The 72,089-nt window shown below is 39.9% G+C and overlaps 2 protein-coding genes across 2 annotated transcripts in view; one reads left to right on the forward strand and one right to left on the reverse strand.

Annotated features, from left to right (window-relative positions):
- The window catches only part of HTR5A (5-hydroxytryptamine receptor 5A), a 7,293-nt gene extending 1,879 nt beyond the window's left edge, over positions 1–5,414 (reverse strand). Inside the window, exon 1 of the mRNA XM_015832550.1 lies at positions 4,671–5,414. Within this exon, the coding sequence (XP_015688036.1) occupies positions 4,671–5,414 (744 nt within the window). The remainder of the gene's footprint in view (positions 1–4,670) is intronic.
- A 17,562-nt stretch (positions 5,415–22,976) lies between these two features.
- PAXIP1 (PAX interacting protein 1) lies at positions 22,977–56,454 on the forward strand. Its single transcript, XM_015832527.1, has 21 exons — positions 22,977–23,069; positions 25,680–25,814; positions 26,647–26,690; positions 28,742–28,805; positions 28,889–29,002; positions 30,236–30,871; positions 31,910–32,624; positions 33,889–33,983; positions 34,282–34,377; positions 38,228–38,365; positions 39,909–40,030; positions 40,507–40,691; positions 41,654–41,697; positions 43,434–43,501; positions 43,861–43,963; positions 44,215–44,383; positions 45,822–45,922; positions 48,397–48,531; positions 48,617–48,692; positions 54,518–54,578; positions 55,546–56,454. Exons 1-21 carry the CDS (start codon positions 22,977–22,979, stop codon positions 55,559–55,561), a joined length of 3,210 nt encoding a protein of 1,069 aa, XP_015688013.1. The 3' UTR covers positions 55,562–56,454.
- Positions 56,455–72,089: the final 15,635 nt, after the last annotated feature.

Here is a 72,089-nt window from a genome sequence, read left to right on the forward strand (position 1 = left end):
TAAAGATGGAATAAAAATCAACTAGCTAATTAAATAAATAAAATTATGTCCGTGCGATATTTACTATAATATTTATTGGCTTAAACCAGGAATCACAGCTCACTGCAAGGAACCAGCAAAATAAAATATTGGGAGTATTCAAAGAAAAATTTTTGGCTCCTGATTTTCTGGTCCAGCATGCTTCCTCTTAATTATATGGCCAGTATTATCAATTCTGATAATACTAAAAGAAAGATTTATTTAATATACACTGAAGCAAGCTCTCTTGCAAAGTTTTAGTTGATGCATTAACAGCAAATACATCAGAACTGCCTGCCGTGTTTGCCTGTGAATTTTCCCAACTGATGTTTTCGTTTGCGCAAAAACATCTCTGGAAGAAGACTGAAACTGTCTGAAGGATGTGCTGACTCACTCCCAGGGGATTTCTGGGGTCTCTTTGCTTCCATAGCAAGATTATCTCTCCAGAATTGAAGAGGTGGGGACGAAGTATTCACCCCTCCCCCCAGAGATGAGATGACAGCAACTTCCTATAAAAAAAACAAATGGAGATGTATTTGCCTGGATCAAATGACTGCAACATCAAGCAACAGAAAGCTGCAGCATGAGTAACATTACCACAGTTCCTACAATCTGGAAAAATCCTAGAACATCTCTGCTATTATTTACACCTGTTTCCCTTTTCACCATCTGAAGGAACGTTGTATTCCAGTGTTTCTCAACTTTGGCACCTTGGGGAGATGTGGACTTCCACTCCCAGAATTCCCCAGCCAGCAAGTCACTTGCAGTCCACACCTTTTCAAGTTGCAAAGATTCAAGCAAAAGGACATTTCTACTGGGATTTCTGTATGCAAACACAGCACTCACCAAAGATTGATGGGTTCATACACAGAGATACTGAAAAGAGTTAGCTTTTTAAATGGCTTAGATCAGGGGTAGGCCACCTTGTCTCTTTTACGGCTCGTGGACTTCAACTCCCAGAATTCCTGAGCCAGCACGGCTCAGCTTGGAAACTTCTTCCTTTCCCCTCAGCATGGCTGGCTCAGGAATTCTGGGAGTTGAAGTCCATGAGTCATAAAAGAGCCAAGGTTGCCTACCCCTGGCCTAGATGCTAATTAGGTACCAAAATAAGGAGAATTTTTCACAACAGAGGTAGTGCATTTGTTTAGTGACCATTCAAAGTTACAATGACATTGAAAAATGAAATAAACTCACAACCATGGCACCATCTCCATGGTCATATAATCAAAATTGAGATGTTTGGCAACTGGCATGTACTTATGAAAGTTGCAGTGTCTCAAGGGGTCATGTGATCATCTTTTGTGACCTTCTGACAAGCGAAGTCAATGGAGAAGCCATTTTCACTTAACAACTAACTTAACTGCAGTGATTCACTTAACAACCGTGGCAAGAAAGGTCATAAAATGGGGCAAAGCTCACTTAAGAACTATCTTGTTTAGCAATGGAAATTTGGGGCTCAGTTGCAGTCATAAGTCAAGAACTTGTTATAAATCAAGAACCTAGACAACACCAAGAGGCTCAGTCTGGCAAGAAGAAGAAGAAGAAGGAGGAGGAGGAGGAGGAGGGGGAGGAGGAGGAGGAGGAGGAGGAGAAGAAGAAGGAGAAGGAGAAGGAGAAGGAGAAGGAGAAGAAGAAGAAGAAGAAGAAGAAGAAGAAGAAGAAGAAGAAGAAGAAGAAGAAGAAGAAGAAGAAGAAGAAGAAGAAGAAGAAGAAGAAGAAGAAGAAGAAGAAGAAGAAGAAGAAGAAGAAGAAGAAGAAGAAGAAGAAGAAGAAGAAAGGTGCAGTTAAAGTCAAATAAAACCAAATTAAGATATGGGAGGATTTTTTTATTACACTGAAAAATGTATCAAACCCTACTATCTTTCTTCCTGCAAGCAAAAGAAAGGGTGATTTGGAAGGGATAAACGATTATATACAAAAAGATTAGGCAGCGCCAGTCCTGTCAATCTCAGCAACTGTCTCCAAAGTAGCTTTTCAATTACGGAAAAGTAATGAAGGGAAACGGATTAGTTTGCAACGCTTGAGTTTGTTCCAAGAAGCTTATGTTATCCTGGCCATGGCTGAGCATGAATATGAAGCCAGAAACCACAACCTAATCACACCCACAGCCACAAATGGTATAAATAGTCCTTGTTCTGGGCACAAATCATTTATGGGTTTAAAACACAGGATCTATTTTCAGGCAGAATTTCAAAGCCCCTTTAAGATGTGGGGACTTCAATTCCCAGAATTCCCCAGCCAGCCAGGGAACATATGCTCACCCTGCCACAGGGTGTAAACAGTGAGCATGTGCTTTTCACAATTCCAGGCAGCTTGGGGCAGGCAGAGCAGCTGTTTACACATTCACACCAGATAAAAAGAATCTACTGAAAGGCCCAAAGCAAACAAATGAATGGAAAAAAGGCAAAGTGGAGCGAAGTTTGTGTAGACTGGGTCCCCTCCTTGCCATGCCTAGAACTTTGTTCCTCGTCACGTTGTGTGTAGGAAATACATGGCAGAAAGGGTCTCATGAAGGGGCAATGAATGCCAGCTCTGTGGGGTGCGGGTTGATAATGTCCTACCTTAGAGCAGAGGTCACCAACCTTTTGGGCACCAGGGACTGGTTATGTGGAGAGAGGTTTTTCCGTAGATCGGAGGGGGTGTGGTTTTGTGTGCTGCCTGCATCCCGTGGATAGGGCTTTGCTTGTTTGTGTGGACCGGTTGCTGGCATGCCACGGCCCGGTACTAGTCCATGGACCAGGGGTTGGGGACCCCTGCCTTAGAGGATGAAACATCTAACTTTTCAATTAATGAGCACAAGAAAGTTGAAGTTCAGGGGCATCACAAACAGGCAGTCTTTGACTTACAAACAATCATTTAGCAACCATTGGAAGTTACAATGGATCTCCTTGGTTGAATCCTTATGATCAGGATTTGAGGTTCTAACGGTGCCACCCCCACAGTCAAATGACTGCACTGTAAGTGCTCAGCAACCAGTTTTTTAAGGGGCTGCCACAAAGAAGAGGGGTCAACCTATTTACCAAAGCACCGGAGGGCAGGACAAGAAACGATGGATGGAAACTAATCAAAGAGAGAAGCAACCTTGATTTAAGGACAAACTTCCTAGCAGGAAGGACAATTAACCAATGGAACAGCCTGCCTTCAGAAGTTGTGGGTGCTCCAACGTTGCAGGTTTTTAAGAAGAGACTGGACAACCATTTATCTGAAATGGTATAGGGTCTCCTGCTTGAGGAGGGGGCTGGACTAGAAGACCTCCAAGGTCCCTTCCATCTCTACTCTTTAAATAAGCATTATGGATGTTTGCAGCATCCTGTAGCCATGTGACCAGATTATTTTGATCCACAGTTTTGTAACACTTTTACTTCCATTTTTCAGAAAAAAACATAGTAATTTGCAAAATGACTATGACATTTGCCTGCAAAAAAGGCTGTAAAATCGGTTCCATCACTTGGGTGATCCAATTTATGACTGTCACAAGTTATGACCGTGATGGGCAGAATCCATTATGTTCTTAACTCAAGGACTATCTGTATATGCTGTACATAACAGTGCTAAAATATACCTGGGAAAGATGTAATCTCCCCAAATATCCAGGGAGAGCAGAAAAACAGGAAAATAGCTACTAGACGAAGCTCACAATATTGATCTGATTGAATTAACCTTCCTAGTTTGAGTGATCAGGAAAAAATTAATGTGTTGATTCCTGCTTACTAATCTGTCTTTCTCTTAAAAAGCTGGCACAGCAATGAGATAAATCTGGAGAATTTCTCTTTTAGTGGAAGCTGCTTTTTTTTTTTCCAAATTGGTAGTTAAGTTTCTAATTCAGCTGAAGGGCAAACATCAACCAACTTATAGTTGATCCCCAAAATTCAGGAAATGGGATTAAGGACCACATTGGTTCAAAGCCTACAAAATACAAATTATTTTGCAGTTTTTGATCTAAATCTTCAGAACAAAAGAGAATTGAGAGAGTATTAGGTATTGAGATCATCCCTTTGAGTTATATAACATATATGAAAAGTCCAATAAAAAAAATCTAGCTAATAATAATAATAATAATAATAATAATAATAATAATAATAATAATAATAATAATAATAATAATAATAATAATAATAATAATAATCTGCTTTTGTAGTGGTTAGGAATACGGTTAGAAACTGGGAGACCCTGAGTTCTAATCCTGTTTTAGGCATGAAAACTGGCTGGGTGATTTTGAGCCAGTCACCAATCACCAATTGTTGTGTGAGTTCTGGTCCTACCTTAAGCACAAACCCAGCAGGATGATGTTGGGCCAGTCACTCTCTCTCAGCCCTAGGAAGAAGGCAAGGGCAAATCACTTCTAAAAAACATTACCAAGAAAACTGACCACTCTATCTAAAAAGAAGCTAGGAGTCAACACTGACTCTAGCTGGTTGTGCGACTGGCCCTAATAATAATAATAATAATAATAATAATGAACCATGGTTCATGAGCACTGCTGAGCTGAGATCTGAACGGAGGAGCACAAGTCCACAATTGCTAGCAACGTGGTAAACCATTGCTTAAATAAAATAAAATAAGGGTCAGTCAAAGACTGAATGAAGGCTGCACTCTAAATCTTTGTGCTATGCTTAGATCTTGGGTGCTGAAAAGATGGGCAGAGCACTAACCTCTAGAGCTCCAGGTGTAATGGGACTGATGGAATTGCTCTTGCGGGATCCAATGCGAAACCTGGCTGCTTTGTAGATCTTCCAGTAGACAAACAGCACGACGCAGAGAGGCACATAAAAAGCTCCACAGGTTGAAAAGACGGTGTACGAAGGCTCTCGGCTGACTTGGCACTCAGCATTGCCCTCGGAATAAGTCTCTCCCCAGCCAAAGAGCAGCGGAGCCAAGGAGATGATAGCAGACAGCAGCCAAGTCAGAGCAATCATAACATTGGAAATACGCCGGCGGGTCTTCAGCGTGTACTCCAGATGCCGCGTTATGGACCAGTAACGATCCAGTGCAATGGCTGTAACGTTCCAGATGCTGGCCGTGCAGCACAGCACGTCACAAGAAACCCAGATCTGGCACAATAGCCTCCCCAGCCGCCAGCGATGGCCGGACAATTCATACATCAGGCTGAGGGGCATCACCAAAGCGGCCACCATCACATCAGAGATGGCCATGGAGGCTACCAGGTTATGGGGCACCCTGTGAAAAGTACGCACCCGCAAGATGGTGGCCAGCACCAGCAGGTTCCAAAGGAAGGTGGCAACTCCCAGCATTGCCAGCAAAGTCAAGATGAGGACTTTGAAGATTGACAAAGGTTTACCCATGCCAGAAGGGCTGGGCAGGAGGCCAGGATCGGTCCAGTTGGGCTCTGCCAAGGTGGTGGCAGAGAAACAGGTGAAGTTGGCAGAGTGGTCCATCCTGCAGGGATGACTGGAGAAGATCTGCAGATGAGGACAAGAGACTGAGAGGCTTCTTCTGGGTTTAATGTCCTACAATAATTTCTCCAGTAGCGTTCTTATGAAGGAGGTTATTGTGGGAGGTGCCTCTTATTTGAGAAGCCGGTGCTCTGCCACGTGGCTGGTTCCAGCAGCATCAACCTATCAGTTGTAAACATGAATTGTCTCAAGAATTTGGCCACAAATCATCCTAAAGTCATGTTAGAATATCTGCCCCTGTAAACCACAGGAAGGGGGGGGGGAGAAAAAAAGAGCAGCCAGATTATTAAGGAAAGAAGTCTGTCTGAAGTTGCCCTGCCTGCTTATCTACAGCTACTTTTGCAACAACAGATAGTCAGGTTAAACAAGGCTGATGTTTTATAAACAAAGCAGAAAAGCGGAACTGAGATATCTCCAATTGTATTGCTATGTAGAAGAGTGTCCATCCCCCGCAAGCAGGAATCTGTAGCTCCCTAATCACCTTGTCTTGCTGGAATCAACCCTATTTAGCCTGATTTAATACTGGGAGCTATTTGGCAATCCTGGCTGATCCCCAAAGCTAAGGACATTTGGATCGGGTTAGTACTTGAATGGTTGACCACTAGGAAACCCAAAAGTATCAGGCAGATTGGGAAGTTAAAAAAAAGTCTCAGAAGAATAGGGTAAGTCACTTCCCTAACTGCTGCCAAAAAAAGGTGAATGAAGAAGATAAATGCAATGTCACCAACAATCAATCTCAATACGAGGAAGAATTAAGCCACAGTAAATGGAGGCATCTAGCTGACCCCTGCAGAAGTTGGGGAGCCTGACTTGGATGTATTGGGACGAGTCAGACATCCTGAGGTATGTGTTAGTTCTTCACTTGTAATGAACACTGGGAAGAGAAAAGGTTTCTCCTTCCAATAAAACAACAGAGTAACAGATCTCCTTGCATAAAGCTAAGTCTAAGAAGATGCTATCAAAGCATAGATGCTTTTCCCCTGCGCCTTTCTAGACTGTGTTTCAAGAACACATTTAAAATAAAACCTTTCAGATCTGTGAAAATTTGTCTGCAACCTCAGAGGCAGCAAGGCTTTTAATATCCTTATGCTAAACCAATTAACACAAGGAAAGCCTAAATGTGAACCATGATAGTAATTCAGCAACATTAGCTTCAAGTTTATGATAAAAGAGAGAGAAAGAAAAAAGAAGCAGCACAAAGACATCAGTTTAAGGACAGCCGGGAGTGTGATGGGATGGAAAGGGGGAGGGACAGGATCATTCAAGGGAAAACTGTGTCCCTGAAAATCATGATCATCAAATTGAGTTTCCATTCTTGGATATAGCGAATTTCCTGGAAAGCAATAAATGGAAGAGGTATGGTCTTGCATTCGCTTTCCTCTTTGGACTTCCCATCTACACCTCAGATCTGGGATTTCTACGTGGTCTCTTGTCCAGATCAGTTTCGGGTATCTTAGGCTACCTCCTCGAGTCAGATGGGTCAAGGGGTGCCTCGTGAAAAGCAGACCCTTTGCTAAGCAAAGGAGTGGGGTTGACCTCCGCACACAACTAGCCACGCTTTTCCCCACCGCGACGCAACGAAGGCTGGAAGAGCCTCCAGCAGCAACCCACGCGCACGCAGACCCACTTCTGGTACTTTGAAGACTCAGGAGTGGCTGGGCCTTTCCGATTTTCGGAATCGACGGAGGAAGGAGAGTCCGGACAAAAGCTGGGTATGGACCTTCTGGGAGGGTAGATTAGATGGACTAGGTTCTCTTGTCTCCCGTCGACAAAGCGGAGCTACCAACCTCAGGTCGGCGTCTAGCAGAAAGCCCCCGGGGTTTAAATCGAAGCGCCAGGCTTCGGCTGGTGGTCTCGGGCGCGGCTACGGCCAAAAACACGTCCGGGGTGTCCAGAGAGTCTGCCGGCTCCTTTGGTCCAGCGCGGACGCTGAAGGTTCAGCGCTCTCAGCCCAGCTGGCAAAGCAGGGGAGGCGTATTTGTTCCAAGCGATCCCCAGCAGATCCCAGCCCCATCCTGTACACTTCATCTGACGCGATCGTGAAAGTCGCCGCAATCCCGGGCGCGCCTCGCCGGGACCTGGAGCCCAGGAGGAATCGTGCGGTGGCTCCGCCTCCGCTCCACAGCCCCGCCCCCACCTCGCCCCACCACCCTAGGCGCGGGAACTAAATACCTGAGCGGGTTCTTCCCATCTCCTCCTCTCCGGCTGCTCCCCAGCCGCTAAGCCGAGGGTGGCTTGTCCAGCTGACGGTCGGCGCTTGGTCCTAGTACAGGCCAGCCAGCTAGGAGAGCCCATCGCGTTGCGCCCCCCACCCGGATTGCATCGTCTCCCTCCGGAGAGCGGCAACAGCTCCGGCGTCTGCCTTCCCCCCCTCAGGGGGATTAGGGCTGGAGAAGACTCCCGCCGTTCTTCTTCCTCTCTCGCCTTTGATGGAGGAGGGAAGAGGGGGGGAGAAGTTTGCACGTCCCCCCCCCCATAGGCTTCCCCTCCGTCGCCCACACGCCGCGAGGAGACGCTCGGTACTCATCACATGGGAACGCGTGCATATATGTAGACACGCGCACAGACACGCGCAGGCACACGAAGAAAGGGTGGAAATTCCGGCCCCTTTGGCGGAGAAAGGCGCTGGGGAGGAAAAATCTTGAATTCGGTGGCAAAGTCAGTCAAAACTGAAAACTGCCCTTCTTTTGAAATGTTAACAGCAAGCGTGAAAAGGCCCTTAGTTTGTGATAGTTTTGTTTTTTGTGTATTACAATACTGGAAAAGAAAAAAGAAAAAGAGATTTTGCGAAGCAGGGGAAACCGGAGGAAATGTGATTTCAGGGAATGAATTCCCATGATTCGAACCTGACTTAAGGAAACAAACAAATGACACAGACCATGTTTTGGCCGAATAAAAAAATCAAATTATGGCAGAAAGGCTGGGCAGATTCACACAGTGCCTGCTGAGAAAAATAGTTCCTAACTAAACCACCACCAACCCTCACCAATCACCACCAATCATTTAAGTGAAGTTTGGGGTTGTATGAATTCAGCCAGTGAATATCAGGACTACTAGATTTTAGATGGGCCTCCTCATTCCTCTAATTCTCTATCCCAATTTTTTGGATACATTTAACTTTCCTCATTTCCAACTAGGGCAACTGATGACCAGGTTAGTCTTGATGAAGTAAGTTGCCGGTCTCCAGCTGGGGAAAAGTCCTTTAACCATGATTACATACCATTCTGTGCAGTGCATTTTAATGTTGGTGGAAAAGGCTCCAAGATCACCGCAGATGGGGATTGCAGCCAAGAAATTAAAAGATGCTTGCTCCTGGGGAGGAAAGCTATGGCAAGTCAAGGCCATGGTTTTTCCCAGTTGCAATGTATGGATGTGAAAGTTGGACTGAAAGACTGAGCGACAAAGAATTGAGGCCTTTGAACTCTGGTGCTGGAGAAGACTCCTGCGAGTCCCTTGAACTGCAAGGCGATCCAACCGGTCAGTCCTGGAGGAGATCAACCCCGATTGCTCTTTAGAAGGCCAGATCCTGAAGTTGAAACTCAAGTACTTTGGCTGCCTAATGAGAAGGAAGGACTCCCTGGAGAAGGGCCTAATGCTGGGAAAGATGGAGGGCAAGAGAAGAAGGGGACGACAGAGAATGAGGTGGCTGGATGGAGTCACTGAAGCAATAGGCGTGAGTTTAAATGGACTCCAGAAGATGATAGAGGACAGGAAGGCCTGGAGGAACGTTGTCCATGGGGTCGCGATGGGTCGGACACAACTTCGCAATTAACAACAACAATCAGTCTTCTCTTCAACTCTTCCATGTCAAATGAGCTGCCTGCTTTTGCGTTTTTTAAAAGCAGCAATTCAATCATAGTGCGGTAAACAATGTTATGAACAACAGAGTAAGCAGGGCAAAAATGGATTTGGATGACAAATGTCTCTGGAAGATAAAATCTCTGAAAAAAAAGAGGTATTTGCTTAAAAGCAGAAAGAGCATTGGCAGGAAACAGGTCTCCATAGAGAGAGAAGTCCATAAAAGGGATACCCAAATGCCCCCCCATCTTTAAAGCCCACTCCCCATCTTTAAAGCCCACTCCCCTGTTACATATCCTTGAAGCTCACTGGCAAGTAGCTATAAAAACTGGCACTTCTTCAGATGCCCAAGTGCCACATCAGGGTTCATCTTCTGAAAGTAAGCCCAAAATGTAGGTGAGGGGTGAAGGTAGGAGACAAAATGGAAAGGGGCAGAGGGGGCAGATTCCACCTCTTTTAACCCCCCCCCTTTTTTTTTTTTTTTACCTTTGGGAGTAAGGCAGCTCCTTCCTTGCCTGAATTTCTACTTCTCCAACTCAGGTTTCTTTCACAGTGTGCCAAATCATGGCTTAGTTACACATTGGTTTATTTATCTTTATTTATTAAATTTCTACAGTGCCCATCTCACCATTTTACCGGGCAGTTTACATGTGGTTTCTTCAAAAGACCACACTGGCTGGACTTACACATCATGCTAAATGATCAAGATGCTTAACAAGCACACTGGATGGATTCATAGGTTATTGGAGCCAAAACACAATAAATCAGAATATGCTGCTGGGTGATGCGTGAATTCAGTAAGTTCTGCGTGACTTTGGTAAACTCTCCAAAATGAACTATCCAGTGGGAAACCTCTGGGTAAAGGAAGAAGGTTTTCTGGAGAAATATATAATTCTGGGAAACATGAGAATGAGAGAAAAGGATGATTAGCAGCAAGAGAAATATATAATCAATGTTATCAGAGATGAGTGCATTATTATAAGATCTGAAGAATCAGGTTGGGAATAGACAATCTTGGAGAAAGTCTATCTGTGTGGTGAAAGGCACTGGGTAAAAAGTCAGGAGACTGTGAGTTCTAATCCTGCCTTCAGCATGAAAGCTGGCTGGGTGACTTTGGGCCAATCACCAGGAGACAGTGAGTTCTAGTCCCGCTTTCGGCATGAAAGCTGGCTGGGTGACTTTGCACCAATCACCAGGAGACAGTGAGTTCTAGTCCCGCCTTCGGCATGAAAGCTGTCTGGGTGACTTTGCGCCAAGCACCAGGAGACAGTGAGTTCTAGTCTTGCTTTAGGCATCAAAATCAGTAAGATGACTTTGGGCTGGTACTCTTTCTCAACCCAACCTACCTCACAGGGTTGTGTTTGTGGGAAAAATATAGGAGGAAGGAATATGTTTGCACTTTGAGTTATTTATAAAAATAATAAAAGCAAGATAAAACTAAATAAAAGTTAACACTAACTCAATGGCACATAATGAATCATCATATTGTGTACTTTTTCCATCTGAATTCTGTGAAATATCTTTATAGGGAGTTTCCCAAATTACTCCCTTCTTGGTTTTTGCATTCTCTCTTACTATCATTCCCTCTGCAGAGCGGAACAAGTGAGGCATTTTTCCAGACTCATGCACAGATGCTGTCTTCACATACTGTTAATCATCCTTCTGTATTTACAATGTTAGATTCTATAAGTCAGTGGTGGTGAACCTATGGCATGGGTGCCAGAGGCGGCACTCAGAGCCCTCTCTGTGGGCACACGTGCCGTTGCCCCAGCCTTGCCTCCCCCCGCAACCCCCTCCTCTCCAGCAGCCCCTTGAAGGAGAGTCGCCCCTGAGCGTGGCCCACATGGAGCAATGCAGCCAGGGACATGGCAGCCAGGCAGCGTAGACAAGACTCTGCCCTCACACCCCATCATGCAGTTGATGCTGCAGGGCACGGGCAGAGGGTGTGGCCGCCATAGTGCTGCTGGGCTGCCTGGGAGATCTGTGGCGGGCTCTGGAGGCGGTGAGTGGTCCTGTGGGCAGGTGGGGCGGGGGATGGGAGGCAGAGCGGGGGGTGGGGCAGGGGGGTGGAGGCGGGGCCAGTTTTTGGGCACTTGGTCTCTAAAAGGTTCGCCATCACTGCTTTAAGTAAACCCCTTCCATATTTTAATATTGTTCAGTTATACCATCCATTTCTACAACCTTGCTATTTTTCAACCTTCTCACCGCATTTATGATTTCCTTTTCACCTTTATTACCTAACAACCTTTATTTGAATTCACCATTCAGCGTGAACCATCATCCCCACCCACATTTCTGAAACACTCCTATTAGCATTCTTCATCCCAGGTTGCGAAAAGTGGGGCTGGTAATGCCTAGAGTTTGGACAAGTGAAGCTATTAAAAACCTGTCAAGGAAACAGATGGCACTCATCACAGAGAACTGATGGTGCTCTGAAATTCAGACACCATTGATTTAAGGCGCTTTCTTCTGTGTGCCAAGAAGAGGGGTTGATTTGTTCATTGTTGGCAAGTTGGAAAGCATCTAGTGGTGGAGTCCATCAGGAAAATGCTAACTTCGTATAAGGATGGTTGACTTGAAAAGATCAAAGGAAGATGCAGAGATTCAGATGCTTTGTTATCTCCATCATCGGCAGCCTTTACAGTACTTTGAACTTATTTTTGTGGGTTGAGTTCAGTATTCTCCCATCTGGCACTTTCCAGATGTGTTGGATCCACTACTCCCAGAAGACGCAACCAGCTTCGCTTGGGAGTTCTCTGAATGCACAGAGGGGGGTCAATAAAACTTTCTCTCCCCCCCCCATTATGACCTTTGGTTTTAGAATGAATTTTGCAAACCCATTTCTTTACTCACTTTCCATGCTTTTTAACTATGCCATTTATTTTTTAAAGATAAATGAAGAAGGAATTCAATAGCCATTCAAAGTTTTGTTATTATACCTTGCAATAACAGGGTGTCGGTCGATCTTGTGGCATATGTATCTTGACCTGATCTATTTCCAAACACTGGCGCCAATTTTGAAAAGCTCACAGCGATTCTCTCTCCCTCATCTTATACCAAAGAAAATCAAAGGTGGTCAGTCTTGAGTATCTTTCTTGCTCTCTCCTTTTCATGGCTAAGCTGGTATTCATATTTATTATGATCATCTGCCATCAAGTCTGTTATGACTCCCCAGTGACCATCTAGATCAGGGCTTTTCAACCAGTGGTACGGTTACCACCTGTGGTACATTGGCACCTGGCAGGTGGTACGCGGCCATCCTAGAAAAGTGGTAGCGGGGGAGGGGAATGAGCTGAACTGGTGGCAGCACCGCACAAGCCTGAGCGAGAGATGGCTGGAGCTGTAGGGCTCAGTGGAAGCGCCGGGATCAGTGCCACTTTCCAGCTGATCAGTGCTTCTTCAGGACTGTCAGGGCTCAGTGGAAGCGCCAGGATCAGCGCCAGGCTCCAGCTGGAGCTCGGTGCTGATCCTGGCGCTTCTGCTGAGCCCAGAAGAAGCACCGATCAGCTGGAATGTTGCAGCATCTCCAGGGTCTTGTGATTTACATTCAGATGCTTGGCAACTGATTCATATTTATGATGGTCACAGTGTCCCAGGGTCATGTGAAGTGACCAAAACCTGCTGCAACCACCCAGCAGATGGGGGAAATAAAAACCAAACACCCCCTCCACCCCACCCCTGCTGCCAATCCCCAACAGAAATGCCTCACAACAATGGAAACCCAGACAAGAGGAAGTTTTTGACACCTTGCTAGGCGACTGGTGGTACTCAGATATTGCCATAACCTAAAAGTGGTACAATGGGTGAAAAGGTTGAAAAGCCCTGATCTAGATAGATTTTCTAACCTGTTCTTTCAAGTCTCCCAATGGTGCACTCATTGTCATTGTAACTGAGTCCACCCACCTTGCTGCTGGTTGTCCTCGTCTTCTTTCCTTCCATCTTTCCCAACATTAGAGCCTTTTTCAGAAAGCTGAGTCTTCACAAAGAATCATAAGGCTGGGAGGGACCGCAGAAATATTCCGGTCCAACCTTCTGCTCAAATGGTTGTCAAGTTTATTTTTGAAAATCTCCAATGATGGAATACGCATAACCTCAGGAGGCAAGCTATTTCACTGATTAATAGTTCTCACTGTGATAATGATGAGCAAGCGACACATAATGAGTCAAAAGTAGGACAATTTGAGCCTTGTTATTTATACTTTGACTTTGGATTGGGTTTTTTTGACGATCCATTGGTTTGGTTTCTTGGCTGTCTATGGTATTCTCAAGTGTCTTCTCCCACCCCAAAGTTCAAAAGTGTCAATTCCCATCCTACCCTGCTTCTTAAAGTCTAATTTCCACTTCTGTAGTATACCAGAATTGCAGAATTCTGATCTTTTCAGGTATTTGCTGATCTTATGGTATCTGAAGATCTTTTCCAAGGCCTTCAAGTCCGCAGGGTATTTCATGACTTATGTGTTTTCCTCGCCATGTATACAGCATGTATACATCCGAACTAGACTACGTTGTTTCTCTGGGTCATATATGTGTATGAATCATCATCATTGTTAGATTATTATGATTATGATTATTATGATTGTGATGTTTATGCAGTGTATATTGGAAATGGTTGTCCTTTGAGAACTGTATGCAACAAAATCTCATTTTAATGTATGCTGATTAATGTACATTTAAAGTGACAATAAAGTTATTAAGTAATTATTTTATTCTATATTATTCTATTTTTGTTCCTTTACAGTTGATGGTTGATCAAAGAGAGCACGTTCCTTCTCATTGTTAAATGTTTTGAGAGTTTGCACGAACAGAGACGGAGAAGGAAGGATAAAAGCATTTTTAAAAAGATGGATTTTCATAATTTTCCTACATTGGTATTAATGTATTTGCAGAATTATGCCTGAATTGAGTTCTGACTGCCTCACATCCCCAGGACTTTTGATTAATTCCACTGGAAAACAAATACAGATTGTCCTTGACTTACAACCATCCATTTAGTAACTGTTTGAAATTACAACAGCACAGAAACAACCTGTCCTCACACTTATGACTATTACAACCTCCCTCAAAGTCACGTGATCAAAATACGGGCATTTGGCAAATGGCATCTGCTTGCAACAATTGCAGCATCACAGGGTCATGTGACCTCTCTGTGTGACCTTCTTAGCTGGCTTCCAACCAGCAAACTTAATGGGGTAAGTTGGATTTGCTTAACAGCTGCCTGGTTCATTGAACAAATGCAGTGATTCGCTTAGCAACCATGGCAAAAAAGGTCATAAAATGGGTGCAAATCATTTTGCAACCACTTTGCTTAGCAACAGAAATTCTGGCCCAATTGTGGTCATAAGATGAGAATTACCTGTACTCCAGGCCTTTTTTTTTTCATTCAGCTGATTTTCACATTCAAATTCACAATGGGGAACTTTTTATTTGCAAAGCAGCTTTTCCCACAATTTTAAAAAAGCAATTTATAATCAGGAGCAAGCGTATGAAAAATCAATATATTTATTGCAGATTAATCTACATATTTGGCCAGGATTGGCCACACGAGACATGAAGTGAAAAAATAAATTCAAAGTAATAAATTCACCTTTACATTTTTCTTCCTTCCTTGTACAAGGAATATCCTGGAGTTACCTTTTTGAAAAGTCAGCTTGGTGGTTTCCCATAGGAGCTGGAAACAGACTGAAATTTCTAAATATACTTGCACGATGTGTAATAAGTGGCCCTCAGCAATGAAATGATGTTGATGGTACCATCTGTGGCTCAGATTATTTATTATGAACACAGATCAAGTCAAAGGTTATGCTCACCAGACCAAAACAAACAACTGAAATCTAAAATCTAGTTAAGCCACAAAGGGAAATGATGAATAACAAATAATGTGTCAAATATGGCAGACTGTATGGTGATTTACTGTAGTGGACAGGTAGTCCTTGACCATTGAAAGTTACAGGCAGCACTGAAAAAAAGTGATTTATGGCTATTTTTCCACAAAACTGTTGCAGCATCCCCATGTCATTTGATCAGAATTTAGACACTTAGCAACTGGTTCATAATTATGACAGTGGCAGTGTCCCAAGGGGTCATGTGATCACATTTTGTGACCTTCTGACAAGCAAACTCAATGCGGAAGCCAGATTCACTTAACAACTGGGTTATTAAGCAACTGCAGTGATTCACTTAACAACTGTAGCAAGAAAGGCCGTAAAATGGGGCAAAATTCACTTAACACAGTGGTTCCCAACCCTTTCTATACCCCTGCACCCCTAGAACACTTCTGATATATTCTCGCACCCTCTACAAAAGTTTGAAATAACGGCAACGAATTATGCATATACACTATAATTTTGAAAACCCAAGTTTTCGCACCCGCCGGAATATCGTCTCGCACCTCTGGTTGGGAACCCCTGACTTAACAATTGTCTCACTTAGCAACAGAAATTTTGGAATCAATTGCGGTCATAAGTGGAGGTAAATCTTTCCATAGGGTATCAGTTGTCTCCACTAGAAAGGCATTGGAGATTCCGGGGAAGAGATCTGGAAGTTAGAAGGAAAAACGATCCTTGGAAGGTTTTAAAAGCAATAAGCAATTCTTACACACCACTTTATTTTGAAATGTGAATCTAAAAAGATTAAAATGGATGCATGACTTGCACTTGCCTGCTTATTATGTTTTCTGATTTTAACTTTTGGTTTCAGTTGCTTTAGTTGGGCTTTAATTGGTTTTTAAAAGGGTTATAGGTGTTTATTGACCTTTGTATTTTATATAGCAACTATGCTGCTTGGATGATTAATTGTGATTATGTGAGCTGCCCAGAGTCAGGAATATGAAATGGGCAGCTTTACAAATTGAATGATTGAATGAATGACTGACATTAGCAGCAGATGCTATAATGGAAAAGATCTTAGAACACATACGGATTTTTATAATGGCCAATGTTCCTCTGTTATTTTACTTGGGACACAAGCAAAAACCTTAATTAATCATTTGGTAGTAGTCTTCTTGATTCATTTTTTAATCCTACAAAATAATATTCTGAACATGTTTTAAAAGAGTATTTGCTCCCATTTTTTTCTGTGTTACGAGGGAAAATAATGCATTTATCCTCTAATCACCTCATGAATTTATTTAATTTAATTAAATTAATTTAAATTTAAATTTAAACTTAAATTAAATTTATTTAAATTTAATTGGAAATTTGAACACATTTAAAAAGAAATCTCTCCACAGAAGAGTAAATAAAGATTACACATTTAAAAAACAACCTAAAATTCATGTTCTTTTTATTTAAAATAAATTCCTCTTTGAAATGAATACAGTAATGTAAATCTGAGTTTTATTTGTGGGTTTTTCTTCTCTCTTTTTTGGCTCATTAAATATCCATGCTGAGGATATTTCCTTCTGAGTTCTTTATTATAATTGGCCAAGCAGTGAAGTGATTGACGTCTTATTAATAGAATTTTACCTTGCTGCATACTGACACGGAGATGTTTCTCCATGATTTGAATAAGTGCTGTGCCTTGACCTGGCATAGTTAGCATTTGATATTTTAAAGATGGATGTCAGCTTGTTGGGATTTTAAATATCAGATGGATGTTTTCTCCTGTTTTTCCCCTCTGATGTGTAAACATTGCAAGACTAAAGGGTTTATTATGGCTTTAGCATTATCATAATCAAGCAGAAACATATGCAAACTTTTTGGTTACAAGGAAAATTGAAATAACCCTATTATGTCTAAGGGAGATAAGAGCTAAATTAGAGTTGGTGAATGAGTGCTTTGGGTTTCAGATCTGTGTACTTTACCTGACAATACCTGTACTGAGCATAGTGGGATCTGAGTCTTCTGGTAAGCACAAGTTCCTATTTACAGGTAGTCCTCGGCTTACAACAGTTCATTTAGTGACCATTCAAAGTTACAATGGCACTGACTTATGATTGTTTTTCACAGTTATGACTGTTCCTGAAGTCATGTGATCACCATTGGTAGCCTTCCCAGAAGTCAATGGGGGAAGCCAGATTCACTTAATGAATAAATGACCCACTTAATAATTGCAGTGATTTGCTTAACAACTGTGGCAAAAAGGTCATAAAATGGGGCAAAACTCACTTAACAACTGTCTTACTTACTTAGTTAGAAATTTGGACTTGTAAGTCGAGGCCTATGTGTATCTGAATCGTGTGAGATTATAATTCTGTTTTAGCCATACAGGTAATTCTCGAGTCACAACACTAAAAAACATTAAAATACATTCAAGCCACCTGGGAGAATAAAAGATCAACCACAATGGTATACAAAAAACTGAAACTGGACACCCTTATGTGAGGGGACAGTTTGGATACCAATGCAATCTGAAACTTTCCTTCGTGCTATAAAATGGCTCTTTAGGGCAGTGGTGGCGAACCTATGGCACGGGTGCCAGAGGTGGCACTCAGAGCCCTCTCTGTGGGCACGCGCGCCGTCGCCCCAGTCCTAGGCCTTCAGCTGGGTTTTATAAAACCTTTTCGCTTTAGGCCTCCGCCGTCGTGTGCAAAAAAAAAAAAAAAGGTTCAATCAATCAGTCAATTTCAACTTCTTGTGGGAAAAAAAAGATCTTGCAAAGTTGGAATTGATTGATTGAACTTTTTAGTCCCACCCAGTCTGCTGTTACCACTGTAGCCATGCCCGCCCAATGGGCCACACCCACACAAACGGGCCACACCCACCCGGCACCCGATGATGCATAAGTGGGTTTTGGGTTGCAGTTTGGGCACTCGGTCTCTAAAAGGTTCGCCATCACTGCTTTAGGGTTTTTGCAGTAATCTGACTAGATTTTTATCGTTTATGAGTGGATAACAAAATGACTAATAAAGATTCCATATTCCTCAGACAAGTAATATATTTGCATCTGGGTACAGTTCAAAGTGCTGGTTGTCTCCTTTAAAGCTCTCCATGGCCTGGGACCAGGCTATTTGAAGGACCATCTCTTCATGGTTACATCTACCGGACCCACCAGAACAGGGAATCGGGGAATATTGTGGGTCTCCTCTCCTAAGGAGGTACATCTGGGTAGGACACAAAAGAAGGACCTTCTCCATTGGGCTCCCTCCCTTTGGAATATCAGCCCTGCAGAGATTAGGCTGGCCTCCACTTTGACATTCTTCAGCAAGGCCTTGAAGACCAACTTGCTAGATGCACAACCTGTGCCTTGCAAATACTTCCAGTGCAAGGCCACAAGTTGTGCATAGAAACTCAGTAGGGATGCATAAATGGGTGGTTCGCTATGGTGAAGTTACGCAAATAATCCTTTGCACATCCATAAATGGATTTTTTTTTTTAACCTGCACGTGGGGTTTAGTGTACTCGTTCTTTTTTTTAATCATTTTTTAAATATTTATTTCAATATTGAATTTCCTGCCAATCTATCTTGAAAAACAATCTGCTATCAGAACTCAGGAAATGCAAACTGGGAACTTAAAGTGGTTAATACCACTTTACAATGCCTTGGTAAGGCCACACTTGGAATACTGCATCCAGTTTTGGTCACCGCGATGTAAAAAAGATGTTGAGACTCTAGAAAGAGTACAGAGAAGAGCAACAAAGATGATTAGGGGACTGGAGGCTAAAGCATATAAGGAACGGCTGCTGGAATTGGGTATGTTTAGTTTAATGAAGAGAAGGACGAGGGGGGGACACGATAGCAGTGTTCCAATATCTCAGGGGCTGCCCCAAAGAAGAGGGAGTCAAGCTATTTTCCAAAGTGCCTGAAGGCAGGACAAGAAGCAATGGATGGAAACTAAGCAAGGAGAGAAGCAGCCTAGAACTAAGGAGAAACTTCCTGAACAATTAACCAGTGGAACAACCTGCCTCCAGAAGCAGTGAATGCTCCAACACTGGAGGTTTTTTATTTATTTATTTATTTATTATTTTTCCAAACTCTCCCCCATACATATACCGTGATATTTATCAGATATTAACATACATTCTTTTTACATTCTTATATATAAGATAGTTTTAATGAAATAAATACATGCACATGACTTTTGGTGTTGCTCGCCCATTTCCCCTTTCACTGCATCACCACTCCTTCTTCTACCTTCTTTCTCCCTTCCTTCTCTTTCTTCCCTACTTCCCTCTTCTTCCTCTCCTCTCCTCTTCTCTTTCACCACTCTCTCCTCCAACCTTCCTACTTCCTTCTCCCCTCCTTTACTCTTTTCTCTCTCCTCTCCTTTCTTCCCTCTCATCCCTCTTCAGATACAATTCAGGGGTAATGTCCGAACAACTCCTCTCTCCATGTTTCCCAATCTGTATTATATACAATAAGATTAATTTTCTCTTACATTAATACTTCTATTTATCTAACCTTCTCAGTATATACGTCTATAAGTATGTATACAACCTCCAGTTATTCAATACTATGTCGCCTGGGTCTCCCTCCTGGAGGTTTTTAAGAAGAGACTGGACAGCCATTTGTCCGAAATGGTATAGGGTTTCCTGCCTGAGCAGGGGGTTGGACTAGATGACCTCCAAGGTCCCTTCCAACTTTACTATTATTATTATTATTATTATTATTATTATTATTATTATTATTATTATTATTATTATTATTATTATTATTATTATTAACTTTCCATTATTTCACTGTTTTAAGCTATAAGCTATAAGCTATGTGCAATTAATTACAGGCAGTCCTCAACTTGCGATCATAATGAAGCCTGCCCATTATAGTCGTAAGTCATGACAATTGTAAAGCAGATTATCCATAAGACAGATTTGTAATCTCTTTTGCCACAGTTATTAAGCAAACACGTCAGTCATAAAGTCATAAAGCAGACACCACGGTTGTTAAACCAACCCGTTGTTCCGCACTTTTGTCGAAAACTGAAGGTAAATACCCATTTTCAGCAAAAAAACAAAACAAAACACCATTGTAAATTGCAGTCAAGTCATTGTGGATGCTGTAAAAGGCTGCAAATGGAGCTGATTGCCAAGCACCTGAAATATGGTAATGTAACAACGGGGCAGCCATTAAAACTTTAGAACTGAGCATATTGGAGGGGCGGTCTGTCATAACTTTGAACAGTCACTAAGTGACCAGTTGTAAATTGAGGACTACCTACCTATAGTAAACTAATCTGCTGCAGGCCTAATGAGTTCAATTTCTGATAGGGGTCCTATGCACAGAACAGAATAGCATCTGGCTATCTACTTCTGACAAATCCCAAATAGGATGAAACTAGGCCCGTAGTGCCTCCTGCTGGTCAATGACATTGAACTTACCTGTGTGAATGAGACACACAACAAACACATGAATAATCTGGAGATGAATGTAAAGAAGTTGGCAAACTCAGGGAACAAGAATGGCTTGGATTTCTGGAAAGATCTCTATTGCTAAGTAGAGTGACGTCACCTGAAAGCCCTCTAAACTAATTCTGCACTACTTATCTTAATTAAAAATCTAAACTTTGAGTTCTTCTCAGTGTCCTTCGCATATTTTTCCCATTCCCAGGTTCAAGGATGTCTTTTGGGAAGGCCTTGGTTCTGCCCTTAAATGTCTTGTAGCCTTCTCTGTGTTCCCAAGTTCTGTTTGACATTTTGTCCCACATTTTGACATTTTCTGTTTGACATTCTGTTATCAATGTTTGCAGCTATTTACTAAATAAATACATAATAAATGGTTGCCTCTGAAGGCTATATATCTCAGCAAAAAGCCTTGCCTGCAGGCAGTCCTCTAGTTATGATCATAATGAACTGACTGTCCATTACAGGGAGAAGTCAGAAGGGCTGCTAAGTGAACAGTCTCACTTAATGAACCCACCCCCATCCCTGCTTTCCCAATGCACTAATTAAACAAACATTGTTTGTTAATGAACTATTGTTAAGTGGACCATGGGATATCTCAGGTGTGGGGAGACCCTGGGAAGCCTAGTGCAGGCACAAGCCCACCTTCCTTGGGCCTCCTAAGGTCTCCTCCATTCTCTGACATAGCCCATGCTCCACTTCCCATCCCTTGGGGTCCCCACAGTAATTTCTCTATTGCTAGCCATAGCTCTGCCAGTGTTAGCCAGAAAAAAATAATTTCTCATGGTTTCCTTTTTTCTTGCTAAAGCTAGCCATAGCTCTGCCAGGCTAAGATTGTTTTTCACTCAGCAATGGAGCGGCTTGTCCCTCATTCTCTATCCCCATCTCCTGAGTTCCAGGGACTTTTGAAAAGTAAGTGAGTGGTCAGTGATGGGGCGGGGGGGGGGGGCAGGGAAGAGTGTGTGGAACACACTGGGGAGGGGGAAGCAATCCCAATGCCTTGGGGGGACTTGATGGAACAGGATGGGAGGAGAGGAATAGGGGGTGGGGTGGGGGGCCGCTGTCCTGTCTCTGCAGTTGATAATAAGGTCGTAAATGACCACAGGGGTCCTGCAGCAGAGCTAACTGTGGAACTGGATCATAAATACCTTTTGTAATTTAGAATGGTTGTCAGTTGAGGACTTCCTGCAATTTGAAAATAGAAAGGATGCAAATGGGGTTCCTAATAATCAATATATGCAGACTACAGTACGAGTAATCTCAATTTAGGACCAGAATCAGGAGCAGATTCCTGGCCATAAGGTGTTATAATTATAAACTGAGGCACCCAGGGGACCAGACTCAATTATATAATTTTTGCGGTGGCCGCTAAACAATTGTTAAGTGCAAATCCATTATTGCGAATGGGCGTTATTGTCAGAAACTAGCAAAAAGCCACAAATCATGGTTATGTGGCTGCAGGATGCTACAACTGATCATAAAAATGAACCAATTGCCAATTGCTGAAAAAGAGATCTGGAGTCTGTCTCTCTCTCTCTCTCTCTGGTGTGCGTGTGTGTGTGTACACGGCGCGCACGTGGGCGTGTGGCATATTTTATAATGGCCAGAAGTGCTTTACAGCCATTAAGGATCCATTCTGGGGCCCTTCAGAATTTCAAAGAGCCATTAAATGACCATTAAATCGAGTATTTGGATTCAGCATCTTGCTGGCAAAAATTACTTTCTTGGAACCGGAAAGTCAAGTAGGAGCAGATTTTGGGATGCTTAAAATGCAGAGCCCACTCACAATGACCATCTTCAATCCTAATTATACAACTTAGGAAGAATGCATAAAGGTTTTCTTCCCACTCCATCCTTTTTAATAGGCTTCCAGTTAGATAACAATTCTCCAGGAAGGATCGCATTAAGTCTTCACTGCACTCATGTTTTATTTCGGTTTCTTTTAAAACTTTTGATCCATGCCCATGATTTAAGATTGCAAAAAAGTATCAATAACTCCCCGCCGGCGGGAGAAAGATGGTAGGCGGAGCTAAAAACAGACGGCGAGGTAACAGTAGGCGGAGCCTGCAACTTGGCATTCCTACCGCTTGTTTGTTAGTAGGCGGAGATTGGGGTGAGCCCATTATGTCGATCCCTAAGGGGAGGACGGGTGCCTCTCGATTGGCAAACCAAACCTGCCTTTAGCGGATCCGCAAGTTTATCAATACAGACTCTGTCACATTCAGAGTAGAGATAGGAAGCGGCTTCCGAGACGCCCCAAGCGGACGGAGGCTCCCGCTCCCCACCCTCCTGCTTCCCCGTCCCCCCCCTTGCCAGAGATGGTCTATTCGAAAGCGCGCGCTCCTCTACCACGGTTCGGCGGCTGCCTGGGCGCCGAGGGGGGGCAGCGGACAGGGAGATCCCGGGCTTGACGGGGCTTCTTGAATCATCGCGCTCGGAAGCCGAAGCGGCTGCATCGCCGGACGCGATCATGTCGAAGGAGGAAGACCAGGAGGTGCTGAAAGTCCCCGAGGAGATGTTCAAGGATGTCAAGTTCTTCGTGGTGGGAGACATCGACCCCAAGGTACCTGCGGGGACGTTTCCGCGGAGGGGGGCGCGCTCTTCCGCCTTTGGGTTCCTGGGGTCGTTCTGTCGATCGTCCTCCCCCCCCCCCCACTCAAGTCGGTTAGGATGACAGCGGCTCGTGCGGCTGGAGATGGCGCATGCGCCCTTGCGAGACCTCTCAGAGCGGGACAGGGGATCATTGTAGCCCCTCGCGGGAGGGGGAGGGGCAGGGAGATCTCCGTCGACGGCCGTTAACTGCGTTCGCCGCGTCCGGTGGGGGTGACGCGACCTCCTCCTCCTGTCAGTCAGTCCCGTCTGGAAACCGGAGAGGCCTCTGCCGCGGCCTGGACTGAGGGGGGGAAAGCAGGGCTAGGGGCAGCTTTTGCCGTCAGCTGAGGGTCGGGTGGTCTTCCCTTCCCGGCGGCGCTGCTTTCAGTCCCCGCGCGGGGGCGGCCCCGACTAGGCCTCTGGCACTCCCCTTCTCTCTTGCCGTTTCCTCCCCTCTCTCACCCGCTCGTGAATGAGCCTTTAAACAACTGGCTTCCCTCTCTCTCCTCCCCGGATTGCGGGGGTGGGTGAGGAGGGGGGAGCCCAGACCTCTCTCAAGGGGCTGTTTTAAGATTAAATCTGAGGGAGGAAAGGGCTCCTTCCACCCAGAGTGGACAAAAAGAGACATCCCCCCCCCCCCATTTTTCCTCTTCTACGGAAACAGCTCCGACCTGTTAAGCATAAGGAAAACATAGCGCCGAATCTTCTTTTCCTGAGTTGATCGTTTTCTGCGTGCAGGGAAGTCTCCTTCTGTCAATGGGGAGAGCCATTAGTTAGGCACATCAGGCCATCCAACCCGAACAGGACTAACGGCCTCCTCTTGATGTGGAAGATGGCCCTGTGGCAGTTGGTTGATGTTGATTGGGAAGCAAAATGCAGCCGGACTTGGTTAGCTTTTAGATGAGAGACCACTAGGCGATCACAGGCTGTGGGCTAGATTGGGAAGCTGAAAAAACATCCCGGACACGGACTCATCAAATCACCTGTATGTGGCACCAATAGCAGAGAATATTTGTAGCATAGGGTTGAAGTGGGGGAGAGTCCTTGGTCTCTCTGTGCCTGGTTCTTTTCTTGCAGACATTTCGTTACCCATTTTCAGGAAAACAATTAAACACAATGGAGCACCAAGGACCCCACACATACTAAATCAGTTTTGCTTTTGTGTTCTGAAACTTTAATCATTCCAATGTGGATCTGAGGAACAAAATGATTGCAATTTAACGCTTCATTCAGGATACTTACCCTTTTCCTCCTCCCCTGATGAAATATCGTTTTTTGAAGTAAACATAATTTTCTGTGATGTCCCGACTTGGAAAAACAAGGTCTTGCTGAAACCAAGGTCAAAAATAATAGTTTCCTAAGCTTTGAAATAACAATGAATTATGAGTAGTTTTGCACTAAACCTCTTTATATAAATGAAATAAAATAAAATGAGCTAGGGAACATGTGTAATTTAAGATTGTTTTTATAATAAAATTCTTTGCAAGAACTGAGCTAGATTAGGAGTTTTTCTGGCTTTTCATTTTATTTGAAGATTTCTGCCTTTCAACATGTAAAATGATGTGTTCAGAGGCAATTTACTTGATTAAAAATAAAATGAGTTTAGTGCAACAAAGAATTATGTTCTTTTCTTAGCATTTTTTCAACAGATGACCAAATTATACAATTCTATGTGGCATAAGCAGAAGGAAGGAAGTTCTTAGAGAACTAGGAACATTTATAGAATATTGGATGCATTGAATACATAATTGTTTTTAATGGAATAAATGTGGAATACAAGCATCTTTCATGCAATACTTTACATCCAGGGGAAAGATGGTAAAAGTAAAACTTTCTTATTGTGCTACATTTCATTTTTTATTATGTTACATTTTATTTATTGCTGCCTTGGCCAACTATGTGTTTATTATGCTGAGAGAGCAAGAACTGAATTTTTCAAGGAAAGCTTCAGTTAGCCCAGTTTTAATGAAATGAGTGGTATTTATACAACATGCTTAAATGTATTGGGGGGAAACCAGCAGGTCAGCAGTGTGATTGGAGACTTAAATGTTATCCCAAAGAGCCCTAGAGGTCTTCAAGGATTAAACTTCTCTGATCAATCATGTCATGAACTATCGGTAATGAGACAGGTTTTTTTTATTCAGTTTCTGGCAATAAGACACCCCCCCCCCCCCAATTGGTTTCAAGAGCTCTCATTTACTTCTGTTTTAATTCCCTTCCACATGATCACATGAGAGGGAATAGAGTTGATAGGAAGGATAGATTGGTGGCTTTCTTCCCCTTCCTGTTCCCCACCAAAAAACTTAAAAAACAAACAAAGACCTAGGAAGTGATAGCCTTTCTCTGCGGCAACTAGGGAACAGCTCATTGGATCAGCCATGAACACAAACTAGATGTCTTCTGTCGTTCACTGATGTCCAGAAACAACTTTATAGTTTGTCTTTATTGAAATTCGTGCCTTCTCTGGGAAAGGATAATGTTAGTATGAATGTATGTACTGTATGTCTAGGAAAATGTAATTTGTTGTACAGCAGCATTTTTCTGAAATTGAAAAGAATAACATTTCACTTTCATGTTATAGGTTATTCAGCTTCTGAAAGATGGGAAGGCAAAGGAAGTTTCCTATAATGCTCTAGCTTCGCACATCATTTCAGAAGATGGGGATAATCCAGAAGTTGGTGAATCTCGTGAAGTGTTTGATCTTCCAGTAGTAAAAGTAAATATTTAGAGCATAATAACTATTGCTTTTAGTACAATTAACATTTTGATACAGAACTTAATGTTTCTAGGTTTGCATGCAAAGAAATGCTTTTTGTGTGTGTTGGGAAGGAAGAAAAAAACCTAAGTCCATCACTTTGGGCGCTGTGTTGTGTGCATTATGAGCATAATGGTAAACAGCAAATTAATGCCTCAGCTCAAATTACTGGCACCAACAAAACCTAGGTTATTGGAATCAGAATTAGTCTCTGTTATCTGGCTGGCTAAGGAGGGTATAAATGTTTGATGAAAGTATTTGTAAAAGTAATGTCCTTACTGTTGCCTTGTACAAGTTATCATATGTTTCAATTCAATTCTATCAATATTTGGAACCTTAACAATACATCAATTTTATTACAATCATAGATCAGCATAGTTTGGAATACTAATATGAAGGTAAAAGCCACAGATTATTAATTTTATACATATATAGGATTCCTATTCGGTATTTTATATCTACAGATAGGCCTGGAAGAAATTGTCTGAAAACACATAGAGCTGTTGCCAAATGACAAGTCATAGACAATACAGAAATAGATGATCCTTTTGCTTGATAAGATAGCTTAATAGCAATAGCACTTATAGTGTATACTCCTTCACATTGCTTTATAGCCCTCTCTAAGCGATTTACAGAGTCAGCATATTACCCCCAACAATTACATCTGATGAATGAAGGATAACCAGATGAGTGTGTATGCTTGCCCTATGTTTATAATTTGAAGGCTATTCTCAGATATATAAATATTTATTCATTGACACTTACTAGATTTTTTTAAAAAACCCTATTCTAGCCTTCCTGGGTGACTTTGTCAGTTCAGTGTGGAGCTCTTCTGCCGTATCCTTTCCAGTGAAACTGTTAACAGAATTATATAATACTTATTTGGTTTTTTAAAATATAACTTGCTTTTTAGCTAGACAGGAAATTGTTTCAGAGAATTAATTAAAGGAAGGTCATCCTACATTTTAATGCTCTTGCAAGGTCCACTTAATTGGAATAATTATTTTTTCTTTCTTTGCTAGTCCTTTGAAATATTTGAGAGAAAGTATTTTGAAATTACATTGTCCTATTAGTCTGATCTACTGTAAGTAAAATGCATATATGTGAAACAAATTGTATTGGATTGTTGTTCCTTATTAATTTTTGTCTAACTTGTCTTATGACATTTTCTTTTCAGAATTAATTAATTTCTCTAATCTTGTAGAGATTATACATTACGAATTTGTTAAATTGTAATTTACAATCTCATGTACATCTCTAATAATTATTCTATAACTATGTTTTTCAGACTTCTTACCTATTATATGTTTATTTCCCCCTAATATTATTAATATGAATCTTTTTATGCTCATAGTAAAAAAGGAATATATTTCCTTCATTTTCTGGAAAAATCAAATGTTTAATAGCTTTAATAAATATTTTAATTATTGATTAAGGTCTATGTGTCAGTAGGGACGATATCTGGCCAATCTTGTTTGGATTTGGAAAGGAAACATTTTAAGTCTAGTTGGTAGTTAGATAGGATATTTCCAGGAAATACAAAGGCTATTTAATAGAAAAACCATTTTAGTAATACTGCCAAGAATAATGTGTCCATGAAGTTAATTTCAAATACATGTTTTAGGATGCCTAATACGAGTCCCTCCCAACACCGCCCGGACTACTGTAATGCTCTCTACATGGGGCTCCCCTTGAGGAGCACCCGGAGGCTCCAGCTAGTCCAAAATGCGGCCGCGCGGGCGGTGTTGGGAGGGACTCGACGCTCCCATATAACACCGCTGCTGCGCGAGCTGCATTGGCTGCCTGTGGCCTTCCGGGTGCGCTTCAAGGTGTTGACTATCATCTTTAAAGCGCTCNCTTGCAGGACTGGCCTAGGGTAATTTTTAGAGGGGGTTTTAAATTATATTTTAATTAGACCATACTTAAATATTTCCTTTTAATTAATTTTAATCCTGTAATTGTTATTTGTGTATTTTTTAATCGATTGTTAGCCGCCCTGAGTCCGCAAGGAGAAGGGCGGGATATAAATTTAATTTAATAATAATAATAATAATAAAATATGTTACGGTTGAAATTGAGCATTGTTTCCCTTTTGATTTCTTCTATTTGCACCAATTCTGTCCCCAATGGCCACTTTTTTCTCTTTTTCTCTACAAAGCCATTATTAATGTTTCAAAGAAAATGTGATGTTAACTGCATAGTTTAAGATTACCATTTTCTCTCTATAGATGTAGATATTTTTTATATCCCTCAAATTTAACGTTTTGCATAAATACAAGTTTATATATGTTAACAATACATTTCTTAAAACCATGATTTTGTGAGATAGCTTGAACCTGATACTTAAAATAATTGGAAACAAAGGCTGCAAAACATATATATTATGGGTTCTGTGGGACACACTTTCAAAAAGTATCCTGTTTGTTTATAAGACAAAGTATTCACTCAGATATAGCTGATAATTTTGTAGCAGAACAAGGATTGTAATATCAAATCTACTGAGTTCATTTATGTTACTTATATATAAGGGTGTAGGTCTATACATATGTTGTATATAGTATGTTTTAAATGTGTTATGTATGTATACACTTTGAGAGGAAGCAACTAAATGTCATTTTTAATATGTGACATTGTGCCCACAGGGAAAAAAAATGACAATAAAGGTCATCTATCTGTCTGTCTGTCTGTCTGTCTGTCTATCTATCTATCATTTCCTCTGTTGATTGCATAATGCTAGATTAGTTTCATTTCTGCTCTCTCTTTTTAGAAAACTTGGTATGCACAAAATTATCCATAGTTCCTTGTGAAGTTGGGGGAATATTTTCATTTGTTTATCTTAATATATGTTACATTTTATTTATGTTATTTCCTTGACTTAATTTTCTCAGAGTAAATGGCTTTTCCCCAGAATCCTGTCAGATCTTTTTTGGAGTTGCTGCTTGTCTGTCTCAGGTAAAATATTTTCCAAAGTGGCTAAATGATATAATATACAATTCAAAATATTTTCTACTAATGGACCTTACCTTTTTTGGTAGGTTTCCTCTGAAGACCGGAATATGTTGTGGGCTTTGATTACATTTTATGGTGGGGATTGCCGTTTGAGCCTCAATAAAAAATGTACTCACTTGATTGTGCCTGAAGCAAAAGGGGTAAGAATTTTAATGCATTTTAATGTTGTTTTAATATACGGAATACAGGTCAACATAGTTTGAGTCTTGTAAGTATGTTACCTAGTAGATTAATATGGAAGTCATTTCATACTTTTGAGGAAATCAAATTTGACTGAGATGTTACTAGGCAAAAATCGTGTTTTTGGGACTGATAGAATATTCTGATGAATGATAATGAATTATGCTAATGTTATGTTTATGCTTATGTTATTTTCAAATAATTGGTGTCACAGCTAAAATAGTTGTTACCGCTAGAAGAGATTCAGCTAGAATACCTCAGGATTGAACTGCTTTTTGTGCTTTTGTGCTTTCTGAGCTTGGTTGTTTTCTTGCAGACATTTCATTACCCAGCTGGGTAACATCATCAGTGCTAGAAGGGTATGAGGTTTGCTCTCTGTGGAAAAGGAGAGATTAAGGAGGTGAAAACAGTAACAGGAATTCCTGTTATTTTCTAAGGAAGGACTCAATGCTGCATAATCCAAATGCCACAGATTTTACCATCTATTTATTTATTTTTTGTTAATTAATTACCACACAGTTCCATTTTAGTTATGTCTCCTACTCCAAAGTAGGAGTAGGTGTAGGCTTTGGGTAATTATTTATAAAGTAAAAACATCTGCATAAATCAAGGCATTCCCCCAGATCATAACTCCCACTCCCCCAATTAAAGTAGCATTAAAAAAAACCTAATTAGCCACCAGTAATAACCAGGTTAGCAATTGATTGGCCATTGAAAAACAAGTATTTTTAACACCCCTTGGAATGTCAGAAGCAAGCAGACTGGACACAATTATGATATCAATTTATTCCATAACATTAGGCCATAGATTTCAAACTCAATTGCATCACGTGACATATCGGGATGTTTTTTGCCTTTGCGGAACCGGGGAGGGTATGGCTTACACGTGATGCATCCGGCCCACAGGCCACCAGTTTGACACCCCTGCATTAGGCCTTTGACCAAGGACATCTCGTTTCTCATACATGTTCCTCTCACCTTTTGAGAAGATGACATTCTAAACAGATCCTCTCTAGATTACATCATAGGATGGACAGGAAAGGGGTCCCTGATATAGTTTGATGCTGTGCCTTGTAGGGCTTGGTAAGTAATAACCAGCATTATGAATTCAGCTGAGATACCTAGGAGCAGCCAGTTGAGCAACTACAGAGTAAGTAAGTTTCACCTATCAACAACATTTTTGTCCCTTCCAGGAAAAATACGAATGTGCCAGTAAACGAGAGAACATTAAAATTGTGACCCCTGACTGGATTCTAGATTCTATATCTGATAAAACCAAAAAAGATGAGGTTCCCTATCACCCTCGCTTAATAATATATGAAGAAGAAGAGGAAGAGGAGGAGGAGGAAGAAGAAAATGAAGAACAGGATTCCCAAAATGAAGGGAGCACTGATGAAAAGTTATCAAGTCCACCATCTTCTCGAGAAGGGTCTCCTTTGGGCAATCGAACTTTTTCTCCTAAGTCTGTTGATGCTGACAAAAACAAAGGGGAACTTATGTTTGATGATTCATCAGATTCCTCTCCTGAAAAGCATGAAAGAAATTTGAACTGGACCACGGCTGAAGTTCCACAGACTGTTGCCAGAAAACACACATTGACTCCAGGCAAGGACTCTGGATTGATTAATTTGTGTGCCAATGTCCCACCTGTCCCAGGCAATATTTTGTCCCCTGATATCAGAAGTAATATAATGGCTTCAGTACAAACTCCCCAAAGTTCTGGACATCCGGAAATGATGGCAACATGGAGTCCTGCAGTCCGGACACTAAGAAATATTACCAATAATGCTGATATTCAGCAGGTTAATAGACAATCAAATGTAGCACATGTAAGTACTTTTAATATATAAGTTGATAAAATATTATTTGAAAATGAGCAATTTTGAACTTAATTCTAAATCAGTAGTTGTGACTTCCCTAAAGTGATGCATGCGGAACTGCAAACACATTTGTCACCTGTCATATTGAAAATTTTGTTGTTGGCTGTTTTCTGTTTGAAGCTCTTAGACCTGTATTTGGAGCTCTTAGACCTTGATCATCCTGTATTGTTTGAATACATAAGGATCCTAACTTGTCTATGAACTTCAGAAATAAAAGGAACATTTTGAAGAGGAAAATATTATTGTTTCGTTGTTAAAATATAGGATGTTTTCTGAAAGTCAGGTAATATAAGATTGCATTTTTCTTTTCTACCCAGTCTTGGATTTTTACATGGTAGTTCTAGGAAGAATTGTATTTGCATATCTGTGTTTTAGTTAACTGCTTGTAACATTTCTGAAGTCTGAGTTAACTGGAAGCAATTATCTACAGCAGTGTTTCTCAACCTTGATAACTTTAACCTGGGTGGACTTCAACTCCCAGAATCCCCCAGCCAGCAAGGCACCTCTTTAAGAGCCTTCAGACTTAAAGCCATGTGGTTAACTAAGGGATGGTATCAAGAAAACATTTCTACAGCAGTATTGCAGGTCTCACTGGTGCAAGTTACTTTTCAGATTAAACTCCAAATATTGGTCTATCTAAATATCTAATAAACTAAGGAAATGTTTATTTCATTATATGTCTAGTTGTTTACTAAGATCTTAAGGAAAATCCTCTGGACAGTAATATGACTTTGTCAAACTTATGGGAGTGATGCACTTTGTTTATAATGTTCCCCATGCTCAGCTTTTGAAAACATGCTAGAGTGTTTTGCTTTCATTTTGCTTTTAATGTACTTTAAATATTTTTAACACAGGCTAACTGTTAGTTTTTATGTTTTTTATTATTTGATTCATTCAGAATAGTCTTGATAGCTTTTACCCAGAAGAAGCGTTAGGGGGGGCGGGGAAATAGAACAACTATAATAAAGTATCCATTTTCTTTTCTAGATCTTGCAGTCACTTTCAGCACCTACAAAAACTTTGGAGCCACAGATAAACCATAGCCAACAGGGACACTCCAGTGCGGTCCTGCTTAGCCAGGTCAAGCTGACTCCAGAGCCGCGCCTAGTGCAGCCACCCCCGCAGCAGCATCACCATCTCTTGCATCTCCAAACCCAGCAGCTCCTGCAGTTGCAGCAGCAGTCCCAGCCGCCACAGGCTCAGGTTCCCCAATCGCCTTTCTCACAGCAGCCTCATCAGTTTGCCCCTCAGCAACAAGTCCATCAGCACCAGTTTCCACAGCAGCAGCAGCAGCAGCAACAACAGCAACAGCAACAGCAGCAGCTCCCCTTTCCTTCCCAACTGGTACATTCCCAGCAACAAATGCATCGCCCTCCACAGCCAATGCCGTTTCAGCAGCAGCAGTTGCATCGATTGCAACAGCAGCACTTGCAGCAGCAGCAATTGCAGCTTCAGCAGCAAAACCTTCAGCACCTGCAGCAACAGCAACTTCAGCAGCAACAACTTCAGCAGCAGCACTTACAACGAATGCAGCAGCAGCAGCAGCAGCAGCAGCAGCAGCAAATGCAAAATCAGACATCACAACACTTGACTCCAACATCTCAGACACTACACCATCAAGTTTCAATTCAGGCACCACACAATCCCCAGCAGCAACAATTGCAGCAATATCAACTGTTTGGGCATGACCCATCTGTAGAAGGTAGGTTAATTAGTTATATGCATCCTGACTTAATACAGCGTTTCAAGGTGGCATACTTAATGTTTCCTCCCATGTTTTCCCAAAGATCAACCCTGTGAGATAGATTAGTGATTGATCTACTTTGTTCTTGCACATTGAAGAAAAATTGTTTAAAATGAGAAAAAAATATTTCTGGTTGTTAAATTATTGGTTATTAGTAAATCATCTAGAGTTGATACAAATATATTAGTATGCACAGTATTCGTGGCCAGTATAAACAGCTGTCAGCAAGGCAAGCCCTTTCCCATTCAGTGGATTTCTGAAAGAAGGAAGTCATGTTAATAGATAAGCAGGAGTTCTAAAAGGGCTGTGCTATTAGCCATTATAAATGAGATACCAAAGAAATCAAGGATATCTCCTACCTTGAGGAAGTTCTTGCACATAGATAAAATGTTTAAAAGACTGCTTTGAAGACTTATGGACCTCTGTTCAGTTCTTTAAGTGTCCCCAATTGGATTGATCTGGAAATGGATTTCTAACCTACCTAACTTCATACTAGACCACTAGAAGAAAACCAAAATACTCAGTTGCATTATGTAATGGTTAAATTTTGAATACAGTTAGCATTTGAATTCAATATGTTTCCCTCTGTCAGTTTTCTTTTAATATGGGGTATATTTGTCAAATCGTGTCCTCTCAAAGCATTCAGTCCAGACATTCACATGGATTGCAACTTTTTTTTATAGCAGTACCAGACTGGTAGATATGCTTAACCTCTGCCTCATTGGACTCCTTTCTCAGCAATCCATTCCCACATTTCCCGTTTCATTCTAAACTAACAGCTATAAGGACACAACTGGTTTCCGCTGCCGTCTGCTAAGCTAGTGGATGACAGGGGATGCAGTGTGCAAATCACAAAGCAGCAGACTAATGGCTGTTGGAACTTTTGGAACTTCGGGATAATATTGGTCAAAATATAGAGCAAGACAATGTAATTTGTTCTTATCTTGAAACAAAATTCTCAAGGTTGAACTTTCTTTCCATCTTGGAATCTGTGAAATGACTATTTGGGAATTGAAATGCTTTGCACACACCTAGCAAGAAGCCTCTTGCTATATGTGAAAGACAAGTAAAGACCAGGGATCTGCATCTCAGTATTGATCAGTTTGATTGGTTTGGGAGGATCCAAGTCTTAAATGTACATACCATTGAAGATGATTGCATTAATTACAATTTAAGAGAAAAAAGTATTTTAGATTAATTTCAACTGCATTATTTTTTTCAGTTCCTGAAGAATATTTCTTACTGGGTTGCGTCTTTGCAATTGCTGATTACCCTGAACACATGTCTGATAAACAACTGTTGGCAATTTGGAAAAGGGTGAATATAAATTCCATGTGTGAATATTTTTCTAATCAGAATTTCTAAGTACATTTTTAATGAAAAATCAAATTAACCTATTTTTAAAAATAAATTTACAATGGTTTCTTTGTAACAAATTAATTCTAATAAAATATGTTTATCAGTATCCAAGATATACTTGTTTCCACTAAAAGATGCAGTATTTCATCTTATTGCTTTAGGGTTTTTTTTCCTACTGACTGGATAGCTTCAAACATTTCTATATTTATTATGTTAGACTGACATGTCTTTTAAATTTTCTTAATTTTTATTTTAGGTAATCCAGACTCATGGTGGTACAGTTGATCCTACACTTACAAGCCGATGTACACATCTTCTTTGTGAAAGTCAACTTAGTAATATGTATGCACAGGTATGACAAAATACCATATATAATTTCTAGCTAAGGTAAAAGTCTTTCTATATTTTTAAAATATAGTTTATATAGTCTTTTATTATCAGTAGCAGATAATAATATGTAGCTCTCCAAACCATGAGATCTTGAAGTTTGAAACTTAATATACTGCCCTTTTCTTCCAGAAAGTTTAACTAGGAAGTTATTCATTGGCTCAAAAACAAAACAATCACGGTCTCATTGGTTCAAGAGCAAAATAAACTAAATTAAAATAAATCCGAATTAAATCTAGGATTTTTTTCTGCTGCTTGTGTTAGTATTTGATGTCTGCCAATGTTAGGAAACAAAATGTGGCTTGAATTACTGGCTAGTCATGTGTGATTACTGTATAGCAAAGAGAACTTTACATTGTTTGCTGGTTGTTCCAAGACACCCTTCTCCACTCTCCTCCTGCACGTGTTTCAGGCTTGCAGCTTTATTGGTAACTCTGCTATGCTGACTCTGGAGAGAAGGCTCAGATATGAGGGGAATAAGGCAGGATATGTGCCTGCAATTTTTCTAAACAACATACTTTTCCCACAATGCATGGGAATCAGTTTGGTCTAGAGTTAAGGTACCAGGCTAGAAACTGGGAGACCCAAGAATTCTAGTCCTGTCTTACCTATGAAAGCTGATTGGGTGGCCTTAGGCCAGTCACTCATAAAAATAATAAAGGCGGGATCCAGGTAAATAAAATGAATCACTTGCAGGCAAATGTGCTGAGTGCAGACTTAAGTACTCTTGAAATAAAGAAAAATGAAAAGCAGTTAACAAAAAACAAGTAGTAGGTTTCTCTCTTTCTCTATATTATTTCACAATACAAAACAACAATAATAGAGGTGTTTTTTCAGTATAAAATTTTTATTGTTTTCATCATATAAAAAAAAACAACACAAGTATTACACAATATTATTACACAATATTATATCCCACCCCCCCGGACTTCCCAAACCAAATCCCAGGCTAGTATTCAGATATAAGTAAACGAATATTAATTTCTCTAACTCCACAAGCTCTATTATAAACAATCCATCTCCTCCATATTAGTAAAAATTATTCATTTAAGTAATTCAGATCACCAAAATCTTTACCAATTCAGCAAGAAAATTTAGTTTTTCCCTGTCACCAATAACTCTTCCTCTCTATTACAACATAATTATCATATTTGTAGTAATAATATAAGTGCATTTCTATTTTTAAGAAATATATTCTATCATTTCATAATCTACACCTATAAAAAATCATTTTAAGTCCTTAATAAAGTTTACAACTTCAATTACATATCAGTTATAGTATCAAAAAATTCCCTTCCATTCCTAATTAAATCAAGCAAATTCAATCTATTACAACATAATTATCATATTTATAAAAATAATATGAGTCCAAAAAAAATATATGCATTAACAATAAGTCCACATCCTTCAACCATTATTAAATCAAAAAGAAACCTTTAAAACCTTGATTCCCATCCATTCATAGTTAAATCAAACAAGTTCAATTATTACAGCATAATTATAGTAATATAAGTCCAAAAAAAATACATTAACAATAGGTCCCCATCCTTCATTCATTGTTAAATAAAAAATAAAAAAAACCTTTAAAACCTTTTTAACCCATCAGATGACATTTGATATCACGTTTATACCTGACTCTAGCTTTCTTTCTATGCCAAGTTAATTCCCAAATTAAAACCTTTCGATTATCAAACCCCCAGATTTGATTACAAAACTTTCTAATCAATTCAAACTGAACAAAATTTTCTTCCCTTTCTACCAATATCATCTGGGTATTATATGGACTTTTACCCAATATTATGAATAAATTGTTATCCACTTTATTGTATTTCCTAGAGGATTGTGTCTGGGTATCAATCTTTGTTGTTTTTAGCAATTGAGATGAGTCAATTACAATTAGTTGTTGATCATCAAAATTATCCAACAGATGTAAGTAGCTTTGTATGAAATTAATTGGCTTAGTGGTTTCCACATTTTCTCCCNAGGGTTACTCAGTTTCTCTTCTGTTATTCCTTGTTCCACAGCTTGATTCATTATTAAAGAGTCAATGTGAGGTTCCAATATAGCCTCTTTAAGTTTTCTCCATGATTTCCAGTAGGTTTTGAAGTCATCTGTAGTTTCTAATACTTTTTCCAGTATTAAATCATAGTCAAGATGTGGATAGCTTTCATCCACTGCCACCGCATCCACTTGTTCAGCCAAACCTTGAGAAACAATTGCAACATTCAAACAAAAGTCCTCATGTTTCTGTGATAAGACTTGTTGTTGTTGTAATAAGTCCTGTTGTTGTAGCATCAGTTGATCAAATCTATTTTGCATTTTAACATCAAACAATTGGAACATCTCAGTCATTTGTTTAAGAGTTACGGACACCAAGTCCTGCAACTCTCTGCCAAGGGGCGGTGGAGGTGAAGAAGATAACGAGGGTGGCAGGTGGAAAATTTTTGAAGTTAATTGAGATGTCTGGGACATCAGGGATATAATCGGTCTTAAAGTTGAAGGCACAATTTTTCTCAAAGCCATATTAACAGTAAATTTCCAGTTATAAGAAAATCTTGTAGGCAACTCAGCCAAAACAAATAATACGCAGATTCAAAGTAGCAGAAATTACAAACTGGAAATCACTTTCACTTCTTGCTGAAAAGTATCAATCCATCGCCATTTTAAATTCACTTTTCCTCCATCCAACACAAGTACGGGGAAGAACTTATTATCCAAGTTAGAGTAAAGTCCAAAATAAAAAACAAGCTTCCAAGGTTGGTTCGTCTGCTTACAAATAAAACTCACAGTTAACTTTAAGTTGCAGCAGTGGCGGCGGCTTCTAGCTTCGCCGAAGCGAAGGCATCCTGGATCGCGGAGAATCCTCGGGGCTCCGGAGGAGTTCTCACCTACATCGTCCATATAGGACGACTCGGGAACTCAACTCCTACCCCGGGCAGCTCACCTATCCCCTTATGCCCAGGGGAAAGGTATCAAGCCGTTTGACAGCTGGTACTGGCTGTCAAAACGGCTTTTACGCGAAACAGGCGGGAGGCAGCAAACAGCTGCGACCGACGAAGTCGCCTGCCACCGGAAGTCAATAATAGAGGTGTTTTTGAACTGAATTTTTATTCATTCAACTTCTACAAGGCTTACAATTCAAAAAAATATACAGTTAAAATAATAAAAATATTTTAAAATAATATTAAGTAAAAATATCAAAAATAAATAGGTATAGCAACTGAGATATTTGACTAGTTAACAATAAAGGCGGGAAATTGAGCTCTAATACATTCAGCATCCCAGGCTCGGGAGCACAGCAAGATTTTTAGAGCTTTATTATGAAATACTAGAAAGAGTCTGCAGCCCATGAAAGTTAATGTGATAATGGATTCTTATCTCATGTTTGTGAGGCAAGTGCCTCCACTTTTCATTTTCAAATGGAGTTGAAAATGACCTGAAGCAAAAAGAAAAAAAGACCACAATAGTGTAATGTTTAAGGTGATGAATGAATACTAGGAAATTTACTGATAGCACTAGATGAAGAAGGCATTTGCTTTTTTGTAAATCAATTTATCTACTGGTTATTAATATGGAGGAAAAAATGGAAGAAATCATACTACATAAGTCAAGAGATAAGTTTAAGAAATAAAATTCCATACAGCATTTGGTATTATGTACTACAGCGTGTTGATTCAGAAGTTGTAACTGAAAACTTAATGCACCAAGAATGCATTTTGTTCATCTTTTAAAAAAATATTTTATGTATTTCTTATAAAATGTGGTAAATTAAGACCTATAGTAACAATGTTCTGCCTCGCGTGTGAATATTATAGGCTTTGAAAGAAAGGAAAAGATGCATCACTGCCCACTGGCTGAATTCTGTGCTAAAAAAGAAGAAAATGGTACCACCCCATCGAGCTCTTCATTTTCCAGTAGCATTTCCACCCGGAGGAAAACCATGTTCTCAGCACGTAAGGAAGCTTTATCTAAGTTTTTGTTTCAAAATTACTGCTGATATTACTTAAGAGTTCAAAAATGAGTAAATACATAGCACTCCATTTTTAGAAAAATTAACACAATTAGAGAATATAATTTTGCAGGTTTGTCTCCTACGCTTCTCCCATTACTATTCACAGCTTTAAAGCTGTGGGAAAATGTCCCTCCCCAAAACTCACAAATCTGACTGGAAAAGGGCAATTCGAGAGAATTTGAGAAAAGTTAGGCGGTTAAGAGGTGGTGAGGAACCGCTGTTAATATTTGGGGGGAAATGCTAAAATTTGGCCATTTTCACCCAAGTAATAGCCGCAGCTAATCCTTGCTTAGGAATGGTAATTGGGACTGGGAACTTCCATCACTAAGTGATGTTATAAAATACAACGTCACATGATTGCACTGAGTTACACCAACAATTGTGGCAGGTGCTGTTGTTAGGTGAACTCCATGTGATCACAGCATCCCACAGTCACAGAATTGCCCTTTGTGAACCTGCCAGCTTTCCCATTGACTTTACTCGTCAGAAACTGGCAGTGAATGTGGCAAATGCCATCCCGTAGTTGTGGGACACTGCAGTCATTATAATTGTGAACCGGTTGCCAAGTGCCCGAATCCCAGTCATGTAACCACAGAGATGCTGCAATGGTCACAATTACAAGAATCTGTTGTAACTCTGCATTCAGCATGGTAACGTTGGATGTTTGCTGAGTGAGCGATTGTTTAACTAGGACTACCTGCACCACGTTGTATTTCATTTAGAAACAAATTGCCACTCAATGTTCATGCTTTTAGCATAGATACAGTGTGATCTCTCTGACTTCTGTATTTGTCCTAGTGAACTTTCTTTACTAATTGTAAAGGCTATCTCATGTGAAGCATATTGCAGTATTTACCCCTGGAGCCCAAACCCTACAGTAGTTTTCTTCCAGAAGGGATACAATTAGAGAATCAGCTGTTAAAAGGAACTCCTGGCTCTTGTCTCAATCCAGGAAACCAGAGGGAGATTTCAAATCAGAAAGGCCTTCAAATTTTGTCTTTCCTGGGGAATGGGAGCCCACTCTCCTTGTCTTGGGATAGTAGCTTAGTCATTCCTCTTCTCACCATCTGTTTTTCTGGACTGACTTCACACTCCTAAATCCAGTGCACGAGAGAGAAAGGGGTCTTGCGACCTGCGTTTTGACCCAATAACAGTAAAGAGAAAAGAGTGGTTGCCTCTCTGCCTTGAAATCTCTGCAGGAGATAATGCATTCATCTAGTATTGAGGCATAGAAGTTTAACTTTTCTTCTCATCTTTTGGAGTTAATTCACTAAGACACGCTTCTTCTTGAAGAAGATGATTGTCTTGTATTTGTGCAGTCTTGTATTCTTGCCCATATACAGGAAATCTGGAACTTGTATCTGTTCTGGGAGTTGCGATTCCATCTTATTTTGAGAAATACTGAATTAGTTAAAGGTTAGTGTCACTTAAAGAAAAATAAAATAACCAACGTATTTATAGTTGTTTCATTTGTTTCTGTCCAGATAATTGCTGTAACAGGTTTTGTGGATAATGACAGAGTCGATCTCAAGTTGATGGCCTACCTAGCAGGAGCAAAATATACAGGCTATCTTTCTCGCAGTAATACCATTCTTATATGTAAAGCGTAAGTGCTGTTTAGAATAATAATGTGAATAACACTGATGGGTCCCATTTTATGTCTGCTTTTTTAACAGCCATTTTTCAGAATACAAGCATTTAGTTTTACTGGCTGTGTTATGCTATGTTACATTAAAAACGTTGGTGTACGTTCTTCTTCATTTCCAGTGTTAAGTCTTACTGTCTATTCTATAAAAAAAACTAGCCCAGAGGCCTCAAAATGGTTTGTTCCAATGGTTCCAAAGTGATTTTTCATTTTTATAAAAAAAATAGTATATTATGGAATTTATAATAAGTACTATTTGATGTGAAGTTTTAACAAATTAGCAATATTGACATCTTCCGCACCCTGGAGTGCTTATTGAAAGCTGGCTGGGTTGAACTGTATCTCCAAATACAGTCCCAGTGTATTTGGAGAACATCATGTTGGGAAAAGTGTTCTGACTTGCTTCCTATCATTGACTCTTTTTTTCCTATTTCAAGGCCAACTGGCACAAAGTATGAAAAGGCCAAAGAGTGGAGGATACCTTGTGTCAATGCACAATGGCTCTGTGATATCTTACTTGGAAATTTTGAAGCTTTGCGGCAAATGCAGCACAATCGATATACAGTTTTCAATCTTCAAGATTGCTTTGCTCCTAATCAGCATCTAGTTCCAAATCTTCTTGGTAAGAAGACTTGAAAAAGTTTACAACCATTGCATTTCAGTGCAAAATAATAATTTGTTGCTTCTTTTGGACATACCATTATATGCACTATGTGTGCTCCTTTTGATAGCACGAACTAAGCATGTTGACACAAATAAGGATCTTAAAGTTTAATGAGATTTATTCGTAATATGCATAAAAATAATTTTAAAACCAAATTAACCATTGATTGTCTTGGTTTCAAATCCAAGTTTATTTTTTTAAATATGTATCTTTCTCTTAAAAAACAGGTGATAAAATAATATTTGATTAGTGGTAGTCATGCTAACCTTATTAATCTGTAAACTGAATAAATGAAACCCTTTAAATCATTTATCAGATACAAATAAACATGTCCATCTGAAGAAAAAAAATTCTAGTCTAGCAATATTTTATTTCATAGGCATTTCATTTTTCAGTATTCTGCAGAAATATAACCCTGCCAGAAGAAGGAGGTATGGAAGATTCAGTTCAAAGGGAAAATTCCATGAAACATCCTTTAATATAAATTATATCTTAAAATGGCATCATCTAGCTCTATAGATGATTATTTGATGATGATGATGATGATGATGATGATGATGATGATGATTATTATTATTATTATTATTATTATTATTATTATTATTATTATTATTATTATTATTTTCTTGTGATGTAATTAATTTCTTTGAGTTGTCTTTATCAACTTAATCCGTTGAGATATCCAGTTTAATGGAGAGGGAGAAAGGATAGGAAGAACTACATGAAACAGTATTATATTCATAATCTTAAACCTAGGGTAATTGCATCATGTGTGGATTTTCTATGGGCTTTTAAATTGTGTGTCCTAATTGGCTAAAAAGGGTGGATGTAGAAAACAGACATTGACCCAAGTACTGGAGCCTCACAGAAATCAGGCCTTGGTGTAAGAGTTTCTTGCTCTTTCTGTTCATTAATTCCAGATGCTTGGAGGGTGCCTTTAAAGGTGTCGCCTGAACTTCAAATGGTATGTAGTGTTACTTTACACACCTTTACGCGTGGGGGGACAGAAAAAGAATGCATGTGAAAAAGTGATGAGATTGTAGATTATAAAACATTTATATTGTTTAAGATATTTTTATATTATTTTTTATTTAAAATTTCTCGGATGCTATACCTGACGATTACATTTCCTTCCTTCCTTCCTTGGAAATCAGATGCAGTGTCTGCACAAGAACTTCCCCAGCTGAATTTCCAGCTTGGTTATGATCAGTAATTGGGGCAAAAGACTGCCAGTAAGAATGGGCTTCCATAAAGTGCCAGGCTCTGCTTGCTGCTTCCTCCTATAGAAAGATGAATAAACCTGAATTGAGTTTCACCCAATCAGAACACTATTTATTGCATGCAGAGCTTTAACTACTGTAGTTGTTTAAGCAGAGTGGACAGTCTTATCCAGGTCCTGGACTCTGTTGTACGCTCTTTTGCATTAATGTTGCACCCCCATTCCCCCCATTTAAATCTATGATTCTCTTCGCATGAAACTTAGTCCTGCTTTATCCTCCCTCCTATACAATGATGAAGAGGGAGCAAATCCAGGGACGGTTTTCTGAGGAGGGAAAGGATACCTGAAATGAGGCGTTGACCCTCTCCCGATCCAGCCTATTTCACGATCTCAGTCTTAAGAGGAATGTGTATCCAGCTTACAAGGAACAAACGAGTATCCTGTCCAAGAGTCCACAGGCCATGAAATGTCCCAAATAACAGGGCAAGATGCAACCCCAATAACCACATCAGACTCACCCAGGAAGAATTGGCAACTCAGAGCAACTTTGTCAACAAAGCGCTGCGCAAACTGGTTGCAACAACCAAGTAGACAATCTAAGATCTAATTCACTCCCAAGAAGCGAATTGCTCACCCTGAACAACGCCAACAGCTGATAGCTGATAGCACAATTTGGGAAAACAACTACACTTTACATTGCCTTTCACTACTATGGTGTAGTTTTGAGCTTGTATTTGTAGAATCCCTTTTGGCCTTCGTGCACCATTGCTTCTGCAACTACATCTCCCAGAGCTCAGTAAATAAGGAAGACACCATGGATCTCCCAGAATAGAGAGAGAGAAGAGCAACTTGGGAGCAATCACATTAGGTGTCCCATGTCATCTTATCTTTCCAGTTGCTTGAGCTCAGCATTTCACATAGGCATAGTCCTACTTGTGTGCATAATACCAAATCCTGAACTTGCAATATATATGAATGTGGATCTCTGTGTTCTTCGTGGCCTGAATTCTCTACTATGAATGTTTTAGATCAGGGGTGTCAAACTGCCGGTCCACGGGCCGGATGCGTCATCTGGAAGCCACGCCCACCCCATTGCTGGCAATGGCAAAACCGTCCTGATACGTTGCGTGACGTCACATGACGTCGCGAGTTTGACATGTCTTAGATGCTTATGTAATAATTGATGAATTATGCTATATAATGCACTTAAAATAAAAGAAAATTATTTGGAAAGCATCACAACACTTTTAGGTACATAATACATGTATCTTTTTTTCCTGCAGCATTATGACTATAATACAGTTATTTTCCTGGAATTTATTTCCATTTAATTTTATGAGTTGGCAGGGGCAGGGTTATGCTGTGCATATATGTGATTTTAATACAGTGTATGTTTTTATATATATTTAAAGATATTGGTACAAAACTTTAAAAAAAAATGGTCCTTATGAAAGCCAATTCTATACCTTGTCTAATTGTAGAACATGAGATTACCACTTAAACCAAAGCAGAATGAAACCGTAATTCAACCTTCAACCAAAAGGCCAAGGTAAGAAAATGACAATGCTTAAGCAGCTCAATAGTTGCTTGGAAATGGTGTTACTGAAATGAAATTATTTTTAGATTTTAAACAGTATATGTTTTTGAGTTACACATATCTGGAAAAAAACTATAACCAAGGGGTCAAATCAAGGAGCAAACATTTGAAAGTGAGAAACATGTCAAAGGAACAGCAAAAGCAGACGTGTCCCTTTTATTTTATAATCTACTAAATGGTAAAAATTCTTTAATTTATAGATATTTAGCTTTGCAGAGCACTATACCCTAATTTTGGGTTTAGAAAGTAATTATTAAGTTACTTGATTTAAAAAAGTTAAAAATAATATTAAGTTAACTTTGTATTTCTAGAATTGAAGACTTCCCAGCACCCACCAAAAAACTGCCACCAGAATTGACTCCAATGGTTCTTTTTACAGGATTTGAGCCTGCTCAAGCACATCAATACATTAAGGTAAATTCTTTCTTGAATTAAAAGATTTCATATGATTTTAGGATTGATTTTACAACATGCTGGCTATCTCCACTGACGAATGTGTAACTGCATCAAAACACCACTTCGTAATAATTGAGCATTATTTTTCAAAAGTATTTTTTCTCATACATGGTTGTCCATTGAGTGTGTATAATCATGATTCATTCTCTAGTCTGTTGTTCTATTATGACTAAAAGTTCTAAAACACTTTTTTCTTCTTCCATTTTTAGAAAGTCTATGTTCTTGGGGGTGACATAACAGAGACTGCACAGAAGTGTACTCACGTGATAGCTAGTAAAGTGACCCGCACTGTAAAATTCCTGACAGCAGTTTCAGTTGCAAAACATATTGTAACACCGGAATGGTTGGAAGAATGTTTCAAATGTCAGAAATTTATAGGTTAGTAAATGGCCATGTTGAACAAAGTAAGAGTCGTGTTGTGGAGTCCTTCCTTCAAATGCGACAGTGAAACTTTCATTGGAGCGGGTGCTCTTTTTGTTTATAAGTAAATCAACTTCACTGAAGTAATTTCAATAGATGTTTTTTTTCCTCTAAAATACTATTTTTTTAATGTACTTGACTAGAATAGAATAAGCTGGTGTGTCATTTTGAAACTGGTCTCCTACTAGTCAATTCATCCAAAAATCCATTTCTGATTCTACCTCTCTGTGTTAGTAATTTAAAGAATGTGATATAACAGAAAAACAGAGGTGGAAGGGACTTCGGAGATCTTCTAATTAAACCTTCAAGGAGGAAACCCTATACCATTTCAGACAAATGGTTGTCCAGTCTCTTCTTAAAAACTTCCAGTGTTGGAGCATTCACCGCTTCCACTGGCTAATTGTTTTAACTGTCAGGAAGTTTCTCCTTAGTTCCAGGTTGCTTCTCTCCTTGCTTAGTTTCCATCCATTGCTTCTTGTCCTGCCTTCAGGTGCTTTGGAGAATAGCTTGACTCCGTCTTCTTTGTGCCTCCTCCTCCTCCTCCTCCTCCTCGTTTTTCATCTTCTGTGTGAGTCCTTGGCTTATGTTCATTTGTCAGTGACTATTCAGAGTTATGGCAGTGCTAAAAAAAAATGGATGTATGACCGAAGTTCTGGCCATTGCAGCATTTCCACAGTCACATGATTGCAATCAAGGTCAAGGCACTTGGGTGCCCTGCTTGCAGTGAGTCACAGCCATGGATTTGCCATTTATGACCTTTCCTGTCAGCTTCTCACAGGAAAAACTGGAAGGGAAGGTCAAAAGCTCCTCTGGTAAATTGGTCCCAGGGATCTTGTGCTCTGTGTATCACCCACCCCAGTGCCTGCCCATCCACAGCAGCCTCCCATTCACCCACAGCTTCTGCCAGCCCATCTGCATTTTACGTGCGCTTGATCACAGCCCTCTCACTCCCTCCCAAAGGATCCCCCACGCCTTGCCTGAACTCTTAACAACTAGCATGATCCTGAGTTTACTATGGCAATTCGTACTGGCCGTTACTAAGCAGTGCAATCAAGTTATGTTGCACTTAATGACTGCACTGCTTAGTGATGGTACTCCTGGTCCCAACTGCTATCGTAATCTAAGAACTTCTTGTATTGCAGTGTTTACATGCATTCTTTAAAGGCATTAATACAGCTTTATTACTTAATCAATCCAATTGGTGGTTTTCCACTCTGTAAAACCTAGTGAACACCAATGAAGTATTTAACTTTTTGACTGTGGTAAGGTAACTCAAGGTAAGGTAAGCATCTCAAACTTTCTCAGAATAATTCTTAAGAATGAGTAAATGCTTTCACCATCTTATGTTTTGAAAAAGTAAAGTTATGTCCCTACCCTCTTTTTTTTTTTTTTATAGAAGAACAAAACTACATGCTCCGAGATGCAGAGGCTGAAGTCCTTTTTTCTTTCAGTTTGGAAGAATCTCTAAAAAGAGCGCAAGCGGCACCACTCTTTAAGGTATAATTGTATTTGTTTACTGAGAGCTGCAGGTTCATATATCGTCACGTATTAGAGGGTAAGGTCAGCAACATGGACAAAAGAACACATCTTTAAGGAGAATTCCAGGGGAGAAATCCGTGTCATTCAATTTAAAAAGAAAAAGCCACAGGAGACTAACCTGAGAGAAATTGGGAACCAGAAAAACAACTTGGAAAGGAAATGGAATTTTACCATTTGCTTCAAAAGTGAATATATATACGTCTAAACACAAATATCTAATAGACCAACATTAGTTGTAGGAATTCATGATTTTGGTTTCTAAAAACTGGATTACAACTGCATTAGTGTTTTTATTTTGGGTCAGTTTCGTGAGTTAATTCATGGCAACCTCTAAATAGAGCAGAAATTATGACTAGTTTGCTGAATTAATATTAACATAAATCTTAGTTGACTTTGACTTAAAAAAATTAACTCTATTGATGTTACCACTGGCACTGATGATATTACCTAATTTCAGGAATGAAACATCTACAAAAAAAACCTACCAAGCTCAGAAAGCTCCAAGGACCCCTCATTTCAATCATGAGCTACAAATGTTGTCCTTTATTGATGAACTCTGTTTACCAGCCAGTCACAAGTCACTATCTTAGCTTGACATATGTGAGTTGTCTATTGTGCCTAGGAAGTCAAAGTGGAATCAAGACTTCTATAGGAAAACTTTTTAGGTGCAGATAATTTAAGAAAAATCTATACTACAGTTTTATGCATTATGTATGATAGTTTTATATGTTGACTCTTGGTGGCAGTTGTTTAAAGTTTATGATGGAGAATTAACTGAAAACAAGACCTACTAGAAAATTGCTTGTATAAGCAATTTCTAATATAATGCAACTTTTAAAGAACTATTGCCATTTTGATTTGTGGATGATTCCATTATCTTTAAAGGAACATGTTAACCAGTCCTAACCAGTAGGATGGTGCCTCAAAACTGGATTTGTAGGAGAAAAGGTGAGGCAGGGCATTGTCTGCATCTCACCGACGGTCACATTTCTAATTCAAACACATTTTTCCTGGGTGTTTTGAAGGAGTTGTATGGTTCCAACTCCAGAGCTTCCAAGCAGATTAACTTTGTGAGGGTGCTTGCTATATCTTGTTACAAATGCTTTTAGGCGGCACGGTGATGTAATAAAATCAGAGAGGAAAAAGAAACCTGTTTGGGTCAGTCACTCATTCTCTTCCCAGCTTCCTTCACAAGGAAGGGTATTTTAGGGGAGAATGATCCCTTGTAAACCATTGTAAATTTCTGGAGGAATATAAATTACCTTGCTGTTGTTGTTAGTTGCGAAGTCATGTCCGACCCATCGTGACCCCATGGTTCCTCCAGGCCTTCCTGTCCTCTACCATCTTCTGGAGTCCATTTAAGCTCACGCCTCCTGCTTCAGTGACTCCATCCAGCCACCTCATTCATAAATTATCTAGTGGGATATAAACCAAATAACTTCAAATAAATAAACCAACTGTATTTTATTTACTAATCCCACCTATCTGCCTGAAATGTTCCTTGTCTTTCAGTAGCAAATGAGAGAACAAGTTTCATTTAGACTTTCCACAAAATATTGAACAGGGAAGTAATTTTTAAAAACTTTTCCTGAAAGTTAAAGTGTACAAGATGCATTATTTTATGTTAGGCCAAAAAGTTGCAAACATTGCACCCCCATATAGACCTCCCCACACACAAAAGCTAATACAAATTATTATAGAATAAGGAAGAAAAAATAGAAATCAAACAGAAGGCTAAAAGTAGAAAGAAGAAAGTAAAAGTAGAAGAAAAAAGATACAAAAAGCGACTTCTGATCTTTATAACAGTTATAAGTACAATTATATATATCTCTCTTCTTTCTATAATCTGTGCTTTCTGGCCTTCAAAACCATAAATCATAAGTTTAACTTTTTCTGTTTTTTGCAAAGGTCCACATGGGTTTCCAGTCAGAAATAAATGTAAATGTTGTCTTTTCTGTTCTTCTTCTTTTGTATCCAGATCAAACAAATGAAGCCATTTTCTTGGCTTTGTTCTTGGCCAAAAAGAAGTCATTATCGGTACATATTTCTGATAGTAGCCAACATAACAGCAGATGGGCCAGGCTCTGCCATTCTCTACATTCACATAGCGTGTTTTTATCCGCCAAGGGCCTCCACTTGAGCATATTGGTTCTACATTAAGGCAGTGCAACTCTCAACCTATTCAGTGTCCTCCAAGTAGTATAAGGGACGTCAGATCCTTCAGCAACATCCTGCTTTAATGTTATTCCTTGCTTGATTGTCTCCTTCGATTTTGTTCCTTGTGTACCCTCAAGAATGGTGCCATAGGACAAAAACCATATTTTTGACAAAGGCTTTTGTGCCTCGAAAAAAGTAGAAACATATAAATACCTTTAAATATACACATAGAAATGGGTAAAATATAAATGTGCTTTACACTTTTCTTGTTTTAGGGGAAATATTTCTATATTACTCCGGGAATTTGTCCTAGTCTGTATACTATGAAATCGATTGTGGAATCTGCAGGTGGGAAGTTATTATCTAAACAACCTTCTTTCAGAACAGTTATGGAACACAAACAAAATAAGGTGGGTGTTACCTCTGGTTTTTTTTATGGAATATTTTGCTGTAAACTATATTGATTAATTCGGTTCCTTTTTTTTTTTAATTTAGAGCTTGTCAGAGATTATCCTTATCTCTTGTGAAAATGATCTACACTTATGTCGAGAATACTTTACCAGGAAAATAGGTAGGTGCTTAATATCCTTGGGGGTGACACTTACATGTGTAAAGATGCAATTTGATATATAATACGTGGGTATTTTGGGATTTATTTACATATTGCATATTGCCTCATCATGCTCTCCCAGACTCCAGAGCTTCACCATAATGCTAAAATTATGCATAGGATTTTCTTACGATTGCTTCTGTTTTGCTGTTTGTTTATTAAGCTTGCAATACAGCAGTGTAACATGGCCCACCTACAGGGCCCAAGAATTGCCAGCACAGCTGCATTCTGCAACGGCAGAAGCTTCTGATACTCTTCAAAGGTAGCCCCATGTAGAGCACATTGTAATAGTCCGGCTGTGAGATGGCCAGGGCTTGAGAGTGACTGAATCCAGGAAAGGGTGCAACTGGCGCAAAACACAAAGTTGTGCAAAAGCCCTCCTAGACACTACCATCACTTGCCGATTGAGTAGGAGTTGCAAGTTCAGGAGAACCGCCAGATCGTGCGCTGGGTCTGTCTGTGGTAGAGCAAATCCCATCCAGAACTAAATATGTTAAATCCTGGAGCTGGAACCTCTAATGTATCCAAAGCCGCTTGGTCTTAGCAAGGTTGAGCTGATGTCTGCTGTCCTCCATCCACACCCACTCAGCCTCAAGGCACCACTTGGGTCACCTGGGATGGAGAGGTAAATTTGAACATCATCAGCATACTGTTAGTACCTCATCCCTTGGTGGTGAAAGATCTCAGCTAGGGGCTTCGTGTAGATGTTAAAAAGGAGTGGAGAGAGTACTGAGCCCTGTGGCGCGCCACAAAGGAGCAGCCGTGGACTGGATCTCTCATTCCTTCTCAACACCAATTGGGAATGGCCTTGGAGGAAGGAGCCAAACCAGTGAAAACTGTGCTGCCCAACCCCAAACCCCACAGCTGGCCCCAAAGGATACTGTGGTCAATGGTATTGAATGTTATTAAGAGGTCAAGGAGAGGAACAATGAATGTACTATACCCATCCTGCTCTTGCCAGAGATCATTCGTAAGTATGGCAATGCTGTTCCTGTCCCATAACCAGGCCTGAAATCTAACTGGAAGGGGTCCAGATAATTAATTTCATCCAGGACCCTCTGAAGCTGCCAAGTAACCACCTTTTTTACCACCTTCCCTAAAAGGGAGAGTGGGAAACTATATGAAAATTGTCCAGACAGGTAGGATCAATCAGTGATTTTTTTAAGGAGGGGGAAAACCAAGACCTCCTTAAACAGTCCTGCCCTCCTTTATCATTGCCTGAACTTACCTGGCTGTCATTGTCCCGGAGGCTTTCACCAATCAGGAGGGACAGGGATCTAATTGGCAGATGGTGGCACTGAGAGCTTTGAGGAACGTGTCCACTTCATCAGGTTCAACAGGATCAAATTGTTCCCAGACCTTTCCCCAGGCATCTCACATGGACCTGCAGTAGGTTCCAACTGGGAATGAATCTGAGCGACCAGTCCATCAGGTGTTCCACAAATTCTCTACGTAACTCTGAAGATGATCACCCGAGCCTTCATGTTCCAGGAAGAACCGGGTGATCCTGAACAGGACCACTGAGTGGCACTGTATGGACGTAATAAGGGCTGATAAATAATGGTGTTTTGCTGCTGTTACTGCCAAGAGGTAGCAGCTCTAAGGTGTGTCTGGTTGGCTTCATCCCTCTTTTTTTCTCCAGCAGGGCTCTAAGCATCTCTTAGTCCTTTTCAGAACCTGCATCTCCTGTGTAAACCACAGGGAATGTGCGGTCATGAGAAGCCACACAAGCACAAATCTGTCCAAAGCCTCAGCTGCCCTTTGGTTTCAGGGCATGACCAGAGCTTTGACAGGAACACACAAATTTTGTTTGCTATTAATGTAAGCTGTTAGAGTCACTTCTGAGTCAGGTAGCATCTAAATTTCATTAATAAAGGTATACTTAGTGGTTGGGATGTGGAGGGGAATATATTGCTTATCACACAGTTTTTAATTTTTTTACAGTTGCCCCAAGCCACATGCTACAGTGAGGGAGAAAATTATTTGATCCCCTGCTGATTTTGTATGTTTACCCACTGACAAAGAAATTATCAGTCTATAATTTTAATGGTAGGTTTATTTTAACAGTGAGAGACAGAATAGCAACAAAAAAATCCAGAAAAATGCATTTCAGAAAAGTTATAAATTGATTTGCATTTCAATGAGTGAAATAAGCATTTGACCCCTTTGCAAAACATGACTTAGTACTTGGTGGCAAAACCCTTATTGGCAATCACAGAGGTCAGAAATTTCTTGTCGTTGGCCATCAGGTTTGCACACATCTCAGGAGGGATTTTGTCCCATTCCTCTTTGCAGATCCTCTCCAAGTCATTAAGGTTTCGAGGTTGACGTTTGGCAGCTCGAACCTTCAGCTCCCTCCACAGATTTTCTATGGGATTAAGGTCTGGAGACTGGCTAAGCCTTTCCAGGACCTTAATGTGCTTCTTCTTGAGCCACTCCTTTGTTGCCTTGGCCATGTGTTTTGGGTCATTGCCATGCTGAAATACCCATCCATGATCCTTTTTCTTTTTTCTTTTTTTTTTTGACAATATTTTATTAAGTTTTATAAAGGTAAGGGAAAGACAGGATCGATATGGGTGGTATTCAGGATGGGGTTGGGACAGGGTGGGCCATGACCCATTTTCTATGCCCTGGCTGAGGGAAGGAGGTTCTCACCCAAGATTTGACGGTACATGGCCCCGTCTGTTGTCCCTTTGATGCGGTGAAGTTGTCCTGTCCCCTTAGCAGAAAAGCACCCCAAAAGCATAATGTTTCCACCTTCATGTTTGATGGTGGGGATGGTGTTCTTGGTGTCATAGGCAGCATTCCTCCTCCTCCAAACACAGCAAGTTGAATTGATGCCAAAGAGCTCGATTTTGGTCTCATCTGACCACAACACTTTCAACCAGTTCTTCTCTGAATCATTCAGATGTTCACTGGCAAACATTGACAGGCTTGTACATGTGTTTTCTTGAGCAGGAGGAACCTTGTGGGCGCTGCAGGATTTCAGTCCTTCACAGCGTAGTGTGTTACCAGTCGTTTTCTTGGTGATTATGGTCCCAGCTGTCTTGAGATCATTGACGAGATCCTCCCGTGTAGTTCTGGGCTGATTCCTCAATGTTCTTGTGATCATTGAAACCCCACAAGGTGAGATCTTGAATGAAACCCCAGACCGAGGGAGATTGACAGTTATGTTGTGTTTCTTCCATTTGCGAATAATCACACCAACTGTTTTCACCTTCTCACCAAGCTGCTTGGCGATAGTCATGTAGACCATTCCAGCCTTGTATAGGTCTACAATCTTGTCCCTGACATCCTTGGACAGCTCTTTGGTCTTGGCCGTAGTGGGGAGTTTGGAATCTGATTGATTGATTGCTTCTGTGGACAGGTGTCTTTTATACAGGTAACATGCTGAGCACTCCCTTTAAGAGAATCCTCCTAATCTCAGCTCGTTACTTGTATAAAAGACACCTGGGAGCCAGAAATCTTTCTGATTGATAGGGGATCAAATACTTATTTCACTCATTAAAATGCAAATCAATTTATAACTTTTTTGAAATGCTTTTTTCTGGATTTCATCTAAATATTGATGCAGTAATCAATATTAACAACCAAAACATCTTTACAAAATGGGTTAGACAGTAATTATGCCTTAAACTTTTTGTAATATTACCTATTTATTTGTGTTTTATTTCAAGCCTGAATGCGGTTTCATTTGAACATTACAAATGTGATCCAAAAGGACAATTCTGGGATAAATTGAATGTTCTAGAAAACAGTGGATGCTTGTGTAGCGCTACCTCCTCAGAGGCCGCCAATGCCCAGGCCCTCCCGGCCTCGTCCCCCCTTGTCCAGCCTTGCAGCAATGTTCTTTAGAGATCGATGAGATGTCTTACAACCGGAACTCACGCAGCATTAATGGGTGGCAGGCTCTTCTTGTTGAAGCAGGACTTTCAGGCACTTTCAGGGCAGCCTGCATAAACATTTACCATTAGGATGCTTTTAAAAATCTTGCTGAAAAAAATCCTCATAGGAAGAAAGAAAATAACAGTACATGCTGTTATGTATTTGCATTTCAATCTTACTTTGGCCAGATAATGTACAGGTAGTCTTAAACTTCCAACCATTCATTTAGTGACTGTTTTAAGTTACAATCGCACTGGAAAAAACTTACGGCCATTGTTAACACTTATGATACTTGCAGCATCCCCATGGTCATGTGATTAAAAATTTGGATACTTGGCAACTGACTCATATTTATGACGGCTGCAGTGTCCCTGGATCATGTGATCCCCTTTTGTGACCTGACAAGCAAAATCTATTGGGAAGCAAGATTCATCTACTGTATGTTACTAAGTATAGTTATTCACTTAACATCTGTTGCAGGAAAGGTTGTAAAATGGGGCAAAATTCACTAAACAACTATCTTGCTTAGTAATGGAAATTTTTGGCTTACTTGTCCTTGTAAGTCAAGGACTATATCCTATTTTTGTACATTCTGTAATGAAATGTATTTTTTCTATTTCATTTTGTCATTTTCTTATTCTCTCAAAATGTTGAGAATTACTTAACGAAATAACAGAATGTTCAAATATATTTTCTTGGCAATAATTAGAAATAACAAACATCTTTGAATATTAAAGATGCTTGTGATTATTAAATTTATATGCTGCCTGATTCCCAGCAACTCTAGACGGTTACTGAGTTTATCAGATATAGGAAGTACTATTTTGTTCCAAGTTGAATTTACACATAGTAGTGTGAAAGAGAGATGGATTAGTGTAACAGAATAGAAAATAAAAGTAGAAATGAGTTGCCAAAGATGCCGATATTGACAATTATGTGAAGGTTTAACAGCTGCCATTTGAAACCTACTGTTAGGAAAGACTAACACTATTGTTAGTCATTAAATGTAATTATTATCACTGTTAATGGATAGATTTTTTTTCATTTCATTCTCTTTACTGGTTTAAATTCTCCATTCAACATTATTAGCTATTTAAGAATGCAATCTGCATCTTTGTCAATAAAAACTAAAATATAATTTTTATTATATTTGCGGACTCCAAAAGAGCATTCTATATTTTCAGTAACATACCCTGCAAGTAACCTCTGGAAACGATGGTTTTTAGATATTTATCAGGATGACTTTTTATTAAGCAGCACCCAAACAGTACTATCCCTTCCTGTTTCTTTTCTCAAGCTTTTGTGCATCCCATCCCCTTTTGTTGTCGCTGGTAAAGATATCTTTCATTATGCCATCAAGTAAGATATTAAAATAGTCTGAATAGGACGTGAACTCTCAAGCCTCCTCCTTCGGTTATATATTCAAGATGGACAGTATTTAATATTTATTTGTTATGTATATGTAGGGGTGTGGGTCTATACATATGTTGTATATAGGATGTTTAGGTGTGTGTCATGTATGTGTTTCACTTTGAGAGCAGGCAACTAAATTTCATTTTTGATGTGTGCCGTTGTGCCCACAGTAAAAGAAATGACAATAAAGGTTATCTTATCTTATTTAAAAGGCATTTGATTTTTGTGCCTGATCATTTTATGACTGAAACCAAGAGAATTCTTGGGTGTGGTATATTTATCTCTTAGCTGGGGCACTGCTTGGATTACAGTTGCATTTGGCAGATGCCCAGTATATGACTTGCCACTGATTTATCTGATCAAACAGACCACCTGCATTTTAGCCATCTTTTATTGAGATCCAATTGCTAGGTTTCCCTAATGAAGAAGCTGGTTAAATTTTTGTACTAATATCCTTCATATTTGTATGTTCTTTTAATATTTTGCAGATGTTCACAGCGCAGAATTTGTTCTGACTGGAGTTCTTACTCAAACACTGGATTATGATTCATATCCTTTCATAAGCTACCTCCCTCCTTAAATATTATACTGATTTCTATAAGAACCCCAAGCTCGCTGAAATTGACTTTGTTTTCCGCGGCTGTCATATGGATATTGTGTAAAATAGATATACAGTATACAGACTGAAAATTATAATGCATTACAGGTATCCCTTGAGATATGACCATAATAGAGCTTGTCCATTAGAGTCTCATACCTCAATGGACATTAAGCAAAATCACTCCATCCCTGCTCTCTCTGATGCAGCTGTTAAATGAACGTGCAGGTTGTTAAATGGGGCACAGGATGCCTTGGGTGGAGGAGGTCCTTGGAGGCCTAGCACAGGCCCAGGAATCCCAAGGTCTACATAGTATTCATTCCCAGGTCCTTTCCCCCATAATAATAACCCTGTGAGTTGGGTTGGGCTAAGATGGGATTAGAACCCACCATCTCCTGGGGATTGGCCAAAAGTCACCCTGCCAGCTTTGATGGGTAAGGCAGGACTAGAACTCACAGTCTTCTGGTTTCTAGCCTGGTATCAACCACTAGACCAAACTGGTTTATGTTATTATGTAACATAATGGCATATGTAATGAAGCATGATAATATCAAAATAATGATATGGCATGGTGATGTCATGAGACAAATGCTGAAATGATGTACTTCTATCCATGACTTGCTGTTGGCACAAATAAGTTATTTGCCTCGTTTATTTTATCTAGCTTTATCTTTATCTTTAAAGAAGTTGATTAAAGAAGTGCTTGCACCCCCTGGGGATGAGAGATGATATTTCAGGGGGTACAAAAACTTGGGTTTTCAAAATTATAGTGTACATGCATAATTTATTGCCATTATTTCAAATTTTTGTAAGGGGTGCGAGAATATATCAGAAGCGTTCTAGGGGTGCAGGGTATTGTCTGTCTATCTATATCTATCATCTATTTTGACAGTGAATTTTTTCCTTAACTAAATCTACATATAAATTTACTTGACTGTAAGGAAAATGCCTTATTTTGCTTCAAATTTCTTGAAGCCTTCCTCTGAGCTTTTCCAGCCTGTGGATTATTTAATCAGGACTTTGTTGAATTCTTGTTCTCTTATTTTGCTGAAGAGCAAAGAACAGTTGAAGTAGGAAAGCAAAAGTTTACTGCATCTGTTTAGGATGTGTAACTTTTTAATATTAAACTAACTATGTTTTTATACTATACTGTAGACCAGAGAGATTACTTTTTATATTGCAAAATAGTTTCCTGATTTTTTTAAGTTTTAATAATCAGCAGTATTCAACCAAAATCAAAATGAAAATGTAAAGGAAAAAGGGCTTGTGGTGTGTTTAAATTAAGGAAGTAAATATTTTGTACTTTATTTTATTATGCTTATATTAATACTATCCCATGTTTTCAATAAACGTAGTTTTAAATAATGTTTCCTTAAAATTTAGTGGTCTTCGTTTTTTAAATGTTGTGCAATTATACCACTTTCTGGTAAAAGTAAACTACTGTGTTCTCTCAAATGATGTAAGATATTTCATTTATTTTACCAGATGTGTTTGAATATTAAAATCCAAGTATTTTAAGCAGAGCTTATTAATGTTATGTGTGTTCCTGCTGCAATTAGATTGAATTCACTCATATTCTGCAGTGATATATTTTATCTGTAATTTTTATGAAATAAATATGCAAAATGGAATTCATGGATGCAGTTATTTCATCCAAGTTGAATTGGTTTTAAAAATGTTATTGTTAATCTATTGTTAATTTAATCCATTTAATTTTAATTTGGATATTCATCATTTTAACAGTAATTCAGATGTAACTATTTCAGCAGCGTTGCATAAATTCCAGTTAGCTGGCAATTTTATATAGTTCTAAAGACTTTTATTGAATTGATAAAATGTAAAAATCATTTCTCTGTGTGTTTGGTTTTCTTTTTAAAATACATTTTTCATGTTTGCAACTACGATAACACATGAGTCTCTATTGGCTGTCTCCGAATTGACAACAGATTTTCCATAGTTCTAAGAAATTTTGAAACTTGGGTTTAAAAGTACTAAAAAAGTACTAGCAGTTTACATAGGCTGAAATAATTGGTATCTATTTTGTATATTTCTGAATGTGGCTCTTATAAAAGATCCATGTCTCCACATAGGAAACCTACTAAAACATCTGAAGGGTGACTGGTTGAACCTGATAGGAATGATTTAACAGTTTACCATTGTTTACTGAAAACTGCTGTGTAGTTTGAAGACAGTGCATTAGTTTCCATCAGTTAAGTTAGGTAACCATACATGTTTTCAAGGAACTGAAAATATCAAGTTACATCAATGTCTTTGGTCATGTGTGTTTTTTTAAAAAATAATTGTTGACCCATGGCAGCAAAATGAATGAGATTTTAAAGAGGTGGCGGGCTTTACAGCTCTTTAGGTTGCAATGAATGGGCATACCTTATTCACTCACCCCCCTCAAGACTGGCAGCTGATTTGCAAGCTAAAAGTAAAATTTACTTTAGGTTTTTTTCTTTTTTCTTTTAGTAAAACTCATTTTAAAATCATCACACTCATTATATTTTGTTTCTTTGAAAGGAAACAAAACTGCTATTCTCTGCCCACATGCCTCAAGGTTTCTGTGGTATCAGTTGTTGCTATTAGAGTTGGTTTGCTTTTCTGTTCTTTTCGTCATCATCACCTTTATTATTACTATGCCCAAATTGCAGGAGAGTATGTTGCATAGGCTGAGAACTCTCTCGGTGTAGATGGGTACCCTGGCCCAGTGTTTCCTACCTCTAGAAAGGCAGGCAATGGGAGTAGCACCTAACTCTAACCAGAGACAGAGCCTTCTCCCAGGCAGAAGAGAGACAGCCTGCAGGGCCAAGTCTCCTCAATCACTAGCCAATATTGTGTCCTTCCTCTGGTTTACACCACAAAAATGTTTTAATTTTTTGCTCATGCTGAAAAATCAGCAGCTGCCCCCAAAAAAGAACCAGTTAGCCAAGGTATACTTTTCCATCAGGAACTTCCCAGCAACCTTAGTCAAGTTCTGAAGCAAAGAAGGACATTGCCTTATCAGGAAGTTTTACGTAGGAAGGGGAAGACTGAAGGGGAAGACTGGAGAAAGAAAGAGAGGAGCAGGGTATGCCTTTGCTGATTGCTTCCCATGGGCTAAAAGTGGAATGTGGAATTGCTGTCACACACATTTAGAACCACTTAAGAATCTTGGGCAAACATGTTGACATGATTGATGTCATGTACCTTATACACAATTGGATAAGAATGGGGAGGGGGCCTTGTTATTGCCTACCCAGGATTTTCTGAGCTCAAGTAAGATTTTGGAGATGGCCAGAAATGCAGGGAAGCTAAACGCCCTGGATCGGGGTCCTTTTGTGTGTCTATCTGAGCAATGACGTCCAGGAGGAATGGCGACTACTCTCCCACCAATCTATCTTGGAGCTGGTCCATTGGAAAGTGCTTTGTGTACTCTTTGACTGTTACAGGGCAACAATGAATAGATTGGAGTGGGAGAAGGGGAGATTTATTAATCTTTTTGGATTGCCCAATAAATTAAGTTCTGCATGTGATGAAAAAAAAAGCATGGAAATGGGGTAGACTGAGGAAAAGAAGGATATCTCTTAAACTGTCTTCTCATTAAAAGTAAAAATCTTGGGAAGCTGTCTTTACAGTATATGAAAACCATTATCTACCCGGGGGTAGGCAACCTTGGCTCTTTTATGACTCATGGACTTCAACTCCCAGAATTCCTGAGCCAGCCATGCTGAGGGGAAAGGGAGAGTTTCCAAGTTGAGCCATGCTGGCTCAGGAATTCTGGGAGTTGAAGTCCACCAGTCATAAAAGAGCCAAGGTGGCCTACCCCTGGGCTAGCCCAATATTTTTGACAGTCATCAGAAGTGACTACATGGTTTGAGTCAGGCTTAGAATGCGAGTCTCCTGGATGAAGAATCTGCCCTTTTTTCATTCCTGTTCTTGTCATTTAATAAAGATTACAGATAGTCCTCGACTTAGAGACATTTGTTGTACACAAATGTTGATACCTCTTTTAGAGACCAAAGTTAAATGGTATTGGAAAAAGCAACTTAATGACCATTTTTTACACAACTTGCAGAATGCCCATAGTCACAATCAAAATTTGGATCATCTTTTGTGACCTGACAAGCAAAGTCAACAGGGAAGTCTGTTTCATTTAACAACTGTGTTATTAATGTAACAACTGCAGGGATCCATTTAAAGACGGGGCGAGGAAGGTTGTAAAATGTGGCAAAACTTACTTAACAATTGTCTTGCTGGCATGGGACTATTTACTTAAAATCTATATTGATTAAATATCTATCTGCAAGAACGTAAGGGTTCTCCATTCATAATCCTGCCTGGTTACTTAGATCAGGGCTTTTCAACCAGTGGTACGGGTACCACCTGTGGTACATTGGCACCTGGCAGGTGGTACGCGACCATCAAAGAAAAGTAGTGGGGGAGGGGAATGAGCTGAACCCGTGGCAGCACCGGACAAGCCTGAGCGAGAGATGGCTGGAGTGCAGGGCTATCAGGGCTCAGCGGAAGCACCAGGATCAGCGCTTCTTCGGGACTGTCAAGGCTCAGTGGAAGCACCAGGATCGGTGCCAGGCTCCAGCTGGAGCTCGGCGCTGATCCTGGCGCTTCTGCTGAGCCCAGAAGAAGCGCCGATCAGCTGGAATGTTGCAGCATCTCCAGGGTCTTGTGATTTACATTCAGATGCTTGGCAACTGATTCATATTTATGACGGTCACAGTGTCCCAGGGTCATGTGAAGTGACCAAAACCTGCTGCAACCACCCAGCAGACGAGGGGAATAAAAACCAAACACCCCCCCACAACACCCCCGCTGCCAATCCTCAACAGAAATGCTCACAACAATGAAAACCTCAGACAGGAGGAAGAGCCCCGCCAGACGCTGTCTTTCTCGGCTGTGGCTTGGGGGGCACTTTTTTCAGTGCCATTGTAACTTCGAACAGTCACTAAGGGAACTGTTGTAAGTCAAGGACTTCATCACTTTTTTCCTTTTTTTTTTTGTCATCAAAAGGCGACTGGTGGTATTCGGATATTGTCATATCCTAAAAGTGGTACAATGGGTGAAAAGGTTGAAAAGCCCTGACTTAGATCAATCTGAAACCCTTTTGAAGGTCCCACCGGCTTCCAGGAACTAGACTCTGTAGTGGGGTCATTTCCTCATCTGCCTCCCCAACTGTGAAAGAGTCTTAATTTTAAGTATACTGATTTTAAATTGGACTTTATTTTAATAGTCTTTTTTATTATTTTTTTGTATTAAAAGTGGCATTGCTTGAATGTCAGTAGACAAGTGGATAAAAATCCAGAAATAACAAATGATACCAGAGGAATGACTTTCAGGCTTTTTGACCTGTCAGTATAATGGTTTACCCACAGTGACTTCTTAAAATGTTGGCTCCCAAATGCTGCTGTTAGTTTTGACAGAAGCGCAACTGTTAGACTATCTTGAAGCAGGAGAAGATATTGAAATGGATATATTGCTTTTAGGATCAGAGGCCACTGCGTTATGGTGTGGATTTGCAGGATTACCACTTCAGCTTGTAAAAAATCCAGTTGCTGAAGGTTGTTAATAGAAATAAATGTATACCTTTTGCTCTTGGGCACTTTACTGGCCCTGTTGGATTGCTAGTCACGAAACAGCATGCTTAATGCTTAGGTTTAAATGAAACTGGCAGCAGGCAGTTTATTTTTCATAATTCTGAAGAACACCAGCCTAAATTGTTCCTGCCCACGCAGATACTATGCATGACGGCGGCACCATATGCTACGTTCATTTACTGCAACAGCCGGTTTGCTACAGGCTTCTGAAGTAAGATGTGTGATGACTTTTTTAAAGGGAACATATTTAATCTGACAATTAAGGTTACGATGGATCGTAAGACATTTTCTAATCACTGTCAGTTTTCTGTGTGTTTATAAATACATAATGGACTATTTCAGCATTGCATTTTAAAAAATGGCAATACAGGTAATGGTCCTTGGCTTACGACCTGAATTTTGTTACAACCAATTTTACGACCATTTTTGCCACATGTTTAAGCGAATCATGTGGTCTTTAAGCGAATTTGGTTTCCCTTATTGATTTTGCTCGTTGGAAGCCGGCTGGGAAGGTCACAAATGGCAATCACATGACCCTGGGATGCCACAACCATCATAAATACATGCCAGTTGCTAAGTGTCCAAATTTTGATCACGTGATGTGGGAATGCTACAAAGGTTGTGAGTGTGAGGGCTGGTTGTAAGTCACTTTTTTCAGTGCCTTTGCAATTTTGAATGATCATTAAATTAATGGTGGTAAGTCAAGGATTACCTTATTGCAATTTTTTCGCAATTGCAATGAACATGTACATTGTCATAACATTCAGTTTTGCCTGCTTTAGAAGTAGAAGACTAGAAAATAACAGCTGCAAATCCTAATTCTATTCTGATTATTGTGTCAATCCGTGTCATATGGATATCAAGTTGTCCCATTTCAGAAAGACAGAAGGAGCAAAAATGTTCTACTGACAATGAATCTTGTATTACGTAGAAATGCTGAAACCTGCAAACTTTTCCCTGTGCTCGATATGCAGATGGTCAAAATGACAAGGAACTGAATACTAAACAAAATGTCTCCCACCACTGTTTTTGCTAACGTCCGTGTAGCTTAAAGAATATAATATCAATGACAGCCTAGTCCAAGGGTAGGCAACCTTGGCTCTTTTATGACTCGTAGACTTCAACTCCCAGAATTCCTGAGCCAGGCATGCTGAGGGGAACGGGATAGTTTCCAAACTGAGCCATGATGGCTCAGGAATTCTGGGAGTTGAAGTCCATGAGTCATAAAAGAGCCAAGGCTGCCTACCCCTGGCCTAGTCTGAGAAAAATGATTGGGTGATTCAAATAATCACAAAGACCTGACAGTTAAAGTAAATCCTGTAAGGCTGGGCTGTGTTTAGACAGCAGGATCTGCCATCAGTTGCACCAAATCAGATTAGATTATGGTTTCTCAACCTTGGCCACTTGAAGGCCACTAGAGATTCTGGTGCAGCAATGCTAGCTGTGGAATTCTGGGAGTTGAAGTCCACACAACTTGAAGTAGCCAAACAGTGGATTAATCTATTTTCTTGCTACTGACTGACACTTCATTATTGTCTCACTATATCTAAGGAATGGTTTGAGTTGAGTTAATCCTTAGTTTTCAGGAATTCATTAATTCAGGTAAAGACAAGTCTTAAAGAATTTGTTTCAGACTTGTGAGAAGACTTGAAAAAAAAATGGGCTGTTTTCAATTAATAGTTGAGAACTACTCTGCTCATATGAGGAACAAAGCACTTCATTCTGGAATAATGTCCAGTGGTAGTAAAAATGTTCAGAATATATATATACAGTGAACAGATGGGAGAGCTACAGGAAGCTAAATTCCTATCAGGAAAAGCTGTGGAGAACGTCACAAATAATTTCCTTTCTTTTTCTTTCTGAAAAAAAAAATCTCTGCTGATGTGCTACGAAAACATCTATAATAATGTAAATTAAGAAAATGAGTGTGCAAAGAATATCATAATAGAAAAATAAAAATGTGGAATATTCATGAAAAAAAATCAACTTAAACATTTTTTAGTCATTTGAATAGGTTGAAGTTAAAGACACCCAATTTGGCCTTTGCTGCCATCTTGTGCCTAAAATTATTTTTTTTTTCAAAAAATTGAATTTACTGATTCATTGGGTATTGACACTGGTATTTTATTCTGAAATATAATGTTCTATTGCTTAACATGTAATATCCATTTTTATTACACCAACCCCCTTTTCTATATAAATAATCTGTATTAAATAATTGAATTTTGGAATTGTGATACTGTCCTTTTCACTTTGATTTTAGTTGGCAAAATCTTAATGTGTCAGTATTTAAATATAAATTATTGTTACTGCATGCCAAATATGAAAAGTGACTGTTAGTCATTGACTTAGTTCAGCATTAGTTCAGTTAGCTGTCAGCATTAAGGAGAGCTTGGTTGCTCTCGGAAGACTAAAAGTCAAGACTATTATCCGCTTGGAGTAAAACCTTATGTTCAACTTCATATTTAGAGATTTGCTTTTCACAGATTTCATTATGCAAAGTCCTAGCTCTGTGAAGTTCTTGGAAAGGTAGAAAGGAAGAGCAGAAGAGGATGACCAGCAGCAAGGTGGATAGATCCAGTTACAATGATGATGGGCATACCATTGGAAGAACTGAAGAACCAAGTTGGGAATACACCCTCTTGGAGAAGATATAAGTCATCACTTAATCTCTCCACAAAAATGGGATTTTTTTAAAAATCCCCCAGGCAGAGCAAATTGCCTGCCTTTGAATGCTGAGATGTTGGATCTTCTTCAAGCTCAAACTGCTTTGCCAAATTCTTATCAAAACATTGAAAGTGAGACAAAAGAAGAGACTAGACAATCACTTGTCTGAAATGCTTATAGGTTTTCCTGCTTCAGCAGGGGGCTGGACTAGAAGACCTCCAAGGTCCCTTCTAGCTCTATTCTATTCTACAACTCCTCCTGGTGATTTCTTTTTGCCTTCATTTGAAAGTAGAGATTTTCCCTCCCATTGTCAAGAATATATCTATATCGGTTAGTTTGAGGACAAGGCAGGGCAGGGCAAGGCAAGGCAGAAAGAGATGCAACTTTTCTGCCTACCAGATTCTCCTTCGTAACTTCTCTAAGTTGGATTTTCCTGGCTTTGGGGTGATACAGCCTAAGAGGGTGGCATAGTCCTAGGGAAAGGGTTTTAGTGACCAAGTGTCCTCTCCTTAAACCTGCCTCCAGTGACAATATAGCATCAGATTTAAAGAATTTGGCAAAATTACTGCTGTGATGGTTGTGTGGGAAGTCACACATCCCCCCGAGAGGGAAATATTAAAAGGGCAGAAAAATATATTTCCTCAAAGGATCTTAAAGAGGCAGAAAAGCATGCCCAGTTTTTTCTTAATAGCCCCAAGTCTCCCTCCACCAAGCAGAAACCAGCTCTGTAGAAATGCAGATGTAAATAATCCAGCAAGGTTGGAGGCCCCCAGCTAGAAGCTTAGGAAGACAAAGACACCTAAAATCTACATAGCCCACCCAAACTCTAAGACAGGACAATAGGATTAACCCACAGATGCCAAAGGGCACACTCAGACTCAGGTCAAAATACATGACACAGGAAATACAAAGCCTAAACAGGAACAGGAATCAACTCCAAACAAAAGCCCCAGAGGGTATAAAAACCCACTCCCTACATGTGCTCTCTCTCTTTTTTTCTTCCAGAGCCATCTTTCTGTCTGGCTCTCTTCTTCAATAAACTGCAACCTTCTTTCTAAAGCAGTCACCATGTTGTTTATTCCTTGCTTGGACTGAACCATAATGAAGACTTTTCCTTCAACAGTTGTTTTTGCTGTTTCTAATTTTAAAACTTGTAATTTGAACCTTCCAGATATTGGTTGACATATGAAATTCTGTTCATTGGGGTGTCTCCTCTCAAGATGTCTTGAAAAAAATCATTTTATGTAGGCACAAGTTGCTTATTTTTAAATAATGTCCTTTAAAAAAATATTTTGTACTGTGCTGGGTTTCTGCTGTCTGCAGAATCGAGATGCCAGGGAATCCACCTATCAACTCTTCAATCTTCTCCCTGTACCCGCATTTGTGACTGACCTTTACTTAAGTCATCTTTTTGAAATATGTGTCAGTTTTTCTAAAGACAGTCTGTTGGGGAAAAATATATTTATGATACGCTCTTTATCAATTGCCACTCAATTGGGACAGTGTTTTTCAAATTTGTGTGGATTTTAAGTCCCAGAATTGCTCAGCTGGCATTCAATTTTGGGGGTTGAAGTCTACATATTTTCAGGTGGCCAAATTGGAAAAAACAATGGGAGAGATTCCCTTTTTAAACTAACAATCTTGGAACCATCTTGGCACTATGTACAATTTTTGCAGGATCTTCTTGTTTTAATTTTGTAGTTAATGGCTCTTTTCCTAGTTCAAAGGCTTGTTTCAACATGGATCCAGTGGCATTAATTAATATGCTGTGCACCGCCCTGAGTCCTGCGGGAGAAGGGCGGTATATAAATTAAATTATTATTATTATTATTATTATTATTATTATTATTATTATTATTATTATTATTAATCACTGAACTCCAATTCGTGGTGTACTACCAGGCTGTTTGTAGTTGTGGTTGTTGAGATGTCAATAGTATGCAGGGCCCAACCTTTGCAATATTTCAGCTTTTGTATTTCATCTGTCATGATGTTTTGGCATCCTGCCTTCCAAATTCCACACGATGGCAAAACAGGAACTCCAGAACCTCACGAGATATTGTGATCTCACGATTTATTGGCATTTGCGCACACAGGAAAACATACAGATAATGTGTAAAAATATTGGCATAGTCTGTAGAAGAATGAGTTCATGTGTATCCACTAAAAGAACATTGAAAGATGGGTGGATTTCAACTCCCAAAAATCCTCAACCAGCATAGTGGCTAGGGAATTCTGGGGGTTGAAGTTCTCCCTTTTAGAGTTGTTGAGGTTGCAAAAAATATAATAATAGTAATAATAATAATAATAATAATAATAATAATAATAATAATGATGATGATGATGATGATGATGATGATGTTGGAAGGGACCTTGGAGGTCATCTAGTCCAACCCCCTGCTCAGGCAGGAAACCCTATACCATTTCGGACAAATGGCTGTCCAGTCTCTTCTTAAAAACTTCCAGTGTTGGAGCATTCACCGCTTCTGGAGGCAGGTTGTTCCACTGGTTAATTGTTCTAACTGTCAGGNCTCTGTACTCTTTCTAGAGTCTCAACATCTTTTTTACATCGTGGTGACCAAAACTGGATGCAGTATTCCAAGTGTGGCCTTACCAAGGCATTGTAAAGTGGTATTAATACTTCACATGATCTTGATTCTATCCCTCTGTTAATGCAGCCTAGCACTGTGTTGGCCTTTTTGGCAGCTGCAGCACACGGCTGGCTCATATTTAAGTGATTGTCCACTAGGACTCCGAGATCCCTCTCACAGTTACTACTATTGAGCAAGGAACCCCCTATACTATACCTGTACATTTGGTTTTTCTTGCCTAAATGTAGAACCTTACTTTTTTCACTATTGAATTTCATTTTGTTAGATAGCGCCCAGTTTACTTCAATAAAGGACAGTTCTAGTTTTCCTTGTCAAAGAACTGACAATTATGGCAATTTAAACTGAGGTTTTCCTCTGTATTTTTCTGGCTTGTCAGCCTCCCAAGGTCATATATTTAAGAGGGGGGGGGGCTGGCCACACAAATGTACCTAAATACAAAAGGAACCTTTGTTTAGAAAAGAAATGTGTAGTGAGTGGTTTTGAACAGTAGGAGGAGCCATGTCTATGTTCAGGTTATATTGCCCCCCCCCCAAAAAAAAGGAAAAAGGATTCCTATTTGCTTTACATTCTTAGATGCTTGGCTGGAATGAAGAAAAGAAAAAGCTGTCTCACCACGAAAGGCCTTATTATTTCAACCCTTAAGTCACTCCTGATGGCTGTAGCCAGAAAACTAATCTATCATCATAAGCACATTGATGTATTGCTCTCTCTGGGGACTTCATAGAGCATCCAATGCAGAAACATCCAAAAAGTCAGTGGCAGGGACAACAGAGGATAGGGCAGAGAGGGTATGGGGGAATGACCTTAAGAGACAGGAGGAAGAGCCACAGACAAAGGGGCAGAAATAGGTATGAAGGGCTAGAAAAGACAGCCCTTCTGTGTAAACATCTCAAAAGGATCCTTTCTCGTTCCCCAGGCTGTAAAGGCGAGATGGAAGAAGTGTATTTTCAGATTTGCAAGATTTTGTAAATGTTACCTTAGAATAAAACTACAGCTAATACTTCTGGGTGTGCTTCTTGTTTGGAGTACCTGGCAAGGCTGACAACAAGCCTGGAGCATTTGCAAGCAAAGGGGTCAAAACAGGCAAAATGGCAGCTGTGCAATCCTAATTAAAGCCCTTCCCCTCTTACACACAGGGCGTGTGGGCTTCCTTTGCTGTGCCGTAAGGGCCGTCTGGCTTGATTTGACCTCCCCTTCAGATGCCACTGCTGGAGATACTTGGCAGTATGAGGCAATGATTGAAATATGGTTAGTCCTGAACCTCTGTCACAGATGTTCGTAACCTGAGGCATACGCCCGACTGATCCAATTTTACAAGCTTGTTCTGCAGTGGTTGTTAACTGAATGCTGTGGTTGTAAAACAATTGCTTTGGTCATAAAGTGAATCTATGCATTCCTATGGGTACTTTTGCTTGAAACAGGCTGGAAATGCTGGAAAGTGGCAAAAAAAGGTTACCAAACGAGATCACATGACCACAGACTGCTGCAACCGGCCATAAAAGTGAGATGGTTGCCAAGTGCTCAAAATGCGATCATGTGACCAGTATGGGGTGTGTATGTGTGCTGTTGGAACCAGATCTGATGAGTTTGTCGAAACTTCAAACAGATCAGTGTTTCTCAACCTTGACAATTTTAAGGCATGTGGACTTCAACTCCCAGAATTCCACAGCCAGCAATGCTGGCTGTGGAATTCTGGGAGTTGAAGTCCACATGCCTTAAAATTGTCAAGGTTGAGAAACACTGTGCTAGATGGTTAAATGAGGACTGCCTGTATCGAAGGTACATCAGAAAAACTTGAATTCCAGTTCTTTTTCATCTACAAATCTTTACTGAGTGAATTGAGTGGGAGTCAAGCTATTCTCCAAGGCAGAACAAGAAGCAACGGATGGAGACTAATCAAGGAGAGAAGCAACCTAGAACTAAAGAAAAACTTCCTGACAGTTAGAACAATTAACCAGTGGAACAACCTGCCTCCAGAAGTGGTGAATGCTCCAACACTGGAAGTTTTTAAGAAGAGACTGGACACCCATTTGTCTGAAATGGTATAGGGCTTCCTGCCTGAGCAGGGGGTTGGACTAGAAGACCTCCAAGGTCCCTTCCAACTCTGTTATTCTGTTATTGTTATTCATCCTCCTTCAGTCATATTATCTTACAGATTTAGTAGGTGGGACTGAGAAACAACCAAGTGTCCCAAGTTCTTCTGGGCAAAAGATGAGATTAAAACAAAAATTGCTACTATAGGTAATCCTTGTTCATAGTCCAGCCCTATATTCATTTAGTGACCGTTCAAAGTTACAATGGCACTCAAAAAAGTGATTTATGATCGCTTTTCACATTTACAACTGTATAGTATCCCCACGATTGTGTGATCAAAATTTGGATGCTTGGTAACTGGCATGCATTTATGACGGCTGAGTCATGCGATTGCTTTTTGCGACCTTTTGACAAGCAAAGAATGGGGAAGCCAGATTCACTTAATGACCATGTTAATAACTTAACAACTGCAGTGATTCACTTAACAACTGTGGGAAAAAAGGTCATAAAATAGGGCAAAACTGACTTAACAGCTGTCTTACTTAGCAATGGAAATTTTGAGTTCAGCTGCAGTGGTAGGTTGAAGATTACCTGTACACATTCTCTTGTTTTCAACCCTACATCTATAAGAAAGGGACCCAAAGGTGCTTTTTCAGGAGGCATCTGGACTTCCTTGTTTTTCTTTGAAGACTTTTCGCTTCTCATCCAAGAAGCTTCTTCAGCTCTGACTGAATGGTGGGGAATGGAAGGATTTATGCTGTCTGCAAGGAGTATAAATCCTTCCATTCCCCACCCTCCAGTCAGAGCTGAAGAAGCTTCTTGGATGAGAAGTGAAACATCTTCAAAGAAAAACAAGGAAGTCCAGATGCCTCCTGAAAAAGCACCTTTGGGACAACCATGACCTGGATGACTGAGAATCTCCACAGACATAAGAAAGGGACCCAGCCATTCTGGCACTCACTGATATGCTCCTTGTAGGCCTCAGGGGTGCTAAATTACCTCAACAAAATGAAGATAGAGGTGAAGGATATCAGGAAGCTCAGAAAGTGACAGGCCCCAGCTGATGCCCTCACAGAACAGGCCAGGTAAGCTCCATTGCCAGCAAGTTCTCCATTCCTACACTAGACAATATTTCTCAACCTTGACAACTCTAAGATGTGTGGGCTTTAACTCCCAAAATTTCCCAGCTAGCTACTGATTCTGGAAGTCCCCACATCTTAAAGTCATGGAGATTGAAAAACTCTGATGTACAGTAGATGATGTAGATTTTGCAGGATCTCTGGTTGACCAAGAAAGGGCTTTCTTCTTCTAAGATCTTTAAAGGCTCAGAATTCATGGAGGGAACCACCAGATAGTATCTTCTACTGGTTTTAATATGTCATTTTTAAATCAACAGAAAGTGGGACAAATAAGAGTTTTCTATGGTATTCACATTACATAGTAGGCGTAATCAGATACAGTTAGTCCTCAAGTTATGATGGAACTTGAGCCCCCAATTTTTGTTGCTAAGTGAGATAGTTGTTAAGTGAATTTTCCCCCATTTTACAACCTTTCTTGCCACATTTTAAATGAATTACTGGTTTAAGTTAGTAACACGATTACGTGACTCTGGCTTTCCCCATTGACTTTGCTTGTCAAAAGGTGGCAAAAGGTGATCATGTGACCTCAGGACGCCGCAACCGTCATAACTATGAACCAGTTGCCAAGTGTCCACATTTTGATCAAATGACTTGGGGATGCTGCAATGGTTGTAAGTGTGAAAAATGGTCATAAATCAGTTTTTTCATTGCTGTTGTAACTTTCAATGGTCACTAACTGAAAGGTTGTAATTCGAGGATTATTTGTACACTAAATCACCATACAGTCTGCTATATTTGACAGGTTTATGGTCAACAGGCACAGACTTAGAGGTAGGCAGTTTCTGGGTGAATATTAGGAAGAACCTGTGAGTAATAAGAGTAGAACCACGGCTCTACGGAGCCAAGGATCTCCACTCTTTATGTTCAAGTGGAGACTGTACAGGGTGTGTTACGGAATCTTATGTTGCATCCCTCCACAGAACAGGAGTTTGGCTTCAAATACCTTTTCCAACTTAGAGATACTACAGTCTAATATAAATAAATTTTAATATAGTCTGGTGGCCCACACCAGAAGAAAGGACCAACAACTCCATGTTAATGTCATGTTAATGTCCAAAGAATGGACAATTAATTATTGCCCTGTTTATCTAGTCTGTACAGCTCAAAGCAGCCCTTTAATTTCCATGAGGGTTTTGTTTTCTCTAAATTAGTGTTTTTCTAACAGGACATAGAAATGCAGTCAAAAGTCACTGTCAGATCTTTGATCCACAATTGAAACCTTCCTGGCAAGCCTGATTAAGTCCGACAGTGGGCTCTTGTTGTTCCTGACAAAACAGCAGGAATAAAATTAAATGAACGGGAGCTTTCTGCAGCCAGAACGGTGATATTAATAAGTGTCACGCTGAGCTCGGTGCCCAGGCAGATGCATAATTTATCGAGCTTTATAAATATCAAAACATGCCACAGCTGTTAGGAATTTTCAGTGCAAAACCCACAAATATTGCTTTAATTATTCAGCAGCTCAACTTAGTGGAACAACTTAAAATATTTGAACTATTATCACTGAGGGAGAAAAGCAAACATTTCTAGTGCAGTTAAATCCAATATTCAATAAAGGTCCTTGACTTATGACTGATTGCTTAGTTATGGTGAACCTTCCTGGTTCTGAGGTTCTATGGTGCTTAGCAGCTAACCAATATTTACAGTGATTTGCAGCGTCCTGCATTCGCATAACTGTTAATAATGGTTTCCTGAAACCTGGTATTTATTTCTAGTTTTCAGCAAAATCCACCCATCGTGGTTCTCTTATCTTAATCATTGATTCACAACAACAACAGCGGGCACTTAATGACTGTGGCGGTTGCTTTATAACTGCCACATCTGCTTAATGATTTCCTCAGAAAAGGTAGTAGAATTCAGTGGGTCATGTGGGTGAACCGATTTACGACTATCATGACTTATGACTGTGATGGGCAGATTCCATTTACTGTTGTAAATTGAGGACTACTTGCAACTAGAATTCTTAAACTTCAACTGTCCACAATATTTACTTTTCTAGATCTACAGAATTTCAGAATTCTGAGGAATTCCACTTAGTAAACATTGGAGGTCAATCCAAAGGTGTTTTTTTCAAGAGGCAACTGGACTTTCTTGTTTTTCTTTGAAGACGTTTCGCTTCTCATCCAAGAAGCTTCTTTAGTTTGAAGCGAAACGTCTTCAAAGAAAAACAGGAAAGTCCAGTTGCCTCTTGAAAAAAACACCTTTGAGACAACCATGACCTGGATGACTGAGAATCTCCACAGATGTTGGAGATCAGCCACACTTTCTAAACAAGAAACTTGCATAACAATATTTGTTTTGAAATCATGGTTTACAAATGTGAAAAATAGATTCTTCATCATGCCCCATAATGTTCTTTACTTAGGGGTACTATTTTTCCTGCTCATCGCCTCCCTAAAAAGAGAAAATGAGAGGCACTGCTTCAAATGTATTCAGTTTTCTTTAGTATAAATCCAATCAAATTTAAAGAACATTTGCATCTCAGAGTTGAAATCAGGGGTCCTTGGTGCTCTCCGAGTCTGGATGTTTTCTTTCTTTTCTTTAGAGAGAAGAGTTTGCAAGAAAACAACCAAACTCAAGAGAGCACCAAGGACTTCCTACAGATTTTCTGTTATGTTGCTTCATTTTTCCTCAATTAACCATGCATCACACAACTCTTGTTAGCCATTCTTATCCAGCTGTTCCTTAACTCACTACTCTGTGTTGTTTTTAAATTGAAACAGACCTGGAACAAAAGCCATGAAATGAATAGACTAGGTTGGCAATTCAGCATGAAACATAGCTTAAGATAACTGGCTACCCTTTGGCTCTATAAGCTCAGCCTGGAAAAGGATCTCTTAGCCTTTAAAGGATATTAAGATAATCTATGTGGAATTTAAAAAGAGACACAATATCACTGCAGCAGACATGGAGAAAGATTGTTGTTTATTCCCACCAGGGCAGAAGAGCGTCTCATTCATGTCAATGTAGATATCCAGAGATGGTGGTAGAAGGCAGAGATTGGCCACGACAGACCCTGTTCAAGGGCAGCCAATCTGTCTTCATGGCTTTCTGATTGTAGAAACAGAGACCCTGCAGGCAATAAGGAAGTTGGGAGGGGGGCTCCAATGTCAGATGCTGGTCAGAGTTTGACTTTGGAGGGTGAAATCCAATTAACCTTCTTGAAATTGTAATATGTGCTGTGAGTGACTCCCTAAAGAGCCAGTAGGGAACATTATGAATGAAGGGAAAAGGGATTTGATCACGTGGCATGGGTGAAAATGCAAATGACATGTACAAATTGGAACAAAGGCAGGACAAGAAGCAACGGATGGAAACTAAGCAAGGAGAGAAGCAACCTAGAACTAAGGAGAAACTTCCTGACAGTTAGAACAATTAACCAGTGGAACAACCTGCCTCCAGAAGCGGTGAATGCTCCA

This window comes from Protobothrops mucrosquamatus, unplaced genomic scaffold (assembly GCF_001527695.2).
Source record: "Protobothrops mucrosquamatus isolate PMUCROS unplaced genomic scaffold, P.Mucros_1.0 scaffold5, whole genome shotgun sequence".
NCBI lineage: Eukaryota > Metazoa > Chordata > Lepidosauria > Squamata > Viperidae > Protobothrops > Protobothrops mucrosquamatus.

Bases quoted from the DNA above. Each gene is read 5' to 3' on its own strand.
- PAXIP1 (XM_015832527.1), top strand. From the start codon at position 22,977: ATGTCGAAGGAGGAAGACCAGGAGGTGCTGAAAGTCCCCGAGGAGATG. The intron at 32,625-33,888 runs GTAGGTTAATTA...TATTTTTTTCAG, and splicing joins GCATGACCCATCTGTAGAAG to TTCCTGAAGAATATTTCTTA. The intron at 45,923-48,396 runs GTATAATTGTAT...TTCTTGTTTTAG, and splicing joins AAGCGGCACCACTCTTTAAG to GGGAAATATTTCTATATTAC.